Source organism: Pelobates fuscus, chromosome 4 (assembly GCF_036172605.1).
Source record: "Pelobates fuscus isolate aPelFus1 chromosome 4, aPelFus1.pri, whole genome shotgun sequence".
Taxonomy (NCBI): Eukaryota; Metazoa; Chordata; class Amphibia; order Anura; family Pelobatidae; genus Pelobates; species Pelobates fuscus.
In genome coordinates, this window is record NC_086320.1 from 29,753,342 (window position 1) to 29,825,430 (window position 72,089).

Sequence of the window (72,089 nt, forward strand, 5' to 3'; positions counted from 1 at the left end):
TTATAAAGGGCACATTTCCCTTTTTTGTGGCTAAAATACTGGGTGTTGCAACTTTGGTCGACTAACAATTTAAAGAGACTCATTTGTGTATATTATGTGGTTGGCTGCCGGGCCGGATTAATATAGGGGCTGATGGAGCTGCAGCTCCAGACCCATGCCCATGGATAGGCCCATTAAGTAAAAAAAGAGTCTTTATGACTCTTCACATGCTCTTGCTTAAGTATGGAAACTTAAGAGGGATGTAGAGGAACAAAACTTGTGTGGACTGGCTGGCAATGAAATTAATTAAGGTAAAGCTAACTTTGCGCACTATGCTAATAATCTTGCTGCTTCATTCTCTCTAACACTGTGGCATGTTCTCTTTCTTCTCCACTCACTTCATACACCTTTTCTCTGTCCCAGACTATATACCAGGAGCTTCTGCTTGCTAGTAAGAAGGTAAGTAGAGGAGAGGACCAGCGAGTGCTAGAGGACAGTCCTTAGAAAAAGTAGAGCGAGCGCATCATTAGACTCATTTATGTCAAACTCAGGGTGCTGTCTGCAAAGTATATCCTTACTTGGCCAGCCTGCATGATTGACAGGCATTCATGCCATGCTGGTCTTAGAATTCTTGAGGCATACACGCCCCGGCATATTCGCCCCTTTGCGCGGTTCTGGTTACATGATTCGCGTCAGTGGCCCACCCTTTTCCCCCTGAAATCCTGCTATACCAGACACTGCTGTTAGGAGGTGTGGATTTACATGAAAGATAAAAGCGAGAGATTAGCATACGGTATGTGTTTTCTTAAAGCTATATCCTGTGAGTTTCCCTCCAGCACCACCTCCACCAGATACAGGACGCTTGGGAGGTATGACTGTTTTAGTTTTTTCTGTCGATGAGATTCTGTAATTAGGCTCATCATAATTGTCAGAACCAGGCTCAATGGGCTCTTAATCTAGCCCTGGTTGGTTGTCCAATCTTTTTTTTGAATCATCTTAATGTCATCTGTGCTTAATGTCAGCCTACCTATTTCTCAATTTTAGTGGACCTGTAGATTGTGCTATCGAATAAATCATTGAAAATGACCTAAATAATTTATTGACCTTTTTTTCATCCGAGGCTTAATTTTCTTTATTAATCATATAAAAAAAAAAAAAGTAGTTCCCATTGTAATCCAGTTCAGTCTTAGCAGAGCTGTTTTACGATGGCTCGCACTTAGACCAGTTCTCTACCGTAGGGATTCTAGGTGATTCCCCAAGTTAGAGAACTGGTTTATGTTCGGGAAATTTTCCCCAAACATAGACTTCTGAGATTCCCTGCACTAGTGAGCTAATCTATGTTCGGGGAAGTTTCCCCGAACATAGATTAGCGGGATTCCCTGCGCTGGTGAACTGGTCTATGTTTGGGGGAATTCCCCCAAACGTAGAGCTGTTCTCTTGCACATACTCGCTAGCGCATCCTCACTTACTGACACAGTTTATAGCTTAAAGCGGCACTGTCATGACGAATCCCGTTTTTTTTTTTTAACCCCCCTCCCGCCTCCACTGCATTCAATCGACCCCCTAGTCACCCCCAAATGCCCCTAAGCCCCCCACATTACCTATTTTTTATTCTTTATCTTCTGCTCTGATCTATATTCAGGGCGCCGCCATCTTTGTGTGGGTAGGTGAAGTCCCTGTGGGACACGTCATCTACCCACACTACACAGACTGTGAGATTCCCGCACATGCCCAGTGAAACACCTGGACATGCGAACGGGAATTTCACCTATTCATTCATTCATCAGACGAATGAATTAATAGAAAAAATCAGACGAACAAACTAACACTGAGTATCAGTGTTAGTTTGTTTGTTCAGTTTATTACAAGGAGGGAGCTACCGGCACGCAGCTCCCTCCTTGTAATATGTAACTATAGAAGCGGCAGGGAGCTGTGCTCCCCACCACTTCATAAGCCCCCCAGGTCCCCCCCTCACTCTATGGGGGTCAATATGACCCCCATAATAGCACAAGGGAATAGCCTGTGGCTGCTCACTGTAAAAAAAAAAATGGTAATAAGGGGGGGGGGGGGAACCTACTGTCCTCCCCCCTGGCCCCCACCCCTGCGCGGTGGGTGGGGGCCCTAATAAAACAATAAGGGGGGGGAACCTACTGTCCTCCCCCCCCGGCCCCCACCCCTGAGCGGTGGGTGCCCTGATAAAACAATAAGGGGGACCTCCTGTCCTCCCCCCCGGCCCCCACCCCTGCCCGGTGGGTGGGGGCCCTAATAAAACAATAAGGGGGGGACCTATTGTCCTCCTCCCCCACCCCTGCGCAGTGGGTGGGGGCCCTAATAAAACAATAAGGGGGGGTGACCTACTGGCCCCCACCCCTGCGCGGTTGGAGGGGGCCCTAATACAACAATAAGGGGGGGGGGACCTATTGTCCTCCCCCCCTGACCCCACCCCTGCGCGGTGGGTGGGGGCCCTAATAAAACAATAGGGGGGCAGCCACAGCCACAGGCTGCTCACTGCTTACTAGACATGCCCCTACTCGCGGTATAGCAAGTAGGGGCATATTATTTACTAATACTAAGTAATCTTTACTTAGTATTAGTAAAGTTGGCTGAAAGACCAATTTAGGTCTTTCAGCCTTTTAGTAGATAGCTCCCTGATACCGTGGGAATTAGGGAGTTATCTACTAAGCGGCTGCAAGATGCAGCCGCGGCAATGAATAGGATCGGAGTTTCATTCATTTGAATGAAATTCCGATACGATCAAAGTACCGAATTGCATCCTAACACCAATGGAGAAACTCTTCTCATTCTGTTAGGATGCAATTCGGCAGTTTTGCCGGCGTTCTGTCTAAGTGACAGGACGTTCGGCAATACTGACAGGAAGCATTGTGGGAACAGGGAGGAACGCTAGGGATCATGGGAAAATTGCTCTGACCAGCGGAAATGAAGCATACTTTGCTCCTCCGCTGGTCTGAGCTGGTCAAGCGGAGGAATCCTCCATAAGGCAAAGAGTCCCTACTTTGTCTTATGATTTTAAAGAAAACTAAAGAAGACAGGAAGAAAAGAATAACAGATCCTGAGAGAGGGGGAAGAGATTGGGGAAAGGTAAGTTCGGCATGACAGTGCCGCTTTAAAGCTACACTGCAAGCGCCAAAACAACTTCTTAGCCAATCAGCGATTATCCATTCAATAAACTGGCTTGCAAAAGTTATGATTCCGTGCAAGCCAGTTTAGTGAATGTGGAGTCACTGATTGATTCAAGAACGGTTTAACCCCTTGAGATGAGAGTGGCTCCAGGGGCAGCCTGGCACGAAAACAATTTCATTTAAATTGTTTTGGTGCTTGGAGTGTTGCATTAAGTTTGAATACTTACTTGAAGTGAGCCCTGTCGTGTAGTGAAGTGAACACTGTCATGTATGATCTATGGATGATAACATCCCTTATAGTTAATAATTATTCACAAGTAAAACCAGTGGGACTTTGCTTAAACGTGTGGGATAGTCAATATGCCATATGGCAAGTCTCAATGCTACTAATACTGTATCAGTTGCAATCATTGTTAAAGTCAAACGAAATGTTGACGGACCTCGTATATTTTCATTGTTGAAATGAATGATATTCCTTTATTGCATTGATTATTTTAAAGGAAATGCATGTTCATCATGATAGAAGAGAGGGGATTGTTTATATAGCTGGTTAGCCTTTTTCGTTACAGGGATTTTTGTATTTTCTTGTGAACTTGCTTAAATAGCTTAAGAGTTTTGAAGGTTATTAGTGAAGTTTTACTAAGCTTTTAAATAATTCATCTGATAAATGATCAGTACCCAAACATAATTGATCTGTTAATTTAAATGAATGATGGATTTGATATTCATGACAATGCTTTGAAATTAAGCACCACTGCACCAGGAACAAAATGTCTCCTTATTATAACTAGTTTTCTGCTTTGCGGGATATTATCGGATTTCTGCCGTGTCACAAAGAACAAAGTAGTTCTTTCCTACAATAAACAACTTCCATAGAAGATCACGAATACCCTAATGGTTTACACAGGGCAAGTTACATATTTTAAATGTCCAAGTATCCGAGTAACACTATTTGTTCTAGAGAGCAGAGATTTTTGGACACAGTTATACGTTTTTTTATTTTATTTATTTTTTCTCACTCTAAGACTTATCTTTGTCTAATCAATGGGGATTCTTTCGTTCTTTGCACTTCAGTTTTTTTTTTTTTCAATAGATACTGTCTTGACAAATCTACTAATCCGCAGATAATAAATCCCAGGTTGTTGTTACATTGTTTTTTTTCATCATTTGTAACGAGTTTCTCTTCCTCGTTCACTTTTGCAATTAAAGGGGTTTTATAACTATATTTTTTGTTAAATAGATTTTCTTTTTGTCAGTTCTTTATACAATTTGTGTAAATGCAAAAGCAATGTATCGGTGTGTTTATTGTTGTTCTCCATTGACCATCAAACATAGCCTATGTCTTGAAAAGCAGATCATTGTATATTCATGCAACGTTGGCCGATGGACCAACACAAACCTGCCCAAGCATCTCTGCATTGTTTTTCTTCCTATATGCTAGAATAAGGCCAATGTGTAGAAGGGATTACTTCTTCCCTTTGTGATCTAAGGATTTCTTCTTTGTAAAGCCTTTGGCTTTAGCAAATTGATGCATTGGTTTGTTAGTTATATGAAGCATTGAAGGTGGTCTGTTATATACAATATGTGTTATACTTATGCTGGGATTTAAGCTATTTCCTATCATGGCATGACACATGCAGAACACATGCTTGATGATGGCGGAGTCAGTTGGAAGATCAATATTTTACTCTGGGAAAGGTTCTCCTGTACCATCTATACGACAGCTCGATAAGGAGTTGAAAAAGATACCCCTGAAAATATCACATTACAGCACTGAGGCTAAGAGAAGGATGGAGTGCTAGATGTTTGGTTCTCCTACCTGCATTCTGTGGCATCCAAGCCTTCTCAGTGGTACATACATGGACTATAGGTACTATAGTGATTATAAATCCCGTTTCAGCATTTTGCAGTCGAAGAATCCAGGCAGTCCGTCAACCCCAGTTTTATTCCAGTTTGTATCCATTCTTTAGCTCTTTTTCTGATACCATAGATACAAATATTGAAATCTTGTGCGTGTATAAGCATAAATTCACATGGACCCAGAATATTTGGAGAAACGTTTATATATACAAGTCAATAAAACGTTCCTGCTACTGCGACGTAATAACGCTTGTATGTGATGATGGTTTCTAATGGTATATATACTTTTTGACACACTTTTGAGTCTTAATCTGATTGGTGACAATGGGTAATATAAACTCAAACACTTGTTAATCACAATCCTTCAAAAAGGAGTTATCAATATTTTTTTTTTTTTTTTTTTTAATTTGTATTTTATTGAGTGTTTTGCAACATAGAATACAACTTATACAGGGTATGTCTTGGAGGCATGTATTAGTCCTTTGCCTCTTCTATAAGTCAGAGTTCTGTTGCTCATTCAAACATGTCACACAGGTTGTCTTCAGTTGGGTTTTGTCATTGTCTGGTGTGTGTTCTCGTCTACTGTGAGTTGTTGTGTTTCGGCTGTGTTGTGTAGTCTTGTGTGGCTATGTGTATTTATGGTGTCGGGCTTCAAGGCTATGTGGTTTTGCGTCTCTTAGGTGTTTTGTGAAGTGTCTGAGGGGCAGAGTGTCATGGGTTACCTTCTAGTCCGTCCTTATGTGGGGCTGTCGCTCTCTCTCTATGTGAGTCTCGTGTGGTCTATGAGTCATGTAGCCTAGTATGGGGTTAGGCATGTGGCAGGACAGTCCTTGTTTTAGGGCCGCTCTGCCCTTAGGCTCTCCGGCGTCTTTGCTGGAACCTGGATCCCTCCGGGTCAGGCCGCAGTATTTCTTGGTTCTTTACCCGGTAGGTTCATAGACTTCCAAAACGCCGTGGGATCTTCCCCAGCTGATAGGGTAAGTGTTTCGTGTGCCTTTTGGATGTTCAGCGTTCCATCGTCTCCCCAGCGGTACCGGACCTCTGCCTCTCTCAATTTCTTGGCTACTGGTGCCAATTGTTTTCTCGCTACCAGCGCTGCAAAGGGAAGGTCTCCATAAACCGTCACACTGCAGCCCTCGAGCCGGAACACCTTGATCTCTCTGGATTTGTTGAGGATAGCGGTTCTCACCCCTATGTCTCTGGTGATGACTATGATGTCTCTTGGTGCCTCCTGTGGTGCTGCTGCCGCCTTCCGGACTCTGAACGCTGAGACCACCATCCCTTTGGTGTCTTTGCTCTTTAGGCCCATCGAGTCCACCAATCTCTGGACGAAGGGCAGCAGGACTTCGTCACCCACTGTTTCTGGGATTCCCCGCATGCGGACATTTTTGCGTCTGTGGCGGGATTCCAGTGCGGTCACCGACCGGGTAAGTTTCTGCACCTTCGTGGCCAGATCCTCGATTTGGTCGTGGGCGTCCTGCATCTGGTGTTCCCTAGTCTGCTCTTTATCTTCTATGTCAGAGACCCTCTTGCGGAGGTCTCCTATGTCTGCTTGTGCTTCCTTTAAATCTGCTTTCCAGACTTGCCTTATGTTTTGTAGGAGGCTTTTAATGTCTCCTTTAGTCACTGGGGAGGAGTCCTCGTCGGAATCCGTTTCTGGGTATTCTTCTCCCGGTTCAGGCGAGGTAGATAGGTCTCCCTCCTCCTGGGACGCTTCTGAGGCCTCCTCTTCAACCTGAGCCGCGGGCGCCATTTTGGCTGGAGCCGCGGGCGCCATTTTGGCGGGAGCCGCGGTCGCGGCTGCAGGTCTCTCAAAGGAGAGCCTTATGTCCGGCATTCTCGGGGTCGCTGGCGGCTGGTTTCTTCTGTTTTTGCGCCCCATAGTAGTCTCTGTCGGAGGGTGAGTAGGGATGTCGCCAGTGGTGCTCGAGTTATCAATATTTTAACAGAGCCATTGGACACTTATTGAATTCAACACATAAAAAGATTGACAAGACACTATAAACACTTGTGTATCAATTAGCAAGAATCCCAGCACATAAGCAGAACGAATGACAACCACCATCCCCGACTTAATGACGTGTGCAAACAAAGTTCATTAACGAGTTATTGTTAATCAATTAGACAAATTAAAGGCAAATAAGCACTCTAATTAACATAAACTAGGAAAATCAATCACAACAACTACGCATTAAATCAGTGCATCTCTATGAGGAAAGTTCAGTAACTGCATGCAGAGGGTGGAGATAGCACTGTATCTTTAATGAGGTGGCACTTTCAGGGGATGGCAAAAATCGCCCCCCCCCCCCCCCCCCAAGCGACCTGGCATGTGCCCTGTTAGCCTCTCTTGAGGGGGACCCAAGAGCTGTCCGGCTGGCCACTCTAGGGTACCCCCAGAGGTGTTTAAGCCTCTCACAATGCGGGCGGCGAGGGAGCACTGTCACCTGAGCTCTTCCTGCTCAGCTCCCTTGCGCGCCTCGCATTGATGATGGGAGCCGGAATATGACATCATATACCGGCTCCCGGCAGCATTGCGAGGCGCGTAAGGGAGCTGAGCAGGAAGAGCTCAGGTGACAATGCTCCCTCGCCTCCCGCATTGGCTGACTGTCCACCGGCCCATTTACCTGTGCCTGCCTGCAGCCTGTGCCTTCATGCCTACCCGCCCAGCAGCAGGAGCCAACCCCACTGGACCCCAGTAAAGAATCCACTCCAGCTCTGTGTTAGACAATGTTTGTAAGTATCAGGGTGTCTTTCAGTGTGCCTGACAGTGAATGTGTGTGTACCTGCCAGTGAATGTGTGTGTGTGTGTGTGTCTGTCAGTGAATGTGTGTGTCTGTCAGTGAATGTGTATCTGTTAGTGAGTGTATGTATCTGGCAGTGTATATCTGTGAGAGTGCGTCTGTTAGTAAATGAGTGTGTGTTTGTCAGTGAATATGTGTATCTGTTAGTGTATGTCAGTGTATGACTGTTTGTGTGTGTCTGTTAGTGAATGTGTGTGTGTGAATGTCTGTTTATGTCTCTGAGTGAATGTATATTTGTTAGTGCATGTGTCTGTCAGTGTGCGTCTGTTAGTGAGTGAATGTGTGTGTCTGTCAGTAAATTGTGTCACTGAGTGTATGTCCGTGTGTGTCTGTCAGTCAAACTGTGTGTTGGCTCTAAACAGTAAAATATGCAAATTTAGATTAAGTGGGGGGGGGTAGGGGGGAGTCTGTCATGCCTAGGGCAGCACAAATGTAAAATACAGCACTGAGTGCAGACACTGAATGGCAGTGCTGCACACCAGGCAGGACTACCCCAGGAAGCAGCTCTAGCAGCCATCTCAGGAGTGGCCAGTGGAGGTATCCCTAGGCTGTAATGTAAACACTTCATTTTCTCGGATAAGACCATGTTTACAGCAAAAAGCCTGAAAGGAATGATTATACTCACCGGAACAAATACAATAAGCTGTAGTTGTTCTGGTGACCATAGTGTCCCTTTAAGCAGGCTAAATATCACTGGAAATGTGGATCGTGAACATGTGTAGTACTGAAATTATCCATAAAAGGCTTGAAAGGTTACTCCAGGCACCATGAGCATTTGTTATTTGAAATGGTCATGGTGCCAGGAGTTTGTATGCGCAGCGTTTCTCTTTGAAAAGCTGCACATACCGAGTTTAACCCTTTAAGGACACATGACGTGTGGCATGTCATGATTCCCTTTTATTCCAGGAGTTTGTTCCTTAGGGGGTTAACCGGGTTGCTTCCTCCATCCCTGGCAGCATCACTGGGGTGTCCTCAGCAATCCCAGAACATTTTGTTGCACAACCTCTAATTCATTGTCCGAGAGCGGATCGGTTGACAATCTCAGCCAATGAATGAGTGGCAGGATTGTTTGTTTTTTGACAATCAAAGAGTTTTATTGGGTTTTCGAAAGAATGTAAAACAAAAAAAAATCAAAGTACCTAGAATTAGAGAGCTTAACATTGACTTCTGAGCGGACACATGTGGCTCTTTTGTAAGTACATTTAAGCAAAGTAGGGACTGCTCATTAGCAATGTCAAGATGGAAAACCTGTGCTAAGCATCGAAACGACTGATGTATTTCCCTTCTAAAAAGGGAGGAGAGGTGAGACCTCATATATCTGGGTACTCTTTGCAGATCCGGGATTACCAGAGATCATTGCCTGCCAACGTGAGCCAAAATAACCAATGGATAGTGAGTTCCAAGAGTCCATCGAGTGGGCTGTAGTTGTTATGGTGGTTGGATTCAACCTTTAAAGGACCACTCTAGGCACCCAGACCACTTCAGCTTAATGAGGTGGTCTGGGTGCCAGGTCCTTCTAGGGTTAACCCATTTTTTCATAAACATAGCAGTTTCAGAGAAACTGCTATGTTTATGAATGGGTTAAGCCTTCCCCCTATGTCCTCTAGTGGCTGTCTCATTGACAGCCGCTAGAGGCGCTTGCGTGCTTCTCACTGTGATTTTCACAGTGAGAGCACGCCAGCGTCCATAGGAAAGCATTATGAATGCTTTCCTATGTGACCGGCTGAATGCGCGCGCAGCTCTTGCCGCGCGTGCGCATTCAGCCGACGGGGAGGAGAAGAGGAGGATCGGAGGAGGAGAGCAGGAGGAGATCTCTCCGCCCAGCGCTGGAAAAAGGTAAGATTTAACCCCTTTCCCCTTTCCAGAGCCAGGCGGGAGGGGGTCCCTGAGGGTGGGGGCACCCTCAGGGCACTCTAGTGCCAGGAAAACGAGTATGCTTTCCTGGCACTAGAGTGGTCCTTTAAACATTGAGCCTGTAGTGAAATCATGACAGATCTGGGATCTGGGAGAGAGGGATATGTATATTGGAGACACAGATATTAAACTACCCTGTGCATCATGAATTTTGGAGAAAATTACACCCACATAGCTCTGACAGATGGTCCTTTGTTTCACTAACCACAACACGTTTTAATTCTAGTTTTCCTTAAATAGAGTAAAATTCAAATGTGTCTGTCACAAAATTTACTTTCTAATATATATGAAAACATTTTACATTATTAAAACTCTTATTCTTTTCATTGTTTCAAATAGGACTTGGCCATTACTGGACTCACCACAGAAGTTAAGAATATTGAAGAATAACTATAAGCCTGCTAAAGAAACTGAAAAGGTATATTAAATGTATGTGTCAGAATATTTTCCTATTATAAGGATATTTTTTCTAGTTGTTATAAAATTATAAAGGGCACATTTCCCTTTTTTGTGGCTAAAATACTGGGTGTTGCAACTTTGGTCGACTAACAATTTAAAGAGACTCATTTGTGTATATTATGTGGTTGGCTGCCGGGCCGGATTAATATAGGGGCTGATGGAGCTGCAGCTCCAGACCCATGCCCATGGATAGGCCCATTAAGTAAAAAAAGAGTCTTTATGACTCTTCACATGCTCTTGCTTAAGTATGGAAACTTAAGAGGGATGTAGAGGAACAAAACTTGTGTGGACTGGCTGGCAATGAAATTAATTAAGGTAAAGCTAACTTTGCGCACTATGCTAATAATCTTGCTGCTTCATTCTCTCTAACACTGTGGCATGTTCTCTTTCTTCTCCACTCACTTCATACACCTTTTCTCTGTCCCAGACTATATACCAGGAGCTTCTGCTTGCTAGTAAGAAGGTAAGTAGAGGAGAGGACCAGCGAGTGCTAGAGGACAGTCCTTAGAAAAAGTAGAGCGAGCGCATCATTAGACTCATTTATGTCAAACTCAGGGTGCTGTCTGCAAAGTATATCCTTACTTGGCCAGCCTGCATGATTGACAGGCATTCATGCCATGCTGGTCTTAGAATTCTTGAGGCATACACGCCCCGGCATATTCGCCCCTTTGCGCGGTTCTGGTTACATGATTCGCGTCAGTGGCCCACCCTTTTCCCCCCTGAAATCCTGCTATACCAGACACTGCTGTTAGGAGGTGTGGATTTACATGAAAGATAAAAGCGAGAGATTAGCATACGGTATGTGTTTTCTTAAAGCTATATCCTGTGAGTTTCCCTCCAGCACCACCTCCACCAGATACAGGACGCTTGGGAGGTATGACTGTTTTAGTTTTTTCTGTCGATGAGATTCTGTAATTAGGCTCATCATAATTGTCAGAACCAGGCTCAATGGGCTCTTAATCTAGCCCTGGTTGGTTGTCCAATCTTTTTTTTGAATCATCTTAATGTCATCTGTGCTTAATGTCAGCCTACCTATTTCTCAATTTTAGTGGACCTGTAGATTGTGCTATCGAATAAATCATTGAAAATGACCTAAATAATTTATTGACCTTTTTTTCATCCGAGGCTTAATTTTCTTTATTAAACATATAAAAAAAAAAAAAGTAGTTCCCATTGTAATCCAGTTCAGTCTTAGCAGAGCTGTTTTACGATGGCTCGCACTTAGACCAGTTCTCTACCGTAGGGATTCTAGGTGATTCCCCAAGTTAGAGAACTGGTTTATGTTCGGGAAATTTTCCCCAAACATAGACTTCTGAGATTCCCTGCACTAGTGAGCTAATCTATGTTCGGGGAAGTTTCCCCGAACATAGATTAGCGGGATTCCCTGCGCTGGTGAACTGGTCTATGTTTGGGGGAATTCCCCCAAACGTAGAGCTGTTCTCTTGCACATACTCGCTAGCGCATCCTCACTTACTGACACAGTTTATAGCTTAAAGCGGCACTGTCATGACGAATCCCGTTTTTTTTTTTAACCCCCCTCCCGCCTCCACTGCATTCAATCGACCCCCTAGTCACCCCCAAATGCCCCTAAGCCCCCCACATTACCTATTTTTTATTCTTTATCTTCTGCTCTGATCTATATTCAGGGCGCCGCCATCTTTGTGTGGGTAGGTGAAGTCCCTGTGGGACACGTCATCTACCCACACTACACAGACTGTGAGATTCCCGCACATGCCCAGTGAAACACCTGGACATGCGAACGGGAATTTCACCTATTCATTCATTCATCAGACGAATGAATTAATAGAAAAAATCAGACGAACAAACTAACACTGAGTATCAGTGTTAGTTTGTTTGTTCAGTTTATTACAAGGAGGGAGCTACCGGCACGCAGCTCCCTCCTTGTAATATGTAACTATAGAAGCGGCAGGGAGCTGTGCTCCCCACCACTTCATAAGCCCCCCAGGTCCCCCCCTCACTCTATGGGGGTCAATATGACCCCCATAATAGCACAAGGGAATAGCCTGTGGCTGCTCACTGTAAAAAAAAAAATGGTAATAAGGGGGGGGGGGGGGAACCTACTGTCCTCCCCCCTGGCCCCCACCCCTGCGCGGTGGGTGGGGGCCCTAATAAAACAATAAGGGGGGGGAACCTACTGTCCTCCCCCCCCGGCCCCCACCCCTGAGCGGTGGGTGCCCTGATAAAACAATAAGGGGGACCTCCTGTCCTCCCCCCCGGCCCCCACCCCTGCCCGGTGGGTGGGGGCCCTAATAAAACAATAAGGGGGGGACCTATTGTCCTCCTCCCCCACCCCTGCGCAGTGGGTGGGGGCCCTAATAAAACAATAAGGGGGGGTGACCTACTGGCCCCCACCCCTGCGCGGTTGGAGGGGGCCCTAATACAACAATAAGGGGGGGGGACCTATTGTCCTCCCCCCCTGGCCCCCACCCCTGCGCGGTGGGTGGGGGCCCTAATAAAACAATAGGGGGGCAGCCACAGCCACAGGCTGCTCACTGCTTACTAGACATGCCCCTACTCGCGGTATAGCAAGTAGGGGCATATTATTTACTAATACTAAGTAATCTTTACTTAGTATTAGTAAAGTTGGCTGAAATACCAATTTAGGTCTTTCAGCCTTTTAGTAGATAGCTCCCTGATACCGTGGGAATTAGGGAGTTATCTACTAAGCGGCTGCAAGATGCAGCCGCGGCAATGAATAGGATCGGAGTTTCATTCATTTGAATGAAATTCCGATACGATCAAAGTACCGAATTGCATCCTAACACCAATGGAGAAACTCTTCTCATTCTGTTAGGATGCAATTCGGCAGTTTTGCCGGCGTTCTGTCTAAGTGACAGGACGTTCGGCAATACTGACAGGAAGCATTGTGGGAACAGGGAGGAACGCTAGGGATCATGGGAAAATTGCTCTGACCAGCGGAAATGAAGCATACTTTGCTCCTCCGCTGGTCTGAGCTGGTCAAGCGGAGGAATCCTCCATAAGGCAAAGAGTCCCTACTTTGTCTTATGATTTTAAAGAAAACTAAAGAAGACAGGAAGAAAAGAATAACAGATCCTGAGAGAGGGGGAAGAGATTGGGGAAAGGTAAGTTCGGCATGACAGTGCCGCTTTAAAGCTACACTGCAAGCGCCAAAACAACTTCTTAGCCAATCAGCGATTATCCATTCAATAAACTGGCTTGCAAAAGTTATGATTCCGTGCAAGCCAGTTTAGTGAATGTGGAGTCACTGATTGATTCAAGAACGGTTTAACCCCTTGAGATGAGAGTGGCTCCAGGGGCAGCCTGGCACGAAAACAATTTCATTTAAATTGTTTTGGTGCTTGGAGTGTTGCATTAAGTTTGAATACTTACTTGAAGTGAGCCCTGTCATGTAGTGAAGTGAACACTGTCATGTATGATCTATGGATGATAACATCCCTTATAGTTAATAATTATTCACAAGTAAAACCAGTGGGACTTTGCTTAAACGTGTGGGATAGTCAATATGCCATATGGCAAGTCTCAATGCTACTAATACTGTATCAGTTGCAATCATTGTTAAAGTCAAACGAAATGTTGACGGACCTCGTATATTTTCATTGTTGAAATGAATGATATTCCTTTATTGCATTGATTATTTTAAAGGAAATGCATGTTCATCATGATAGAAGAGAGGGGATTGTTTATATAGCTGGTTAGCCTTTTTCGTTACAGGGATTTTTGTATTTTCTTGTGAACTTGCTTAAATAGCTTAAGAGTTTTGAAGGTTATTAGTGAAGTTTTACTAAGCTTTTAAATAATTCATCTGATAAATGATCAGTACCCAAACATAATTGATCTGTTAATTTAAATGAATGATGGATTTGATATTCATGACAATGCTTTGAAATTAAGCACCACTGCACCAGGAACAAAATGTCTCCTTATTATAACTAGTTTTCTGCTTTGCGGGATATTATCGGATTTCTGCCGTGTCACAAAGAACAAAGTAGTTCTTTCCTACAATAAACAACTTCCATAGAAGATCACGAATACCCTAATGGTTTACACAGGGCAAGTTACATATTTTAAATGTCCAAGTATCCGAGTAACACTATTTGTTCTAGAGAGCAGAGATTTTTGGACACAGTTATACGTTTTTTTATTTTATTTATTTTTTCTCACTCTAAGACTTATCTTTGTCTAATCAATGGGGATTCTTTCGTTCTTTGCACTTCAGTTTTTTTTTTTTTCAATAGATACTGTCTTGACAAATCTACTAATCCGCAGATAATAAATCCCAGGTTGTTGTTACATTGTTTTTTTTCATCATTTGTAACGAGTTTCTCTTCCTCGTTCACTTTTGCAATTAAAGGGGTTTTATAACTATATTTTTTGTTAAATAGATTTTCTTTTTGTCAGTTCTTTATACAATTTGTGTAAATGCAAAAGCAATGTATCGGTGTGTTTATTGTTGTTCTCCATTGACCATCAAACATAGCCTATGTCTTGAAAAGCAGATCATTGTATATTCATGCAACGTTGGCCGATGGACCAACACAAACCTGCCCAAGCATCTCTGCATTGTTTTTCTTCCTATATGCTAGAATAAGGCCAATGTGTAGAAGGGATTACTTCTTCCCTTTGTGATCTAAGGATTTCTTCTTTGTAAAGCCTTTGGCTTTAGCAAATTGATGCATTGGTTTGTTAGTTATATGAAGCATTGAAGGTGGTCTGTTATATACAATATGTGTTATACTTATGCTGGGATTTAAGCTATTTCCTATCATGGCATGACACATGCAGAACACATGCTTGATGATGGCGGAGTCAGTTGGAAGATCAATATTTTACTCTGGGAAAGGTTCTCCTGTACCATCTATACGACAGCTCGATAAGGAGTTGAAAAAGATACCCCTGAAAATATCACATTACAGCACTGAGGCTAAGAGAAGGATGGAGTGCTAGATGTTTGGTTCTCCTACCTGCATTCTGTGGCATCCAAGCCTTCTCAGTGGTACATACATGGACTATAGGTACTATAGTGATTATAAATCCCGTTTCAGCATTTTGCAGTCGAAGAATCCAGGCAGTCCGTCAACCCCAGTTTTATTCCAGTTTGTATCCATACTTTAGCTCTTTTTCTGATACCATAGATACAAATATTGAAATCTTGTGCGTGTATAAGCATAAATTCACATGGACCCAGAATATTTGGAGAAACGTTTATATATACAAGTCAATAAAACGTTCCTGCTACTGCGACGTAATAACGCTTGTATGTGATGATGGTTTCTAATGGTATATATACTTTTTGACACACTTTTGAGTCTTAATCTGATTGGTGACAATGGGTAATATAAACTCAAACACTTGTTAATCACAATCCTTCAAAAAGGAGTTATCAATATTTTAACAGAGCCATTGGACACTTATTGAATTCAACACATAAAAAGATTGACAAGACACTATAAACACTTGTGTATCAATTAGCAAGAATCCCAGCACATAAGCAGAACGAATGACAACCACCATCCCCGACTTAATGACGTGTGCAAACAAAGTTCATTAACGAGTTATTGTTAATCAATTAGACAAATTAAAGGCAAATAAGCACTCTAATTAACATAAACTAGGAAAATCAATCACAACAACTACGCATGTCAATTTATAGGTACCTTAAAGAAACACACTCTACTGACACTATAATATCCATATAGAAACTAATTTAAAGGGACACTGTAACTCAATATGACTATTCACCTCAATGAATTGGTTATAGTGCCTGGAGTCCCTATTTTTAGGCATTTTAATATTATATATGGGTCCTTGGTTGCTTGTCCCTTAGTGGCTAAGGCAGAGATTACATAGTTCCTTCTTGCCATACCAATTTGTACCAGCAATGGGCAGTGTGATAGGCTACAAGCGGTCAGCTGACACTCTAAGACAATCACCAGAGCCGTTGTTGCTCAAACGAATGCTTTCTAATTAGTCCAAGAAGCACAGAGGGAATGGCCTGCTGGTTATTCTCATTTATCATTAAAAACCGTTTAATGCTGAATGGAAAGACAGTACCAGGGGACTCTAGACACTATAACCACTTCAATGAGTTGAAGCAGTTACAGTGTCCCTTTAATGACACACCTGTCGTCTATTAGAATTATTAATGCATTTGACTCTCCGTAACCCTGTGATGTAGTTGAAATACTTTTTTTATAATATTTTTTTTTAATATATTTGTTTGCCTTGCACCTTGGCATATTAGACTATCAGGCTCCAAATTGCAATATTAAAAAGTAAATCACGAGTTAAGCCGGTTGCTCCTCAGTTACGTTGAGCCGCATTACTGGCAGTTAAATGGTCCTGGATGATTGGATTGCAATGTCTTTGATTAATGCTTTCGGCTGGAATTCAGGAAACTTTTTCTGATCAGTTACTGATGCAGGATCATAATGTACCCCTGCATGTCCAGTTGACTATTTTATCTGTACTGTGTTAAATTGAACATCGGTTTATTGCAAGTTAGCTCATATTGTGCTTAGAAGTTTAACTAAATATTCTCTTTATATCTTTGTAAAAAATAAATATAAGTGTAAATCTCCTTGATGAAGTGGTGTTGAGACACCTCTCCTAAATGAGGTCATGGTTTCCAAGAGCTGTAATTCCCATTCTTTATAGACGACTGTGTTGGTAACATTTACAAAATATACAGCAAATTAAGTCTATATGCTTCTCGAATAGAATTATATTGGTTTAACCCTTTCGATTAGGCTAATGAAACTGACGTCACACCGATTACTTCTGATATCTGGTGATCTGATACTAAAAGTGTATTGGGCATTACTAACCGGTCCTACCTACCCTCTTAAAACCTGGGGGAAAAAAGGTTTGAAACTTACTGACGTCATCCCTACACATTGGGAAGCCGATCGAGGGTTGTGGAGAGAGGGGATTTCTAACATTAAAAAAAATAGCTATTTATTTAATGAAGGGAGGTGGGTGGTACCACACAGAGGGAAGGAAAGAGGGGAGAGCAAGCTTCCTCTTACAGGGATAAGATTGTTTCATTCGATCGTTCCCCACCGCTTCCTATAGCCTCCCAGGCCCACTTACCCTTGGGTGAGGGCGGTCAATATGTGCTATATGATATATATAGAGTATGCTACCAGGTGTAAAGGACAAAGCTTATAACGGTAACCGACAGGAAGCTGTCAGTGGAGGCAAATAATTTGCACGAAAAGTGCAGTGAATTTCTATTTTTAATTTTATTTTCCCTCATCTCACAAATACACATCAATTAAATATAGTAAAAGGTAAACCTAATATTAAGAAATGTTAAAAGGATGGAGTTTGCTGCTTACTCTTTGCTCTGTCATTCACGTAATGGAGATCGGCGGAAACAAAATAAAACGTGAAATCCAAACACTTATACATATTGCATAACGCATTAATACAAACCATAAACACTACACATTGTAGTCTGACATACTCATACACACCGCATAATGGGGCAATTCATTGTTGCGGAGAACTCTGATACAGTTAAACACTTTTCTTGTGATTTTGATATTTATTGCAGTGGAGCTCTGTATTTTATACCTTATGAACACAACTTAAATCTTTATTGTTCTATTAATCGGTGATTCACTCATATACTTCTCTTATCACTGTGAGTTTTGTTGCTGCGGAGCTCCGTAATGCACATTCTAATCCTATTGACCTACCAGAAAAGAGAAACATTATACCTGGAACAAATAGATGGATTTGGACAAGCACAGTACTTCAAGAAAAGATGAGAAAGGACTGTGTAACTTGAGAACTGGTTCCCAGTAAGGACATGATTTAGGGTGAATCATTGCGTTTATTATATACAGATTAAAGGACCACTATAGTGCCAGGAAAACAGACTTGTTTTCCTTGCACTATAGTATTAATAGGTCCCCCCCACCCTCATGGCCCCCCTCCCGCTGGGCTGAAGTGGGAGGAAGGGGTTAAAATCTTACCTTTCTCCAGCGTCAGGCTCCCTCTGCGCTGGGGACTCTCCTCCTCCTTCCGACGTCACCGGCTGAATGCGCATGCGCGCGCTTTCAATCAGTCCATAGGAAAGCATTTCTCAATCACATGAAAATCACAGTGAGAAGCGCGGAAGCGCCTCTAGCGGCTGCCAGTGAGACAGCCACTAGAGGCTCGATTAACCGTCAGTGTAAACATAGCAGTTTCTATGAAACTGCTATGTTTACAGCAGACAGGGTTAACCCTAGATGGACCTGGCACCCAGACCACTTCATTGAGCTGAAGTGGTCTGGGTGCCTATAGTGGTCCTTTAAGTCTTTGTTTGTAAAACCGCCTTCAAATTGAGTAAGAACTTCAAAAAATTCTGATGCAATTAAAAAAAATAGTTTCATATATTCCTTTGGGGCAAGGTAAAATTATGCAAAACCTTGTTTTAATCCATCAGCCTTCACACATGATCCAAAAAGCCTTGCCCTGTGCGATGGATGTTTGGGAGATCTTTCTTCACGTGTTCCGGAAGATCTGTCGAAAATGTTCAAGGTCTTGCTGGATTCTTCATAGATTCTCATTATTAAGGCAGAAAGAAAATGGTGGCATATACAGGCAAAGATACTTGACCCACTTCTTTTCCGTATAGAAGACCAGGCATCTGGTCCCCTAGATGTTGGTGAACTACAAGTCCCATGATTCTTTGGCTGGCCATCTTTATCATGCAAATAACTCTGGGAATTAAACACCATCAAGTTTTGCATCTGTGTTCTATAGAGAAGCCATATTCCTCATATAAGATTTTGCTTAGTGACTGTTCTGCAGAATGTGTGTGACTGTTTTCATCCCTAATAAATCATATAATTCGCATGACTGCTGACCCAACCAGTCCCCGACCAAAAACCCGTTGCCCCCCAATAATACAGGTGACACCTCATTCTTGTGGATAAGGGCAACGGCCACAGCTTTATTTAATATAACAATTTTAACTTAGTCCAACTCTGCCAGCTGTTGGGTGTTTTCCAACAGGCAGTTCTCCCAAATTCTGTACCATGAGCCTCGACAGCCGGCTCCTCGCCATCAGCTCCGTGCAGGCTGTCGTCTCCCCAAAGTTCCTTTTTTTTCTTCTGCGCTGTCCAGGGAAACCCGCCACCGCGATGCCCACCTCGCGCACCACGCTGTGCGGGCATCGCACCCCCTTGCCGACAGCGCCGCCTCAATTACACTTTGTAGTCCCATATTGAAAATATCTAACCCAATGGGGGACAAATGAACACCATCCCGTCTCATCACATCATCATTAACCCCTTCCAACTCGAAGTGCCTATCAACTATACCCCCCAGTTGGCGCACAAACCGGGACATGGTCATATTAACCTTACGCCTATAGCGCTCTAACGCCTTACCATGACCCCCGGTCCGCCAGACCGGGCGCGGAACGATCTCGGACCAGACGAGGGTCAGGTCCCGGAACAACGCAAAGCAGCGGGCCACGTCATGCCGCATCGCACGAACCAGGCCCACCGACTGTCGCCGTCCGACAACGTTCCCGCCCGCGTGAACCACCAAGGTCACTGGCCCTGACACGCAGCGCCGGAGCTGCACCAGCTCGGCGTATAACCCGTCCCATGACAATCCCCGAATACCCCTCCAACGTACCCTTGCTACCTCGTACGATAAACCGAGGTTACGGCCATAGGGTCTAGTCTCAGCACGACTAGCAGCCCAATAAACAAAGGAATGTCCCACGATCCAGACAAATCGAGGAGAAGGACCTACAACGAAAATAACATACAACCATAACTGCTGCGCCGCCAACTTACCCTCTTCGCAGAGTAACTCCAAGAAGGCCAGAGTCGCCCCCAACCTACCTTCGTCCGAAGACGCCTCTCTGTCCTTGCAGACACACTTCCATTTCCGCCATACTGCAGAATATGACCTCCACGTTGACTCCGATAGCGACTCCCTCACCATTGGCTCAAATGGTGGAAACCAGGTCCCATATGCCCACGGGGCACGAGGTTCCAGTCCGTGCTGCCTCTGGAGCCGCCACTCGAAACCTGTCCCACTGAAACCGAGAGAGAGAGTCGGCTATAATGTTCTGCTCCCCAGGCACATGGCGCGCAACCAACCACAAATTATGTGCTAAGTGTCAGGGCTCCGCGGGCCCCTCCACCCTTAAGTGTCAGTGAGCGTCGTCCTCTCTTCTTGACATGCCGCTCGCGCCATCCTCCCAGCGTCAGCATGTATAACGCTGCACGCTAGGAGCCGACACAAATATCTGAACGCCGGGGTCACTCACGTGACCCAGTGTTAAAGCTGCAGCACAATAATCACAGTGGGAGGTATAGATATCCCCCACGTGTGATTGTTAATTCTGATTGGAAGTTATCCAATCAGAATTAAGCACAGGATTTAAATACTTACCTTTCCTGTCTCTCAGTGCCCTGTTGTGGTCTTTGATACCTGTATTGCTTTTTGCTTGTGTGTCTCTCTGGTTACCGTATTTGGCTTGTTATTCCGATTCTCCTGCTTTCTCCATTCCTTTGACCTCGGCTTGTTTCACGTTCTCCTGTTTTCTGGCTCCCTTTACTTGGCTTGTCTCCTGACTATTCTTAGTGTGCTTAACCCGGCCATTCTAAGGACCGGTACTGCACCCTTTACTATCTGTGACCTGTTAGCGTGTTAGGTTCCCGAATCGTGACACTAAGCTAAGCAGTAACAGGCGCCGGAGGAGACGAAGACGTAGATCGGTTGATCACATGGACCACACTCATGTTGTCCGTGTGCACCACCACCTTCCGATTCGAAGTGCCTAACCACTATACCCCCCAGTTGGCGCACAAACTGGGACATGGTCATATTAACCTTACGCCTATAGCGCTCTAACGCCTTACCATGAGACCCGGTCCACGAGACCGGGCGCGGAACGATCTCGGACCAGACGAGGGTCAGGTCCCGGAACAACGCAAAGCAGCGGGCCACGTCATGCCGCATCGCACGAACCAGGTCCACCGACCGCCGCCGTCCGACAACGTTCCCGCCCGCGTGAACCACCAAGGTCACTGGCCCTGACACGCAGCGTCGTAGCTGCACCAGCTCGGCGTATAACCCGTCCCATGACAATCCCCGAATATCCCTCCAATGTAACTGCCGGAGCTGTACTTTATTGGCCCCTTTCACCGAATCCACCAGCCGTAACAGGTGAGTTAATTTCTCGTCCGGCAAACGGAAAACCATGTGTCCACCTCAATACCCAAGTAGGACAAGACTCCCACTGGGCCTACCGTCTTCTCTACCGCTATTGGCACACCCTCCGACGTCTCGAAAGGAATCTAAGAGCACTACGCAGTCATCCGACTCCCGTGGGCCCACAAACAGAAAATCGTCTAAGTAATGCGTTATCGACTCTATCCCTGCAACCCGAGCGACCACCCATTACAAAAAAGACGCAAACATTTCGAAATAAGAACAAGAGATAGCGCAGCCCATTGGCAACACATATCAAAGAAAAAGGAACCTTGGAACCGACAACCCAACAGGTGAAAACAGTCTGGGTGGACCGGGAGCAGTCGAAAAAGCAGACTCGATGTCCGACTTAGCCAACAGAGCTCCCTTCCCCGCCTCCCGGACCAACTCTAACGCCCGATCAAAAGAGGCGTAGCGAACGCGTGACTCTTCCTTGTCAATGTTATCATTCACCGACCCGCCCGATGGGTAGGACAGGTTGTGAATGAGACAAAAGGATCCCGGCTCCTTCTTAGGAACAAACCCCAGCGGGGATACCCGCAAATTGGGAAATGGAGGCGTGTCAAACGGACCGGCCATCCTGCCCAAACAAACTTCCTTCCTCAACTTATCCTCTAGTATAGCCTCTTTTCCCACAACCGAACGCAGGTTGTCCGACCAGCAAAGGGGAATCCGAATAAACAAACGGAATCCAAAACCCTGTCGAAAACCCCTCCAGCAGAACCCCTGCATCTTTACGCTTGGGATACCGGTCGAGCCAAGGGCGCATCCTTAGCACGCTCACCGGCGTCCTCAGCTCTAGGGAGATCCTCCTTATTGGATCTCCCGCTGTGCTTTCCCTTCTTGAAGCATCGCAGCGTAGGCTGGGCCCCTCCACAATGAGAGCACTCGTGCCTGAATCGGCATGATCCAAACCACTTGCAGTGACTCTCATTGTAGAGCCAGCAGACTCCCCTGCGCTGCCCGGCTGGCGCACTGGACGGCGTGCCGGATGCTCCCAGAAAGGGGGTCGGACGACTGGGGGTCATCAACAAGAGCCATAGGCTCCCGTCCTGGACCCCAAAGTCCATACCTGAACACACCGCCATCTTCTGACGAAATTGTTGGTCATAACGGAACCAACATTGTCCCCCATAAACCTTGTATGCCCCCCATATAAGGTCTAAATACCCAAATAACGCAGGTGCCTTCTCAGGAAAGGCCCGCGTAAGCACACTTGCAAATATGGAGAACCCTTGCAGCCAGTTCCCAAACGTACGCGGCAGCTGCTTACCTCTGTCGCCGTCCGCCGAGTCCCCCCGCCGTAGTCTATCCACTGACTCCCGGTCCGGGGGAACCAGGGACGGTAAATCCACGTATTCACCCTTGATAATTTTTTCCTTAACATCCAGCGCCACGTGCATTCCTAGTGGGGACAGCTCACAACATGGCAAGCACCCCTGCGCCCTACCTGACCGTGCATTCAACTGACCCCTATCCTGGTCATGGGCCTGTGCAGGGAGAGTACCTGGAACTGGGGACACCAAGGGCCCCCCCCCCGGGAGCCTATCTAACACAGCCCTCAGTAACCCCAGGACTTCCTGACCCATTAACCCACTACCTACACTATCCCCAGCTAGCGCATTCCAAGCGCTGGCGCAACACTTACCGCTGGCCGGCTGAGGATGCTGGGCATCACCTTCCTCCGAACAGGAACTGGACCCAGATGACAGGGGTGATCCACGGCCAGCCTCCTGGCCCGACCGCAATCTGCTGTCCAGGATACTGGAGCTTGCAATCCTGTGGACTCTCCTCCTTCCGGGTGCCCTCCTGGGCACTGTTCGCGTGGTTCCCGGCTCACTTCCTGCCGGAACCACGCTGGAACGCAAGGCCTGTGATGGCCGCGCTCTCCTGCGCGGTGCCGTCACGTACGCGCCTTGCGTGTTGACGTTGCTCCCAGCCGTGCCCACGTCATGCACCGAGCGTGCTGACGCGACTTCCGTGCGGGCCAGAAGAGAAGAGCGCGGGAAGCGCGATCTTCCCGCCCTTTCTGCTCCCTGGATTCCGCCGCCATCTTGGGCCTGGACACCGCCGCCATCCTCCGAACGGATCCTCCTCCTCCTGGGTACCGCACTCCGCTCCGGTTGCGCGTCCGAGCCGCCACTTCTCCCCCTCCTCTGGCACCGAACCGGACTTGGAGAAAGACGCGACGGAGGCCTTGATCTCCTGGCCCTCCGTCCGTCTTGGGCAGCAGGCTGCTCGGACGTCTCAGCATGGGTGACACCGCGGACTCCCGATATCAGCTCACCCAGGGCTCCCTGTCCGTGCACCTCAAGGTACACTTGCAGGAGCCTCTGCAACTCCGCTCCAGAGACCGCCATAACTAGCAAAAATTTGTCAGAAACAGGTATGGTGACCAGCAGGAGTCAGCAGGAAACAGGGAAGGGATAAAGAAAGTGAAAAATACTGATTGTGATGTTTGTCTTACAGGGACAAAAAACAGTCAGGAGCCCTCACTTATCCTGCTTACTGGTAAGTCCCCTCCCTCTCCCTTTCCCCAACTTTAGACACAAAGTATCCATCTTAACCCAGCCCCCAATCTTGGGCAGCAGTCATGCTCCCCCTTCCTTATTGTTCCAGGGGGAAACTGTCTGGTTCTTTTAGTTAAAGGGTGACTGCTTTTCTGAATGGCAGCGGCGGGCATTAAATTTGCCAATGGACACATTGTGCTTCTCCCTTGTTGGAAGGGAAGTTTTTTTTCTTTTTTTTACCTCCCTGTCTCCCAATAAACTCAGTAATGCTTGTTGTCTTTTGAGATCTTCTAATTTCCGTACCTACTCCATTTCCCCCTCCCACTTAACCTTAGGGCTGGATTGTAGGTAAGTAAATCTTTATTGCAAGCTGTAGGGGGTAAAGGGCTTATTAATAGTAGAAAAAGTTGCCCCTCCCCTCAAAAAAGGGTTAGAGTAACCCTTTAAATTAAGCTGTGGTTCTGTTTTTTTTTTACTGATGGTTTTCTGGCCTTAGGTAAGGTGTAGTTGTAAAACACACTTTAATAATGAAGCTGTTAACATGACAGAAAAAAAGGTCTAGATTTCTTTTCCTTTCTGCTTTTGTTACATTTTCAGTATATTCTTCCAAGATTGATGTGGGCTTTATTAAAAATAATGCGTGTTCCGTCTCTCAGCTATAACTACATATTGAGGTTAATGCGAAACCTGGATCCTGTGCTCCCATCATCTGTTCCTCAGAAAACGTTTTCATTCCACTGGTTTAGTGACCATCTGGAAATGGTATAATCTTTTATCGAACATAAAGCAGAATACAGGAAAGCAAAAGGGAGACTTAAAGGGACACTATAGTTACCAGAACAACTACAGCTTATTGTATTTGTTTTGGTAAGTAGAATCATTCCATTACAGCCTAGTGATAACTCCACTGGCCACTCCTCAGATGGCTACTAGAGGTGCTTCCTTGGGCAGTGCTGCACAGTGAGCAGCACTGCAATTCAGTGTCTCCACCCTCTGCATGGAGACACTGAACTTTCCTCATAGAGATGCAATGATTCACGTCATCTCTATGAGGAGATGCTGATTGGCCAAGGATGTGTTTGGCTTGTGCTGGCTCTGCCACCTTGACAGTCTCTGCCAACCCAATGCTTTCCTATGTGAAAGCATTATGATTTGCTCAGAACACCACTTCTGATTATGTCAGCCAAGCAGGCCGATCAAGGGCAGAGCCAACAGCATACTGGAATAAGGTAAGGTAAGATTTTACTATATTTGGGGGGGGGGGGGGTTGTGTCATGGGGCCAGGGGGGCTAGATGGTGTATTTGATGCTATAGGGTCAGGAATACATGTTTGTGTTCATGACCCTATAGTGTTCCTTTATAGATGGAGAGTCCATGCATCCCAACAGTTCCACTTTCTGACAGACAGTCCCAATTTTTGGAGGTATGCGAATCATTATATGATTTAGTAAGTCAGAGCTTAGACAAGTAAGTTGCTCTTTATAGCTTATTTACAAGGAATTATATTGTGTTCTGATTTTTTTTTTTTTTTTTTTTTTTTAAATTCTTTATTTTTGAAGTGCATGTAGATAAAGCAGTTACAAATGCGTTCGTCATGCCCCAAGAGCATAGATTCACGCTTTAACAATGAACAACAAAGTAACAGGACATGGCGTGGCAGTATAATGCACATTTTTTTTTTTTGATTGCTATATAAACCAATTTTGGATACATGTCGTTGTAGATAATGTAATAAACATGCAAAAAACTTCGTGGTATGTCGGTTGGTTAAGTAACGTTAATGAGAATGTGGTAGTACTGCTCAAGTTTGAACGATAATCAGACAATAAGGTTTCATATACAGTGTGTATGCAGTTATGCACTCTATTAAAAGTAGAGACAAGTGTGAAACAAGTTAAACAATATTAACGTCGCTAGATGGGCAATATTAAAAAAAAAAAACAATATTAACGTCGCTTGGTAGTGCTGTAAATCAAAGTAAACATGCAAGAGAGTAAATCGGTGAAAATTCAGCGCTAAACCACGTTAGGCAATGATTAACTAAGGTAGCATAACCTAGTAGTGCATTAGTAAGCATACGTGGGTCACATATGCAGAAATGAAAGACAATTTATAAAAGAAAAGGACATAAAACTCAAAATACGGTGCATGGCGTTTAAGGCAAGAGCAGCTGCTCAGACCGTTAGGTGGGGAAGTCCAGCCCGGTGCCAATCCCTTCAAGGTAGCTTAACCGATTCCGTCAGGAGGCAAGGTAGTTGTGTCGCTGGGATTGGTAGCACATAGTGTGGTTAGAGAGAAAACAAACTCATGTTAACAGATCAATCTTTCAGCGAGTCATAGGGTACAACGACAGTTCTCAGGCTAGACTGCTGTGTCAGGAGGACTGACTACTAACAAGATGAGGCATGTTAGGAGGGGAAAGTTCATCTTACAGTCTGGTGTCATCTGATGCCGGCGCTTAAGTGCCCGTGGAGACTGTTGGGGAGCAGTGGAGATCCGCCTGGGTAACGTCAGCCGGTATTTACAGTTCGTCTATAAACGTTGGATCCTGGGGTAGAGTCTCTTTCCGGTTGTCGGTGTGTTCAGGTGGTATTAATCTATGTCCAGGAACTATTACTAACTTGGTGTGGGTATTCTTCTTTCATTCCGGTATGGTTGCCGGTTCGCCTGGGTGCTCAGGTGTCGTTTGTTGTGTTGGAGGCCAATTGTTGTCCCCTGGGTGCAAACATTTGCGCTGTAGCAGGATTCCATTGATGGGATGCCTGTGCTGCCCCGTTCTGTCCGTTTGTGGTCAGGGAGTCCGGCGGGAGACCCAGTGTCTCTAGCAACCCTGCGGCTTCCTTGAGGTCTTTGACTTCTAGTGTGGCATTATCCTTTAGTACCTGTAGTCTGTGCGCCGTTTGCCAGCGGTATGTTATCTTTTGTTGTCGAAGTAGGGTAGTAAATGGTGCCAAGGTTCTTCTCCACGCCAGGGTGTAGCCTGTTAGGTCTGCAAAGAAGGTGAGAGGCATACTTTCAAAGACATAGGGCGTGTGGTTTCTGACAGCTGTCATTATCGCAAGTCTGTCTCTTCCGGACATGAAACGGACCACAAGGTCCCTGGGGGCCCCTTTTGGTGCTTTGGGCGATTTAGGAGTTCGGAAGAAGTCTTCCAGGCCTACCGCTCTCCCTTGTCTCAGGGGCAGTAGCTCTGTAAATAGTCGCCGCAGGAGGTGAGGCAACTCATCGGCCGGTACGTCTTCTTTGATGCCCCTTATTTTCAGGTTATTTTTGCGCCTTGTGTCTTCCATCGTGGCCAGGCGCTGGTCAAATGATTTGTGCTGCTGCTGTAGTTTGTCTATCTCCTGTTGTAGTGAGGAGATTTGTTTAGAGTGTTCCCCGGTGGTTCCTTCCAGGGTGCCCAACCTGCCCGACAGGCCTCTTATGTCTTCGCGGATCTTAGCTGTGTCCGCTAGTATGGTATTCTGGAGGGTCGTTAGCAGTGTTGTGAGGACTTCGGTGGTGACCGGAGGGGAGTCGGGTACCTTGGGAACCGTTTTAGTGTGCTGTGCTGCTGCCATTTCTTCTTCCTCCCCTTCCAGGTAGAAGTCGTCTGATGTATCTGAGAAGTTCTCGTGGTAGGCGGCCATCTTGGGCCTAACCGCGCTGTTAGCTCGGCGCAGGAGGTCGCCAATATTCTGATTCAAACTCGGTTTGTCAGGCTTTAGTTTTTTTGCCTTTCGTCCCATTCTTGTTCTTGGTCAGGGGGCACCTCTGGGGTAGATGTTGGGGGTTTTTGTTACCCAAATGTGGTATAATTTCCTTTTGATGGCCGGGAGCTCTCATGAAGTGCGTCTGCACGGCTCTGTTGCTTGGCTCCGCCCCCCCTTTTTTTTTTTTTTTTAAATGTATGTATTTACTGAGGTTTTCCCCATTAGTTATTTTAGAAAGTTCAAATTAGGATATACTGGTGGGAGAGTTGCATTTTTTTTATTACCAAAATCGCTGAATCGAAACAACTTTTCAGTTTCGTTATTTTGTCATAGAATGTTTTATTCTTCTATCAGTCTCCCACCATTTTACTTTTCACAAAGTTTAGTAAATAATGCCACATGTGCTTATTGCATTAAATAGACTATTATTTATGTGGGTGGGGGGAGGGGGGGGAACCAATGGGTGAAGAGATTGTTGACAGACTGAAATGTTTGAAGATTCATAATACTCCTAAAAGATACCACATGTTATATGAAGAGGAAAAATGTATTTGAAGAAACATAAAAGTTCTGTTCTAAATTAGTTCTACTGTAATGACGCGTTCCTTTCAGATTGCCATAATTAAAATACGCACTTATGAGTGCATCCATATGACATTGCCGTACCAATGGCACTTAATCTTTTACGTTTGCTAAAAGTAAGATTTGGACTGTGAGTAGTATAAGTATGTGGCCTCTGGTGTTGCCATTTAAATCCTCTCCCGGCTACAAAGTTTTAACTTCCTCTCCAGCTTACGTAGGTACAGAACTCCTTGAATATAACAGGGTTGTCACTCGTATTCCCTCTGCAGTGACTATCCAGGACTGGAACTAACTAAGACATAGATTTTATATTTGTTGGATAAATTATCCAAAGGTCTTAATATTATGAAAAATGTTTCAATTTGCAATATTTTGATATTCTTTTAGAAAGTGAGTCCAGCAATATAAAATTTTGATTAAACTAATCAGCGAGCTGTGAAATTGATAATTCAGTTTTTTCTTTGGGGGGGAGGGGGGGAGTTATATATTTTTTTTAATGGGGGAAGGGGGACGGGGACTGTCCTGCTATGGGACCCCAGTAATCGCACCCTCTGGATGCATACTTATCGTGTGTTTTTATGTATGAGGGGCAGATATAAGCATAATTGTCCGGCTAGATATGGAATTGTTTGAAGTGCCATAGAAGTTGCAGTCACATGCATTCATGTTGGACACTTTAGGCTTGTTTGAATACTATATGTAGCTTAGTTTTTAGGATCTGATATTTTTATACTTCTAGAAAAAGAAAATGTGTTTCTTTTGTATTTGATTTTTTTTTGCTCAGGTCTACACAGTTTTCTCTGATTGTGGTTCTCTGTACAGAGATTTCAAAATCTTCTTTACTCCCTCTACATTTGAACTGACAGATTGACATCCTGGAGGGGATAGCTAATGTCTGTATTTTCGAAAACCAGGTGTGAGCTGCTTTGCTCCTTACGGCTGGTTAAAAAAAAAACTCACGTATGTATGGGGGGAAACTTTCCCTAAGAGTCCGTGTAAAGGTCTCATTAACATTTTGATCGTTTGATGTTGCATCAAGTTTGGCATATGAATGATTTCAGTTTGCAGATCAATGCATAACATTAACAAACTTAATTGTAGGATGATTTTTACCGGGAGTGTTTTTCCATCATTATAGGTATTTATGATGCCTAAATGACAAACACACTTTACTGAGCAAGATGTACATATCTAGGGGAAATGGTGGCATATAAAACACATCACACCATGTTCCTTTAGAATAATGGGGGCATATTTTATTTACATACATATTGCTATAAACATCAGTTATGTACTAATTTGGAGACTACCTTCAAGGGTAAAGCATAATTTGGGTCACATCGTGCGCTAACTGATTTTTTTACTCCTAGGAGTAAAGAGATACCTGATGCTCTGGGCAACTGCTCAGCATTCCATATCGGAAAACCAGCCATGCTTGGAAATAAAAGGTTAAGGAGTTACAAATCAGCCCAAAGAATGTCTGTTAGACCCAGGAAACACAATGAGGCTGAGGACATGGTATAAGACATGCTGTTCCCTATGTATTAGGTGCTTACACAATATTAGTTTATATTGAGGGCTGGGAACAGCAGCATATCTAAACCTATCACAAAATTGACACAGTACGTCACAGCTGTATCATTTAGTAGCATAGGAGTAGTGACTGAGTACCTGGATAATATACACAATCCATGGATAGTTAAAAAGCTATATCTAAAACGGTGCTCAATTTGCTTAAGGGGGCCTGCGAGTTGAAGGATAAAATATAACGCCAGTCTGTGTTCATTTACATGCTAAGCAGGGAATTCGAGGAGAATTATTGAAACCTGATTTCTTGGAAATGCTGTGTCCTATGATCAACAACGCAGATCCAGACAGATGGAGGCCGCTGGCCAGAACTTTTTAAAATAAACTTTGCGATACTACGTCCCTTGTCAAATTAATTTGCTAATGCTTGAATTAAATTATTTTTGGTTACATTGATTGATATGCAACATTATATTGAGTTACAAAATGCCCCAAGGGCTTCCATTGTAGTAACAAAATTCTCTTTAAATGTGCTGTAAAATATTTGTTACATGTATTGTATGTGATGGAGCCCATATGCTTACAATCCTGTGTTCATGCAAATTGAGTCTGACACAGATTGCAGTTTTGTTAAATCGTGTCCTGCGCCCCTGGAGGGGGTAGCTAACCTCATGGCATTATGATCTGTCTGTTGTCACCGGTAATTGTGAAAACCGATTGCCAAGTGAAGTCTAGAGCTTGGTCCAAACTAAGGGGTTTGTCCTGCAGGTAGTTTGTTAGTGATGTTTTGCATTTTGGATGATGAAGGAAGCTAGTGAGTATCTGGAGGCTGATAGACTATTGGTAGACTACCATCACCCTCTAGGGCTGGCTCTAAAAGCTAGAGTTTTACTCCCACACTTCAAAAGTAGGGAGTCCCTTTCATGTCTCCATTCTGTTGACATCAAATAGTGTATGCAGGGAAAGGGAGGCAAGGATTTCAAATGGCCTGTGGGGATATTTATGGGATAATAATAGTAAACAGTTGAGAATTGCCCACTATTTCAATTCTCAGATCCCAAAGATCGTTATCGTGTAAGTGAAATGTATTCCATATAAATAAAATCACAATTTGTTATAAAAATAGATACAATTTATTGTGACATTTTAAATAATAATAATAAGTAACATGCGTGACAATAATCAATGAATATTCAGTATAACATAGTATGCAATACAATATGGTAATGTAAAAACATCTTCCAATGGCTAACACAGTCTTAATTGTCAAGACAAGATTTATGACAGTAGTTCACAGAAAGAAAGTGAAAGTTTCACACAGAGAAAGCTTCCAGTGAATAGCCATAACAACTTTAGCTGACAGTTAGAATAACCCTTTCAATGCTGGTTAGACCTCCTAGGTAATTAAGACCTATTCTCATGTCATTTTAAATAAAATAACATTTATACCAGCTCATTAGTCATTTCCTGGAACCATCCAATAAGAGTAATCTACCATGTTCTATAAGCAGAATTTTAACTTGCCTAAACGGATATTTTATCTTATTTTAGAGCAAATCAATACACCTGGATAAATATCACGATATGCTAACATGTGATATGTCACATTAAATACATAATTAATCTTTTCTATCTGCAGAATAGAATGTTTAATCATATACTTCTTAGTTAACTAAGATTTCTAAATATCGAAATCTGATCGTGATTTATCCAGTCATATATCATGCTATTAGAAAATTTTAATTAATTTAGATTAATTAAATGAAACCAGTATATTTACCAGTTAAAGAGATGTTCTCAGCAGATGTTCTCAGGTAGCTAAGTGTCAAGGAATGTTTAGTCTTGCTTTGCATCCTTCTGCCTCCTTTTGCTTTCTCTGCATACCCCTGCATACCTCTCTCTTCCCTTTGTCTTAATTTTTAAAGGGAAAATTCTCTGTTCGTCACTAGGTGATAGACCAATAGAAAACTGGGGGTGTGGTTACCTTCCAGATAGAAATTTAAGTATTTGGTCTATAGAGGGCAGTCTCGTCCCACTAAACATATCCAGAAAAGAGTTAACTTTTCCTGGTGGCTATTTTGACGTCATTTACCTTATCTTTATAGTTGTCTATAACTCAAGTTTTCTGTCAGTTCAAGAGTTTCTTCGAATTTTCTTCAGACTATGTGTCTGGCAAATTCGGCTATAATTTCTAATATGACAGTTATAATACTAAATATGACCCCTAAACTTACAATGGGACGTTATACAATATCGAAAGTAAAATTAAATTATTTAATCTTCTCTGTCACAAATGTTTGGGTTTAGAATTGATTACTCCATTAGCATTTTGACAGTCTGTCCATCCCCCGTTCTCATTTCTTATCAAAAGGTTTGTATATACTAAGCATTCCTTAGCTTCTGGCAAAATGGTTAGTTTTACAGAAAGGATAGAAATCTTGTGTCTTTTGTTAACTTGAAAATAACAAAATGGAGTCTGCTCTGTTTCAGAGTGACTCTGACAATATACATTTTAATTTCTATCATAGCACAAAATGTCTGCCGATATAAATACCCTGACAGGCCACAGGAGATCTTTAGTCAGTAGCATTGGTAATGGGCTCTGGGTTGACAAGTGTATTAGAATATATGGAACCTTAAATGTCTACTTAATTCACCCCAGTCACTTCATCTCAAAGTAAAACATTGCAAGGTTAAATCCACCTCTTGTGGATGTCATACTGACAACCATTAGAGGCGCTTCTGCGGCAATGACCAAGTAAAAACTCATTCACACAAAACGGAAGCCTCCTATCAGAAAATATAGATTCATTGCTTCCCTATGGGTAAGCTTGGATGCATGGTGCCTTCGTGAAGGAGACCATATCTCCTCAGTGACGTTGAGAAAGGCGGAAAGGTAAACAGTGCCACCATGTTGGAAAAAGGTAAGACAAATCTTTATTTTGTCTTTTCTGTTACACACGGCGGGTAGCCTATCTAACCAGGGGCACTAAAGCATTAAGAATACCGGCTTGTATTCCAACACTTAGTGTTCTTGTAATAATAAAAACATATATAGATACAAGTAGCTTTTAACCCAGGCTATCGTACCTGCTTATATGGTTCTCATGAATTTTTAAAATAAAGCAAAAACAAAGCATTCCGACCTCATTATCTGACTTTTGGATGGGATGTGCATTCAATACTGAGTTATGTTACTCTTTTGTTAGTCATATTAGAGGCCATACATTAGACCAATATTTTGTGTATGGTGTTTATTTTTTCATGTAGGCCATAGTTCCATTTCAGCTATTGCTTGTCATCATTTATGAGAAGGTTGGTTATGATGGCTCCTCTGGGGCAGTGTCTTATCCTCCAAACAGGAGGTGTTAGGCGTTAGCTCTGCCCACTCTTTAGCTGTTCTCCCTTGCACGCTTTTTTTTTTACCACATCTACCATACATATTAAATACTCTTCACAAACTCTTCCCCTCCCTGTCTTAGACCTTGTACCTACTGATGTTCGGGGAGGACCCACAAGTTTCCTGAAATTCTACATAATTCTAAAAAAAAAAAAAAGTAATTTCAATGTGAAGCGCTGAGGTCAGAACAGCTATTCGTGAGTTAAAATGCTTCTTTGACAAAACAATAAAATGGAAATCTAAAAGCCTGTTGACCTTCACTCCTATTAGATTTCACCATCTGTTTGCCATCTGTGCAAAGCCTCTGAGTTACCCCTGTCTATGTGTGTTCTATTCGGTGTTCCCCTGTGTCCTTGAGTAATGGGCTTGTTCTTTGTGAAACTAAAGTCCACCTGACAGAGGGATTGTAACCTGTAAAAGGCACCAGCCAGTGAGCAAACTTGTTTTCTCAACGGATTTTAATTCTCTAAAACAAAATGCAGAAAACCTTTTTATTACTTCTCTCCGTTATGCATGTTGCAATTTACACTGGAGATTAATGTCCATTCAGAAGGACCACCGGTAAGTCAATTTGTTATACATTAGTTTGTTTTATTTTTTGGGGGGTTTGTGTTTGTTTTTTTCCTTGTATGGAAATTACTGGCTGCTTATAGATCAATGGAAACTATTTAAGACTATTAAATATTAACTATTTATTGCAGGAACATTACCAAACATAGGACTCCCTGTAGAGCTATTTATTTACTTTACGGGATTGAAATCATTATCTGTAAATCTAAAGGACAACTGCACAACTGTACCTAAAACATGCTATGTGTGTTATAAAGCTTTCTGAATGTTAATTCCCTGTGTATTTGATATTCTAATTAAGCGATCTGACATTGTGGTATTTTTGTTTTAATAGAATCCCATGATTTGCCACTTTACAGAGGGCTATTTAATAAACCGTGAGTTGAAAGACTACAAGACCAGCTTAATAGTCTGGAAAAATCAGAAACTGACTGAATTGAACATTTATTTTTCCAACTTCTTTGTTTTGCCTAGATATTTAACATCGGTTGCATACTCGCTGCAATGTGAGATTTGAATGGCATGAACTAAATGTTTTCATGGGAATTATTAAAGTAACATGTATTTCTAACACGATAGTGCTGTACTACCTATTTAGGCGTCCGCCCCCTCAGTAAGGAGATAAATGGCGTTTTACTTACTTTTTGTCCATCGATGTGGCAGGCCCCGCCTCCTTGGCGAAGATCATCAGTTTTGATGATCTCAGCCAATCCAATACTTTCACATAGGAAACCATTGGGAGGCTATTGCGCATGCGCAACAAAATGCCTTGCTGCACCAATCAACATCTTCTCGTACAGACGCATTGAATCAATGCATCTCTAAGGGGAATGCAGCGCCTCTATGCAGAGTGTAGAGACACTGAACTAGTAAGCATTGTCTCTGAAAGTGCAGCATTTACATGCTATAGACACCAGAACCACTTCATTAAGCTGTAGTGGCTTAATGAACTGTAGTTCATTACAGGTGACTGTAGTGTCCCTTTTAAGTAAAAGAGGGCAGAAAGTACCATCAATCCCTTAAGTGGAGCGCTAAATAAATGGACTCACCCTTGGTATAAGGATATAAGCAATCCCTGCCTGTGACCTATATAATATACAGCTGTACTCTGATATCCTTGCTGCTGTAAATGCTTCTATAAAACGTAAAAATGGAAGAAAAAAAAAACTTGTTTTGACGAGAAAGTTAAAAACATCCCCCCAGGGTTGCTACCAAACTAGAAACCATGACTCACAAATATTCAAACATCCTCCATCAGCCACTGCTGTTGTTGTCTGATAAGAGACAGATATCTGTAATGAGCTAGACACAGAGGCCACCCCTCCCATCGGCTGGGCAATGGTGCGGCTGGGATGAGTCAGCTCACCTGGTACAGCAATATGAGCTACACTAAGGAGATCAGTTCAGACACATTGACAAACTGTGCACTTAAATCTGTCTGCAAGAATATTTGTTACACAAGTGCAAGTCGTAAATATTGCTAAATAATCTGATAAAATCTTCACGAGTGGTCATATAAGACCGTGCGAAGGTCTGAATGTATTTACTCTGATCAGCTAGACAGGGATTTGAGGTCATTCGAGAAATGATTTAGAGAAATCAAGCCTAGTCACTGAAGTTGGTAAAAAGAATTTGCTAGATAGGTAGAAGCGCCTCCTCCCCCCCTGAATTTTAGGCTGGCCAATGCTTTGTCAGATCACAGTTTTGCAAGTACATTTGTGGTGTTTTTTTCCTCCTCGCTGTGAAAGTTTTTCTAACTTCAGCATTTTCTGTATAAAGTAAGCCAAAAGTAAACGTTCATCAGCTAATAAGAACAATACTTAAAGGGTTACTGATTTGAAGTGGTTGTGGTGCCTGGAGTCTGTAGTGTTTTGCTATAAACCTCTGCACATACATAGTTAAACTCCACTGTAGCTCCCTTTCCAGCAGCGTCATTGAGGCGTCTTGTTTGGGCTGGCTAATGTCAGTTCTGTGCATATTGTATATCTGTCATCACGCACAGCATGCCGGCGACAGGCATCTAATTGTATTTTGGGATGTGGGGTGGTGTATGTTGCAATATAATATCCCGTTTAAAAAATAAAATAAGGAAAACACATGTTCCAGTACTCCTTGTTTAAAGCATACCCACTGGATTCTGGAACCCCTGCACTGAGCCATCTCAGCCAGTCATGGTACTCTCGTTCTATTGTATGGGAGCCTTCTGCATATCCCAGAATAATCCGGGCAGCAGGAGGTATGTAGTTCAGTTGCCAGTGTTTTGTCGAATGCTCTACAGCTGGTAAATTATGAGTGTTCATTCACACAAACAAAGTTCCAGAAATTACCTTGTTGAGTGGTTCCATTTATGTATTTTTAAGAATGAAAGTACTTACGACCACCCTTTCTTATGACTTCTGTTCACGCTTCAGTGGCATTAAGTTACCTTTATAGAGGTTTTAATGTATGTAGCACATGTATTACATCGGATACCAATGACAGAAATGGATTAAATATGATTATTATTTATTATCATTATTATTATTAACATTTTATGTAGAGTAGAAATTTTCAAGCAGCATGTTACAGTTATATAATGTGGATATTTCACACAATTAGACTTATGTCCCCCTACCCCGTTAGCCATCCTATAAAAGTTTAAAACTCACTTTATTTCCAGCGTCGCACGGGTCCGCTGGCGCTGGCTCTGCCCCCTTTGTGACATCATCAAATATCATTGGGGGCACGGGGCGAGGACAAATGCCGTTTTGGCCAATCAGGACCTCTCCATAGAGATGCATTGAATTAATGCATCTCTATGAGGAAAATTCAGCGTCCCCATGCAGAGTGTGGAGACGCTGAACGGCAGGGCTGCTTACTGTGCAGCCCTGAGCCAGGAAGCCCCTCCAGTGGCCATTTAAGGGGTGGCCACTTGGCGGTATCCCAAGGGGCATTTTCTCTGAAAAGGCTGTGTTTGCATGAAAATGCCTGAAGGGAGCTATTATACTCACCAGAACAACTACATTAAGCTGCAGTTGTTCTGGTGACTATAGTGTCCCTTTAATATTGATTTGATTATACTGCCATTAACACCATCACTTTGCACTGCTTTAGAAACAAGTGTTCTAGTGTAACATGTATACATCTTACAATGATACATACTTTGACAAAACTAATAATATTCTGTATTTTTTTCTGTATGCAGGTAATATCAAAACAAAGAAACCGTAAGTCAATATGAAAGTCCTGGTACGTCAAATAATCTAGAAATCAAGTACATCTGTCTGTCTCAATGAGTATGCAGAGACACAGAAGTCAATTTATCTGTCAATCCGTCTGAATATAAAGTTAAATCACTCGTATCGGTTGGAATCTACGGCTCACTGACCCGGGAAGGTCACGTTTCAATTCGTAGATAAGAAAAATGTCTTACTAAGAAACAAACCATTGTCCTGTGCCCCAAGATTCTACTCTCATTGGCCTTCAAGGTGAAGTTTCTCTCAATTGGCTGACTTTCCTTCTCGGGACTTTTGAAGGCTTGAAACTAGAAAAAGAGACATGTTTTTCAGACAGAGGAATCTAAAACTGTTCTCCCTTCTCTTGATATTATTAGCCATTACCTCTTTTCTTGTAAATTACAACCAAAATGCTGGGTCATATACGTGGAGTCCTGACAAGTACTTTACAAGATTTTCAGATCGATTTCGTAGATTCATGACATTTTCTCGAAGGATTTGCAACTGTGATACATGTGTAGCTGAATCAGAAATCTCACCCTGGTTTGACGAGAGATTTAATCAGTCCATTCCTGCTCTGTTGACTAAGCAAAATAATGTGATCCCAGAAAGTGTGTATCGATGGTGGCTGGTAAGTTCTAAGTATACATTGTGGTTTCACAAGTAAATGTGCTGGGTTGATGGTTAAAATGTTACTTGAGATGTTCCATTCAGAAATGACTTTAAAACAATATGACCAAAAGATTCTTATTCTGTATCATACAATGCTATGAAAATATTAGCCATAATGATCACAATATCTGATATTATTCTTCATAAGGACGTAGATGTCTACAAACTGCATAACAATTTTTCAAAACCTCTAAAGTAAATATAAAAAAAGAAATATGTAGCTGCGGAGATCTTCTAATTGTCCGCAGTCAGTTAGAACTTGAGATTCCAACATGTGAATTGCTAAACTACCAGCATTCCGCTGTGAAGGGAGACTTGTGCCTAATGTTGCACAATGCCAGTTTTGTAAAAACATTCGGGGTAGCTATAAATACTTTTTAATTTTTCTATTGAAAAAAAACATGACATTGTAAAAAAAAAAAAAAGCAAGAAATGTGATGGCCTTGACACTTTAAAATAAATATAATTTTGAATTGTAAAAATATAAAAAGAATAAAGAAAAAGAATGGAGCACTAAAAAAAAAAAGTGTCTGTTTAACCTTCTTGGTAAAATAATAGCTGGGGGGCGACATAAAAAAGAAAAAAAAAAACAATTGGATATAAGGCAGATGGTATAAAATATGATGGAACGTAGCAGCAAAGGTAGCTACCGTAGATACACTCACGTGTATTGGAGACTGGGATTATTAACTAATTGAGCCTTTGAAGGAAGCATCACACCTTTCTTCCCACAGCTTGTCACTCAAAGAGAGAACAGGAATGGACCTGTAATCCTACACCCATCTCTTTTGACTTGTATTTTAATAGTTGTTTTCTATCCAATTTCTTTATATCCTTTATGTTAACTTCTAGATCTTGTTTGTATCCCTTTTCTATAAAGTTCTTCTTAATTCTGTCTGTACAGTTTCTCCTCATTCTTAGGAACTGGGACTTGGGTACATTTATCAGCCACGGGTCGTGGTGACAACTATTGAGTTGTATAAAGTTATTAACATCCACTGTCTTAAAGTGAGGTGTTTTTTTTTCTGTGAGCATTAATTTCTCTAATTTTCAGTGTGTTTACCAATGGTTTATAACAATATTGCACTATCACGCATTGTAACGGACCGTTTCACACACAAGAGGATAAAACCCAGTTTAGGCGATAATCCCCTTTCCAGATGCACAGGCAGCTACTGCAAACACCATTCTCCCGACTGGAACCACACGAACACTGGAACAGCTGAACAAGAAAAGCAGACCTCGGCTTACACTCTTGGCAGTCAGCATACAATCCCATTCCCCCAAAGACCGAGACGACACATCGCTTTGAGGGTTAAACAAGAACTCTAGACTGGGACACCCAGTCTGGCTTTTATTTCCAACTCACACATACAGGCCACACCCAGGGGGAGGCATAAAAGAACCAATGACATAGATGTTACCTCCCACACATCCCCTCCCCTTAGTGTGACACATAATCCCATTATGCATACAGAGTAAAATATACTTTTACACAACTTTCATAACTCTAAAACCATACATCACATTCACATAAAAATACATATCCACAATCAATCCATTCAGGGGAACAACATATTAAAAAATGGCATGAATCCGACCAGGGGTTTAAAAGTTACTAAAAGTATATTTTGGGCCTGGGCTTGCAGCATGGCACAATCTGGCTCAAACAGAAGTAAAACATCCCCCACAATGCATCCCGGCTTCCTCCCTTCTGCCCTGGAGATAATTGGAGAAGTAATTCAATTATCTAGGACTAGAGTCAGACTCCATTAACCACATGGTTGCAAAAAGACAGTAAAAGACATAAAATTACATACTGATACATTTAACACATAAAACACACATTTCTACATATCCCCAGTTTAACTGAACACATAAATACCTACATAATATTTAAGACAGTATTACTGTGATATGTTACAAAGTCTTAAAGGGACATTAGTCCCAAAAGTCCCAATATGTCCATCGCTGATTTTAAAGGGCCAGTAGCAGCAATATAAATTATTACATGCCCAAATATAGTGTTTATAGAGCAATATGTCCATGGGCCGTAGTCGCAGGGCAGGAGGCTAGCAGCCAGGCCTCTCCAGTTCACAGTGGCGAAGCTGGTTTCGCCACACGCATTTCTCTACTTTTTGTAATTCCGGTTACATATGAGAAACGCTCTATATTGTATGGGTAAGCCTTTTGCCTAGCGCGTCACTATTCCACTGTGTGCACATCAAGGTGATTATTTTCTAAACTTAGTTTTCACACAAAGTGGTGTTGATGTATATATCTGTTTTTCTGGGTTAATAGGAGGACCCTAAGAGTGCTACAGCTGCTTTAAGTTAACTTGATACTATATTAAAATTACTAAGCGCCTTAGTTCACACGTATAAGAAAAACATTGTTTTTTCTTTCTCTGTAATACTTTATTGATACTTGCAAAAATAAAATAAAAGTGCAGTAAAAACAATTTCTAGAAACGTTAAAAAAGCCAAAACTCATTTCGTCAGATATGCTATTTTCAGACTGAAAAAGCTAGTACATCTGGCGAAATGCATTTTGGCACTTTTTTAAAAGTTATTTTACTGCACCTCCCCTGACTTCCTACCTATTATTTTACCAAAAAGGGTAATGCCACCCATTTTTTTTTTAGCATTCAACCACTCTATAAGTGTTTCATTTACTGTTTGCACTTATCACTTTGTATATAATTATGAAATTAATTATACATTTTATCTCTCCACTAAATTCTTCCCTCTTTATCTGCGTTGTAATTCAGTATCTCCCTTCTCCCACGCATTTTGTGTCTTTCTATCTTCTCTTTGTTAAAAATTATTTACTCTACCCTAAAATATATTTCCCATATTTCAGGGACATTTGTAATTACACTACTGACTATTCTTTCTTGATCTGATGTAAATAAAAAATTAATGGCATCATCATTATTTTTCCTTCCTCTGTGATGAAAGTTGATAAGATGTGAGCTTCAGAGATGGAAAGAAAAGGTATGGACAGGGGGTTGGGCAAGTTTCGTTATGCTCTACTTGCAATAAAAAGTTCCTGCAGATGCATAACAGACAAAAACATATACCTGATCTCCACAAATGTTGCAATTTGATAATACTAAGTCATTGTACACACAGTGTCTGTAAATTTTCTTTAAGGGACACTATAGGCACCAGGGCCGGATTAACATTGGGGATGATGGAGCTGCAGCTTCAGGCCCATGCACATGGAACCTCCGAGGCCTATTGTTAAAAAAATAAAAATTAAAAATGTTCTTATGGCTGCAGCCTTTGTAAGTCCTCCCCTTTTTTCCCAGAAGAGACTTTCAGTCTCTTCACAGGGAAATAACTCTGATTTGGTCTCCACGCGCACAAGCTTAGGAACTTGTCTGAGGTCTGTGAGGGAGGGGGTGGCAGGCACGCTAAAGTAGAGCGTGCCTGTTACTTCCATTAGCTCAGGAGAGATAACGGAAGTTGGAAAGAATCCTTCCTGGCTGTTTGACATCTAGGGGGAGTTCCCTTGGTAATTTATGAAAGTGCTGATTTCTCATAGAAATCTAAACTTTCATAAACTGGGGTTAAACTAGAGTACTCCTCACCAGGCTTGAAGTGCTTTTGGGGTATGAAGTGGTCCTTTAAGTATGGAAACTTTAGAGGGATGTAGGGGAACAAAACTTGTGTGGACTGTCTGACAATGAAATTAGTTAATGTAAAGCTGACTTTGCGCACTATGCGAAACACTGTGGCATGTTCCCTCTCTTCTACACTCACTATATACACACTTCCTCTGTCCCAGACTGTATACCAGGAGCTTATGCCTGCTAGTAATATGGTAACGAGAGGAGTGGACCAGCAAGTGCTAGGGGACTGTCCTTAGAATGCATGGAGCGAGCGCATCATTAAACACATTTATGCCAAGCTCAGGATGCTGTCTGCATATTATGCCCTTGGTTGGTCATCCTGCGTGATTAGCAGGTGGCATGACGTTAGGCTGACCATCTAATTCTTCGGGCAGACACGCCCCCTTTTTGGGCATGTTTCTCCCTTTGGGCGGTTCTGGTTACGTGATTCGCGTCAGTGGCCCATCCTTTTACCCCATCCACTGATAGCCTTCTTCACCGGACACTGCTGTCAGGGGGTATGAATTTACTTAAACGATGAAAGCGAGAGATTGGCATAAGGTATGTGTATTCTGATAACTATATCTTGTGAGTTTCCCTCCAGCACCACCTCCACCAGATACATGACACTTGGGAGGTATAACGGTTTTATAGTTTTCTGTCGATAAGATTCAGTAATTAGGCCCATCATAATTGTCAGCACCAGGCCCAATGGGCTCTTACTCCCGCCCTGCAGACCACTTCATCTGATTGAAGTGGTCAAGGTGCAGTGTCCCTGCCCCTGCTCCTTTAACATGAGGATGTGAAACATTGTAGTTTTATAATGCAGGGTTAACACAGCCACTAGAGGCGCTTTCTGTTGAGTCACGACTCTGTGAATTCATGCTGGCTTGCCCTAACAGAAATGCATTGATTTAATGCTTTCATTCGGGGAAGGCTTTATGTGCTCACGGCACTTGCTGCTCATGCGCATTAGTCTCCCCCTCGATGCTGACATCAGAGGAGATGGAGAAAGAGCCAGCCAATGGAATAAGGTGAGTGTAGACAGGGGTTTTAACTATTTAGCACGAGAAGGGGGCAGAGGAACACCTGAGTGCTCGGAATACAAAGCTGTTGTATAATAACAGAAGTGTTCCTTTTAATGATATGAAATTGTAAGTGGTGTTGGACCTTCTTTTATGCCATTCTGTTTATCTATTCTTACATTTTGTTTCTCTGTGTTTGTATCCATCATTGACCTTCTAAGTACCATAAACACAAATCTGGGAATCTGAAATGTCCAATTAGTCTTGCAGTTGACCTTTTCAAACCCAACACTGCACACAGAGCACCAATGTCCCATTGATTTTTCTGTTGAAATGTGTTCCAAGAATCCGTATTGACATATATCCCCGTATCATGTATGCGTATGGTTAAGGAATGTTTAGATATGAATTAGAGCTGTACAGCATGACCTTGCTGTTATATTTTAATTCCATCCATTACATAAAAACACAATACTCTTTCACAAGAAGGCTAAGTGTAGCTGTAGAAAAATATAGGGTTTTTTTGTACTGTAATATGAAGTATTTTAATATATTATAAATACAGGATGAAGATGACAGTTGTAATAATATTATGATAATCTAGTTTAGGGATAGACTCTAATATACAGCTATCATATTCCGCAGCGCTTTACAGTTATACTGCTGGGGGAGCATGGGGGATAATTATTATTATTATTATGATATTTATAGAGCTCCGTCAAATTCCGCAGCGCTTTACAGTGGGTGGACGAACAAACATGTAGTTGTAACCAGACAAGTTGGACACACAGGAACAGAGGGGTTGAGGGCCCTGCTCAATGAGCTTACATGCTAGAGGGAGTGGGGTATAGTGACACAAAAGGTAAGGATAGTATTAGACTAGTGACAGTTGCAGAAGAGGAATCAGTATGGAGCTATTAACAGTTTAATTGATACGCTTTTATGAAGAAGTGGGTTTTAAACAATTTTTTTGAAGGAGTGGAGACTGGGTGAGCATCTAACGGAGGAGGGACAAAGAAAGGGGGAGGGACAAGCACGAACAGGTGTCTATCTCCGAAAAAAAATAATAATCACATGTACATTATAATAATTACTATTAGCATTTCTATAGCACCAACAAATTCCACAAAGCTTTACAATTAAAGAAAAGGGGGTGTTTTTTTACTTGAACCGGCTTAGATTCACAGCTTTTTCTAGCTGGTCATGAGATGTTGAGGGGTTCCTGCATTTTTTTTGTTTTTTTTTTTATTCATGAATTAATGAGAGATACCTGTTTGCGAACCAGGTTTATGAAATCTGCATGTTTAATTTATTCTCTGCTATTTTCCTTGTAATCGACAGCGTCTTCAAAGTGAAAGAAATCCCAAGAATATCAACAAGACCATTCAAGAATTATTTGAAATTATTCCAAGTGATTTTGACTTGATGGACCATAGTCCGTATCGCTGCCGGAGCTGTGCCGTGGTGGGGAATTCTGGTAACCTTAAGAACTCTGAGTATGGAGCAGAAATTGATGACCACGACTTTATATTGAGGTGGGTAAAGATGCATGAACATTTCTAGAATGTTTAACCCCCTTATCAAACCCAGGATTCATAATAATGTAATAATAATATATAATACATATACAGTAGATTATAATCACTCTAAAAAAGCAACATCAGCCATAATAAAAAACTAGTGTATTGAGCGGACTCCCAACAGTTGATGGAATTGCATACAAAAGGGAGTGGCAGTCATTAAAAACGATGTAATGTGCTGATGCTATACAATTCAAAGTCATGAAAATCATTTGATAAAAAATACCAAGAACCAGTCAAAATATTAAAGGAAAGGGATTAGCACAGACTGTAACATAAGCTAAAGCCAGGGCCAGACTTAATATAGTTTGCACATTCCAACAGTAGGTGGCGCTGCAGAAAATATACATTGTTATTGAATGAACAGTTTATTCACATTCTCTCTGTGACCGCAAAAAAAAAAAAGGTTTTACGCTATTTGTGTAAATAACTGAAGAATGTATAGTTATTAAAAACCCTTGTCGTCAAAGTATGGAAAGCAAGTAATGTTTTACTGCGTTTTAAAATGTTTATTTTGTAATATGGTGCTCGTCACAGAACAGTCCTCCCATATCCTCAAAACATTTACCATCAGTTCATCCCATTTTGTATTTTTCATTTTCATCACTCACTTTTTGCTGTATTCTCCTTTTCACTTCCCCATGAGCCATTTCCCAACTTGTTTCTGTAATGTATATATATACACACAGACAAGGCCACAAAATATATACAATAAATCAAAATTAGCACTAATCGTGCAGGCAACAAATACTGTAACAGTCCTTGGGTATAAGGGTAGGATTGTGCAGCTACCACGAGTATCAGGTAGGGCACAGGTCCAGAGTCACCAGGCAAATATAGTGACATCAAGATCCAAAGAAAAATCAATGAACAAGTCTGCAGGGACAGGATCACTGGTAGTAAAGCCGGGACCACGGAACCAGAACACAGGATCGGAGGACACAATAACGAAGGACCAGGAGGACTCAATAACGCAGGATCAGGAGGACACAGGATGAAGACCAGGAGACACAGGACCAAGTCACAGTATGAAGGAGCAAGGAGCAAGGAGCCAAGAACACAGGAAACCAGGGAAACAGGAAACAAAAGGCAATGATCTGGCAAGGAGTGAGGGGAGAACAAAAACGAAATAGGTGCTAAACAAGGACCAGGTGAAGTGCTTAATGAAAAGAAATCAGGAACAGTGCCAAACAGAAACAGTGGTGAGTATGAGTACTGCACGAGGGCAAATCAACTAAGGAGTGTCGTGACAGTTTCTTGCTGTCCTCTCCTCCGCTATCACCTCACTTCATTTGCATTAGACTTCCCCTGAACCTATTTATTTCTCTCTTTTTAGTCTAATTTCTTTCCCCGGCCTTCATTCTCCCTTAACCCCTTAAGGACACATGACATGTGTGACATGTCATGATTCCCTTTTATTCCAGAAGTTTGGTCCTTAAGGGGTTAAAGGGTTACTGTAACCCTTTTTCAAAAATCTCTTCTTAAAGTGAAAATGTCCTGTTAGGAAATATTTTCTCCCCACTCCCCCTAAATTTAGCACTGAAACCTGCAACAAAAAGTTGTTACTTGCCTTGGAATCCAGCACCGGATGAAGCTTCTATTCCACGCCCCTTCCGACACCACCAAAGTCCAGAGGCTTCTCATAAAGAAGATTTTGAACTGTTTTGCTGGCTTAGAGTGTATGCGCAGTCAGAGAGGGGAGGGAGTTGGGAGGGGATTTAAAGGGAGAAGTTGTACATCTGTCGCAAGCTTACTGTGCACTGACTACGACATTTTTGCAAATAATTGATATTAGGCAGCAAGGAACAGAGTCACATGTTCCGAGGGCGTAACTATCCCCATGCACAAAAGTGATTTTACATCTGAAAGTGCAGTCTTTTGAGCTGAAACACTGCACATCCAGACTCTTATCACCAGGAGCACTTCAAATCACTAAAGTGGTCATAGTGGTTGGAGTGACCCTTTAAACCCACACACTAATGCTATTCTCCCAGTTATGATACATAACATTTTTACATCTCCCTGCTACAGTGTCTCCCTCCTACCACTCTTTCCCCATGAACGCTTAACTCTTGTAATTGTCTTGTTTTTCTGTCCGGACATTTCCTTGCGTCTGCCAGACAGAGGACAGACGTTTGTGTCCAGCCAAACCCGGACCTACGGTTTCCTTAGCATTACCAGAACAACTTCATAAGCACAAAGTCCTTACAGGTACTCCGTTATAAATGACAGATTATACAAAATCTAGCCAACTCGCAACTTGGTTAAAGGTTAGATTGCCCCCTACATAATAAACACACGATCCAAGTCAAACAGGAAAATATATGCCTTAGAATGCAAGCTCGTTTGAGCGAGGCTCTCGGCACCTTTTGCTCCTGTACTTCCATCATGTCCTCTGAAAACCACTTGTTTGTTAGTCCAATTATTGAATAGAGCTACAGAGTTTGTTGGCACTATATAAATCATAATAATATGCAGCAGGTAACCTCAAATTAAGCAAGGCGTATTGAAATATCTAGGTTATTTCCAATAAAATGAATAAACTGCTAAAACTATTTTTATGCATGACTTCACAAAGAGTAGTGGGATTAAATTATATAGTAATGAAAAGCAGCTCCTGTTTGTCTTCTATACAAACAAACCCCTCTCTTACATAACACATAAAACATAACACAGGGTAATGCCCTAAAATATCACCGGTTTATTGAATAGACTGTTTATTGTTTACATTATAGATTAATAGTTTTCATTCTCAACATCTTTCTTCACCCGTCTCACCGGTGGTGTTAGGACTTCTCAAACTATAGCTTCAGTTCCTCTGGCAACAAGTCTGTCCTATGTAAAAAAAAAAATAATGTACACACATTTAATTCTAGTATAAAACCCAACAGAGTAAATGATTTGCTAAATGTATAAATACAGATTGTTTAGAATAATATGATTTTTTTTTAAATAAAAAAGGGTATTCTTAAATATATCTCCCAGAAAATTATGTAATTTCATTTCAACATTAAAGGGAACGGTCGTTTTAATTTTCTAGGATTTTTTCTTATTAAAAGTATCTACCTGCTATATGTCACATATACCTGTGAGATGTGAAAAATTAAATTAAATGTAGAAACCCACACCACTTTATTCTGCAACTGGATGCCTCCATCTTAACTCCCTGTCAGTCATTGTTATACAATGTGTTCTTTGCCCCTGGTATAGAAAACATACAGGCTGTACTTAGACTGAACTGAATTATTAGTGGCATTTGCTAAACCTTTGATAGAAATTAATTAAAAGGTTACTACAACCACCATGACCAATTCTGCTTTTAGAAGTGGTTATGGTCGCAGGAGTCTGTATGTGCAGAGTTTTTGCCTGAAAAGCTTAAATCCTGAGATATTTGCACCTCTGGCCCACATGACTTTGGAAGCGTGGAACTGCCAAATGTCGATTATATACAAAAAATAAAGCATTATTTTAGAGTTTGAGGGGCTAAAGAATAATGCTCGATATGGCATTATATTTGTTGTTTTTAAAAAGCCAGCAAATAAGGGTTGTAGTACCCCATTAAAGGAATATAGATTGTAAGATTATTCATGCAGGGTCTTCAAAAACGTCTTGTTTCCAGTTAATATTTGTGATAGTTTGTATCTTATTTGCTAGACTTGTGCAAATATTTGTATTGTATAGTTTGTCTGTCTGAATCAAATGCCTTTTAATCCAATCCCGGACGAATCGATCATGATTGAATAAGTCTTTACAGGTAAATCACAAACAATCGAATTGTTCAAACATTATATTCATGGGGCAACCCTAATGGTACAATATCTTACAGAGCTACAGAGTTTGTACTTCCTGCCCCATTTATTAAGAAATTGGCAGTCCCACCAAATGTAATGTGGATTCCCCTGAGTTTGTGAAGCAGATCAAAATACAGAAAGCACGTGCCAACTCTCAAAGATCTCTCCTTTTATTTACACCTCTGCAGACTAATATAAACGTGTTCATTAGGAGAACCACTGAGACTAAACTGACAATTTTTTTTTTTTTTTTTATGTATTTTTAAACGCCAACACATTCTGCAGCACTGTAGACAATAGGTGGACGAACAGAAACGAATTTGTAACAAGACAAGTGTAATGAACAGAGGCTGGTGAGGGCCCTGCTCAAACCAGCTTACATTCTGTACACACACACTGCTCTGAATAAGGTGTGCACTGCCACTTAGTGTGTAGAATTTACATGAAGCTGACACATTGACGATGACAAGTTCACGTTAAAGACCCAGTGTCAGTGTTGTGTCCTGAATGTTAAGAACAGAAGCACTAAAGTGACGAAATCCATGATGGAAGATATTACTTAGAGACTGTGTGCTTAATCCTTTGAGTATCAAACACTATACTTTGCAAATCCGGGAGATGGACAACCCTCTGGCACCTAAATGGTTAATATGTCTTTTCTTTAGCTTGGAGTTTGCCAAGCTCAGGAGATCCGGTGACACTCGGCAGAGCTGTGCATTTTGTCTGTTGTTTGGTGGACATTGCACTGCTCTATGTGGTTTTGTTGTTGTTGCTTAGAACGTTGATTCTATCAGCATTTCTTTGTTCAGACTATAATTTAAGACATTGAAAACAAAATTTAGGAAAGAGTGCTGTGTGCAATTACAGGCTGGATTTAGCTGTCTCCCATTGGCAGCTTTTTGTGTCTTGATTAGTGTATAAAGGAAGCAGAAACTTCATTTTGAGCAGCAAATACCAATATTTAGAAATATTTGGAGCATGTCCTTGTGTGTTCCTGTTTAAAGTGTTTATAGTGGGCAATCAGTAGTACTGAGTACCCTCAAAGCCCACATCTTTAGGGTATTTGTCTGAAAGAGGGGTCGGGTCTACCCCAATACATGTTGGGTACCTTCATAGCTTGCTGGTACCCATTTATTGAAAATGTAATTAGAGTTAGTCTTCATCAGGGCCAAAAGGTAGGATAGAAAAGATAGACAGAGATGGATTTGGGGCACAAAACAAGGACTGTCCCTCCTAAATAGGGACACTTGGGAGTTATGGTATAATAGTGATTGAAACAACGTACATATCTAACCATGCATTTTATGCTTTTTAGGATGAATCATGCCCCTACAACCAAGTATGAAGCAGATGTTGGGAGAAAAACCACGCACCATTTTGTTTACCCTGAGAGTGTGCGAGACCTACAGGAGAATGTCACGATGGTCCTTATACCTTTCAAGACCCTCGACCTCCAGTGGATTGTCAGCGCCCTCACTAACGGAACCATCAATTTGTAAGTGAGACCAGGCTCCTTAATGAGTGCAGAAATACTTTGTGAACATATTGTCACCAGCCATTCATCGTATCTGCATTCACATCACCTGATTCCCCTACAGAAAACCATTCATCTTGTTGGCACGTGAAATAAGCAATCCAGCATCTGTTATGTTTTCATTAGAATGCACTCATTTACTGATCCTGGTTAATGAAGATGGGATGTTTATTAAATACTTCATATCTTTACATTGAAGCAGGAATAATTAGTATCACTGTAGTACGGGTAGTGGGATCGAGGGAGATAATTATGTGGGTTTAGAAAGCTATTAAGGGAATATTTTATGCATGTTTTATTTATTCTAACAAAACAATTTGAAAAAATCTAAATATTAAATATGTAGCTGTAAGGAAACACACCTAGAGGAATATACTAGAGGTGTGTTTAAACCTGCAATCAAACATTTCTGTTTCGAAAAAATTGCTGTGTTTTACATTGCAGGGTTTAACTACAGGGTCATTGCAAGGCCACTGCACCTAGACCACTTCATCGAGAGGGTGTTTAGTGGTCCTTTAATGTACAATACGTGGGACAAATTAGAAAGCAGTTAAAACAGCAATTTGTGTGATGCAAATGCAAGTCTTCTGAGACGTGCTGGAGAAATTAGTTTCTTATTTAGGTGAGGACCAGCACGGGAGCAGAGGGAATGTCGAGTGCTGCTTTATAGGTTTTTATTTTTTGTTTGCTGCAATCGATACTTTGGTGATAGTAACAGGCTTGAATAAGCGGGGAGTTAGTTAAGATATATATATATGCTTTTTTAGAAGAAGCCGTAACTGATGTTGTCATTGAGATGCAGCTTGCGTGCTTGGTAATAGATAACTAGGCAGCAGAGAGGCTATAGGATGAGATGCTCCTGGATCCCAGAATATTGCCCAGCTTAAAGAGCTGGTAGAAATACTTATTTTGATCAAAGAGCTTGTTAGTGCTTTTTGGTAGAAGTCCCATTTGGTACAATATGTGTTAAGCTGTATGCAGAACGCGTGGCCCATGTCTATACCATGATACCGTACAATGAAGGTCCCTCAATGCTATTTTCTCATATTTTACTGTTCAGTACTGTAAATGTTAAATTCTATGCAAATGATCTCAGTCCAATCAGGGCATGACTTTAATTGCAGTAGGGATCCCTGGAGGTGATATTCTACCAAACATTTGAGTCCCAGAGTGCGATCCCTACTCACCTATAACTCTTTTGCGGCAGTCTGGGGGAGCATTCACGCACAAGAGCCAGATGGAGTCCGTAACCTCTGTAACCGTTAAGGGTAGGACGCTCTAGCCATATATAATGTTCCTGATATGGTTATTCATTGTCAGAATTCTGAATTTGCAAGTCTTATGCCTAAGGCAGTAAACCCCAGAGGACTCTGTATCTACAGCTAGGTTAACACGTTGACAGCAAATTGTCACAATTATTTTCAGCTTTTTACCACTGCAGGATAAATGTAAAAAAATAATACCTTGTTTGCAAATATGTTAAACACTGCATTTCGAACTTTCACTTTATAATCTAGTTTGATATACTCCCTAACATTTATAAAAGCATCTATATTATCTATCTATCTAGCTATCTATCTATCTATCTTATATATCTATCTATCTATATTATATATCTATCTATATTATATATATCTATCTATATTATCTATATTATCTATCTATCTATATGAACAACCTATCTATATTATCTATCTATCTATCTATCTATCTATCTATCTATCTATATTATCTATCTACCTATATTATCTATCTACCTATATTATCTATCTACCTATCTATCTATATATGTTATCTAGCTATCTATCTATCTATATTATCTAGCTATATGTTAAACACTGCATTTCGAACTTTCACTTTATAATCTAGTTTGATATCCTCCCCAACATTTATAAAAGCATCTATATTATCTATCTATCTAGCTATCTATCTATCTATCTATCTATCTATCTATCTATATTATCTATCTATCTAGCCATCTATCCATCTATATTATCTATCTATCTATATATCTATATATATATATATATATATATCTATATATATATATATATATCTATACCGTATCTATCTATCTATCTAGCTATCTATCTATATATCTAGCTATCTATCTATATTATCTATCTATCCATCTATATTATCTATCTATATATCTCTCTCTATATATATATATATCTATATATCTATACCGTATCTATCTATCTATCTAGCTATCTATCTATATTATCTATCTATAAGCAGAGCAGGCTTTTCGTCTATATACCATGTGTGTGCAGCACAGTTATCTGAAAGTGCAGGTTGTTAATGTCTTATTTTGTTCCCATTTACCTTGCATCGTAGCATATACGAGACAATACCTATGGATATTTGTTTCATTGTAGCATGAATCTGACAAGAAGTACAAAAATAGACAGCTGTAGAATCGAAACTGTTTTTTCAGTAAAGGTTTCAGAGTTCAATTAGTTTATATCTACATTTAATATAAGCATAATGTATTATGGAGATCAAATTATAACCATATGATTCCGCTTATTTACCGCAAATCTGCAGCCACTACGGAGACCAGGAAGTAACTGTGGGGTTTATTCACTAATCTGCAAAATGTGGAATAAATCCAAGGGAAGTGCAGATTTAAAGTGTAACTCCAAGACCACTGTAGTGGTTATGCCGAGCGTTTTCTGCACCGTTCCCTGGTAACATCGCAAACATTTTGCTAAAATTTTCCCTCCTGTCCTGGCAGGTGTTGGGCATTCGAATTCTGCCGCGCTGCCAAAGGCAGACGCCGATCCTGCCAATCATTCATTGCCAGCTAAGAGAGTGTCAGCTAAGCATTCTCACCCAATAAATGAAACTTTGTGTATAGAAATGTGCACAAAATTGACATTAGTTATATCTATCATATACAGACTCCAAGCACCATGGCCATTTAAATTCACTAAAGTGGTGATGGTGCGTACAGTAACCCTTTAATTTTGTGCATATTGCTATACACAAAGTTTCATTTATTGGATGAGAATGCTTAGCTCTGTTATCTTGCATGGACAGCTACCTCTAGGGAGATTATCCACAGAACGAAATCGTCTTACTGTATAGAGAACTTGCCCAATAATGTACAGATTAACTTCTAAGCTCTTTGATAACTTTGTAACACTTTCCAACCTTGTGCAATGCAACAGTTCTTGATCGCCGGTCTACTGAGAGCTGTTTTTTGCGAGGCATCGTATCAATAGGTGCATTTTGTGAATAACAAAATCAAAATATTTGAGTGCTTTTTACAAATCGAAGTAGCTCTAATCCACACCTTCAATTTCGTTTCATTAAGTGTGCACCAGGTTTGTCAATTTCCAACTCTTGCTTTTGGTAAAGTCATTAGCCTAGAGTTGCACATACCTTGTCCCTCTGAATATTTGATTGCTATACTCCATATATACAAGAACAATACAATGATCTGTGTGCTATGAGTTCAAATAGATTGTGTTAGTTGATTACTGTAACGTAGACGAACATGAAACCAGATTTTCAAACAGTTATTACTAAAGATTTTGCATACTTTTTCTTGGTGCTGTATAAGTCTTTGTTTTCTCCCTATCATTTTTGTCAAAAACCAATATTAAATATTAAAATTACGTAATATTTTATGACACCCTTCATAGACCCAAGTGCCATAGGTTAAGAACATCTAATAAAAATAAAAGTTTGGCAATGAAATTTGGCATCTGCTACATTTTATGCATTTTGGTAATGCCAACCTAAAGTTTGCAAGTCTCTTCTCAACTGGCCACAAGTCACAGGGGTCTAGTAAATAGCCCCCCCGTGTCTAAGTACCATTTAAAAGTCCATGTTTTCTGGGAGTTACAGCCAAGTTTCACAATAATAAAACTCTTCCTAATGTGTTCTTAAATTAGAATTGTCATAAATGAGATTTATGGTAACTTTATTGGTAACTAAAATTTGACTGTTTATTTTTTTACATTTTCACTTTTTTTTTTAATATGATTTATTTTAAAATCTTAAGGTTTCTAATCGCTGCAGAGAAAAATAAATCATTTTTATGCAGCACCTGCACCATGCCTAAATGCTGACTGAGCATTATGGGAAATATAGTTCACAGTAATCTGTACTGTCAACGTTGGCCACTGCTGTTCTGTGATAAACAAAAATGTAAAATATGTTTTTGTTTTTGTTTGGAAATTATTATATAATTATATTTAGTTTATTTTGATTATTATACAATTCAATGTTTAGCTAAAATATCTCTATCCTTTGGCTCTGAACAGCTGAAAGGAATATTGTAATATGTCAATATTCAGATATTTTCACAAAGCAATTTCAATAATCCCATTTTTTTTCCCCTGTACAGCACATATACTTCAGTACCACGAAGAATCAAAGTTAAAAAGGAAAAGGTAAATTGCTTCAATTCTACTGTTATATGAACAGCTTTTGTTACACAACAGTCTTTTTTTAAAATAAACCATGAGGTGACGTTGACTTGTGTTGGCATCACAATCTGTCTGGAGAGCCAGGTAAAACTCCTATTAGTGTTCCGGAGAAGTTTGGGTAGAATGACTTATACCTGATCTGTAGCTCACTGTCCTTGTAGAATGCGAAATATAAATATCAAACTAAATTTAAACAAAGTACTCATGGCGACTTGTAATATTCTGATCACATGTACCTTGAGTGAACTCTGTCTTAGCCATTCCTGATCTGTTGCTTCTGTCTCGGCAAACAAATGAACCTCACAGTGAGGGATTCCAGAACTGTCTCTGCATATCCATGATTTCATGTGGATTATTTTATATGTAGCTGTGATAGTAAGTGTTTTTTATTCAAGCAGGAAAGTAAAACTTAGAGTGCAAACATCGAATCTAGATAAAAACAAACAAAAAAACGTTGGTTTACTTGTCACACAACCTTTTCAACATGTTAAATGTGTAGTCAACATGCCACACGTGTACTTATCTGCATGCCACGCGTGTACTTATCAACATGCCACGCGTGTACTTATCAACATGCCACACGTGTGCTTATCAACATGCCACACGTGTACTTATCAGCATGCCACACGTGTGCTTATCAACATGCCACATGTGTACTTATCAGCATGCCACACGTGTACTTATCAACATGCCACACGTGTGCTTATCAACATGCCACACGTGTACTTATCAGCATGCCACACGTGTGCTTATCAACATGCCACACGTGTGCTTATCAACATGCCACATGTGTACTTATCAACATGCCACACATGTGCTTATCAGCATGCCACACGTGTGCTTATCAACATGCCACATGTGTACTTATCAACATGCCACACTTGTACTTATCAACATGCCACACGTGTACTTATCAACATGCCACAACGCGAGTTGTGCAGGAAATTCAAAGTGAATTTTAAGTGATTTTCACATTGAAGGTCAAAATGATTTCAGTTGAGCTACCGGTACTTTGCACATCAATTTAAAATTAAATTTCATTCCTGGCAATTCTTACTTTAGTAAATCTATGTTGTTGTTTGTTTTCATCTAGTTTAGATGTTTTACGTAGTGTTTTGAATTCTGCATGCTATCTCAGTGACTGCTTACAATACATAAAGAACATATATACATATGTCATTGACAATAAGTCTAAGCACCGATTCTGGTGAGTAAATGACTTGTCTGTGTAATACATGTACAGGAGAGTTGTTGTTAAATAGAACCTTAAAAGGACTGTAGCAATGATGGCAGTATTTTGTGTATATTGTGTCTGTAGACGGATAGATATCTGTATATATTTCTAACATGGTTCTGTAACCATTACCAAACACCAAGCAATCATTTCTGGAGGATGCTTTTCAGATTGGCACAGGAAAACATTTGAGTTTTGTATTCACTTGAGACCTACTGCCCTTTGCAAACTCTGCATTGCAAGTTGAACTTTAAGATGCAGGACCGACTGCTGTTCTATTAATAATGCATTGCTTAATTAGAGAAGGGGCCCTGCATAATTATGTTAAGGTACTTCAATTGGAAATGAATCCGTTGGAATTCATAAGTAACTCTTAGAAATGGCTGTATATTTGTGCTTAATGTCTAGGCTCAGAATAAAATGTCACATTTTAGCTATATAATGTGTCTTTGTTAGTCTGTGGTTTGTCTTGTATCTATGTTGGTTAGAGATGTCGCGAACACGAAATTCCGCAAATGTTCGCGAACCGCCATAGACTTCAATAGGCAGGCGATTTTAAAACCCACAGGGACTCTTTCTGGCCACAATAGTGATGGAAAAGTTGTTTCAAGGGGACTAACACCTGGACTGTGGCATGCCGGAGGGGGATCCATGGCAAAACTCCCATGGAAAATTACATAGTTGATGCAGAGTCTGGTTTTAATCCATAAAGGGCATAAATCACCTAACATTCCTAAATTGTTTGGAATAACGTGCTTTAAAACATCAGGTATGATGTTGTATCGATCAGGTAGTGTAAGGGTTACGCCCGCTTCACAGTGACAGACCAAACTCCCCGTTTAACGCACCGCAAACAACCGCAAACAGTCCAGGAGGCTACAGGACTCACCCACCGAATAGCATTGGCAACAATACCCGGCAATCTATGGCTCCTGAATAGCATTGGCAACAATACCCGGCAATCTATGGCTCCTGAATAGCATTGGCAACAATACCCGGCAATCTATGGCTCCTGAATAGCATTGGCAACAATACCCGGCAATCTATGGCTCCTGAATAGCATTGGCAACAATACCCGTCAATCTATGGCTCCTGAATAGCAGTCGCAGAGATACAGCACCCACGGACTGGTGATCCTTAAGGTGCAGCTAAAGCCACTTAGTCTATAGACAGTCATAACAGTTAACCTTTCCACATCATATACATGTCGCAATGCATAGTCTCTGAGAGCGGTTGATCACGATTCATACTAGGATGTCTTCCATGTTTTAGTGCAAACTAGTCTAACTACTAATATAGTTGAAACATGCTACTTTTATTCATGCCAGACAACCATGCAGGCCAGACTAACAAACATGCCAGGGCCAATCATAGTTAACCACCTCAGATAGTAACATGGCTCCCTCTGTATACAGAGTAAACATGGCTCCCTCTATATACAGAGTAACATGGCCCCCCTCTATATACCGTGCAAACATGGCTCCCTCTATATACAGAGTAACATGGCTCCCTCTATATACAGTGTAACATGGCTCCCCTCTATTTACAGAGTAACATGGCTCCCCTCTATATACAGTGTAAACATGGCTCCCTCTATATACAGAGTAACATGGCCCCCCTCTATATACAGAGTAACATGGCTCCCCTCTATATACAGTGTAAACATGGCTCCTCTCTATATACAGAGTAACATGGCTCCCTCTATATACAGAGTAACATGGCTCACTCTATATACAGTGTAACATGGCTCCCCTCTATATACAGTGTAAACATGGCTCCCCTCTATATACAGTGTAACATGGCTCCCCTCTATATACCGTGTAAACATGGCACCCTCTATATACAGAGTAACATGGCTCTTGAGCTGCAGGTGAGGGCCCTATAAAAGAATAATGGGGGGGGGACCAACTGTCCTCCCCTCCGCCCTTCACCCCTGCGCGGTGGGTGGGGGCCCTAAATGAAAATTCCCCCCCCCCTCCCCATCAAAGGTGACTAGGGGTCCCCAAGCCCCTAGTCACCCACCCAAATAAAAAAGCCCCTACCTACCCCCCTCACCCTAAAGAATAGTGAGGGGGGAATAAAATGACTACCCTGTAAAGTAAAATTCTACTTACTATTCAACGTCTTCTTTTTTCTAAAATCTTCATTTTTCAGCCCAAAAAAGGCCAAATAAAAAGCCATCATACCCGTCGAACTTAAAAATAAAATAAAAAACCCAAGCGCCAAAAATTAATCCATCTTCACCCATGGAGGGCTCCGCGCAGACTAGGGTATTAACATATACCCTATTGTTACAATTGTTACTTGAAAAGCATGAGGAATGCCGTTGGGGTACCACATGCTCATTTGTTATACCTCCATGCACTACAAAAAAAAAAGAAGAAAAAAAAAATACAAATAATACAAATAAAAAAAAAATGTATGCAGCTTCCAAATTAATCTAAAGTGGATGCTGTCCAGGAGGTGGGAGGGTCTGGGAGGGAGGGTCTGCTGCTGATTGGCTGAAATGTGTCTGCTGACTGTGAGGTACAGGGTCAAAGTTTACTCAATGATGAAGAATAGGGGGCGGACCGAACATCGCATATGTTCGCCGTCCGCGGCGGACGCGAACATGCGATGTTCGCTGTGAACTATTTGCCGGCGAACCGTTCGGGACATCTCTAATGTTGGTTCTAAGACAGGAAATTTGAAGAACCTTTTGGTTATGTAGAGTTTTCCAATTATTGCCAAATTTAATACTGTTTACCGTAATTAATTATTCAGTCTTTTTTTGGAGTTAATTAACATGCACAAAGTGCTCCTCTGTGCAGTGTGGGACAATGAGCAGGAATTCATAATGCTAGAAAATGTAAAGGTTGCATGAGACTGCTTCCCCACATGGCAGAAGGCTTATTCACTAAACAGCGCACTGTAACTAGCTGAGCTGGAAAAATGCACTAACTCTAGTTGGTCGTAAGCGAATACACTATTCACAGACTTGGAACGTGGAACTCAGCCCTATCATTTGATCCAGAGTATGGTTTATATTTATCTCCTGCTGATGTCGATCAGTTAATTTATTTTATAATATCAGAATGATGAATTTTACCTTTTTGGAAGAAGTTCTACAATTTTTACTCATCTTGTTTATATTTAATTTTTAACATGACAGTTTATTTGTTTACTCACTAGAATTCACATTTCCGTTTAAAAAAAAAAAAAAAACACCTTAACATTTACCATTGTTATGTCCACCGTGAACATCACCTATCCGTGAAAACAGCTGAAAAACATAATTTAAAGAAACAAGGAAACGGCACAAGTTATGGGTGCACAAGTCTAGCCATAATTGCAATCGAAAAACTACCTTTTAGCCTCTTAGAAGTTAAACGTTGTTATGAGTTATTTATAAACAATATGCTGGTTATATAGTCGTATGCATGTGTGTGCATATATTTGAATAGTTTTGATATATATTTTTATTAATATTATATATATATATATTTTTTTTTTTCAGATTCTTATATACAGTCCGGAGTTTATGAAGTATATCTATGATAAGTGGCTTCTCAATCACGGTCGATATCCATCCACCGGCCTTTTCAGTGTGATTTTTGCACTTCATGTTTGTGATAAGGTACTAACCTGTTTTACAAAATGATCCTATCACAAGTAGTTAGCGACCAGTCCATCTACATAGAGCACAGAAACTATTCATAAAAGGTTTTCAGTTGCTCTCTTGTAGTACGCCTACCCTACGCATTTGTATGAAATAGTAAAATTATTTTTTTTTAAAAAAAATAACATTTCTATTGCTTGTTTTTTTTAGGTGGATATATATGGTTTTGGGGCAGACAGCAAGGGGAATTGGCACCATTATTGGGAGAACAATCCTTCTGCCGGAGCTTTTCGCAAAACGGGAGTCCACGATGGCGATTTTGAGGCAAACATTATAGGGAATCTCTCTGCAATTAACAAAGTAACAGTTTTCCACGGTAGATGACCCTACCGAGAAGATGGCATCTACTCTCCACAGTTCTCGTGCTTTATCTTTGATGCTAACAGCTGACTATAGTTGGAGCAGACATTTATTTAATTGTGACTGACTTTCTCAATTTAACGCTGCAAGACACCTTTTCTTACCCTTATTTTCTTAATATGTGGATACTGACTTTGGAACCTCTTATGGTAATTTTCATGAAGGTACATGTCCAATTGATGTACGAGAAAATTGGATATTCCAAGATATTTTTTGATAAAACTTTTGATAGGCCAACGACCGAACAAGAGAACTTTCTTTCTACTTGAGCAAATCCATAGTGATGTAAGAATAATCTAAATATATTTTCGTTTGAGCATCACTGAAGTCACCTTACACTTTGCAACATGTCAGTTCACCATTATGTGGAATGATGTCTTGTCCTCTTTCTCAGTAATGAAAAAAAAATTGGAATATGGTGGATATTGAAGTAAAATCCAGTAAATAAGTGTGTTTTTCCAAGCATTTTTGGTAAAGAAATAAAGCAAGAGATCTTCATTTGGGGTTTTTGGACCACTACAGATTTCAACTTCTTTGTCAGAAATTCAGTGATACCAACACAACTACAGATAATCACCTGGGGTCTGGGAACGTTTTTCTATGGCTTATGATAACAATTTTTCAAATTTGTGTTGGCTTGAACTTGTATGATTTTTTTTTAAAGGGAAACAAATCCCACAAAATATCAGCTTTCATGTATCATGGTTTGAAGACTGATGATTTGATTTTTGAGATATATATTTTTTCATACAAAAGAAACCACTTCAAGAATTCTGTTTCTTTGTTTCCTTGAACAGTTCAACTGCTTTCAGCTGATTTCTTTATTGATTCTACAAGAATTCCGTTACGATACAGGATTGCTATTTTCACATCATCGGGAGCAAATTAAGTAAAAAAAAATAAAATAAAACAACTCTAGGATACTATAATACAAATATGGTATTGTTGCTTTAAATAGAGTTTATCTTTTTTAAATTTTTCACAATGACTTGTTTATTTATAAAGCAGTTATTTACTTTTTTGCAAATACCACTGAAATAAATAGTGTACAAGCGGAAGCAGTTTAAATGTCTGCGGTGGGAAAAGTGTGGCTATTGATAATTTATTATAGGGCATGATGTTGTTGCCCAAATATGATGCCAATTGTTTATTCATTATGCAGTTTAACATTTAATTCTATTTTTCTATCAACAAAGCTTTAAATAAATGCATCTTTTTTTTTAGATACATTGATTTTACATGTTCAAAGAAAGGGCTTATCTGTGCATCCGTGCCTGTTTTATCAGATTGCATGCCCAGAAGGTAATTTTAATAAAACGTAACGATTCACCATAAGGTGGTTGTACCATTGAATGTCAGCAGAGTGCGCTGTTCCACTGATACACAAGCCATAGGAATTGGCATTCTGTTTATCTGGTGTCTGTAGGTGAACTTTGAAGAAGTGGTGGCTAATAAACACAGTATGGCATATTGTGTAACTAAACCCCATGTTTATCTGGGAAGACTGGTGTTATTAAGTAGCCTTGTAAGATATAACATTGCAGATTTGTGTGTGCGCTCTTCCCATAGTCTGCATTTTGCATACATTTTGACCTTTACAACATTACCACTAATAAGACATGCCATTTCTCTCTTTTCTTGGCATTGTATAAAGTCCCATGTTTACTTGAGTGGTCTTCACTATAATACTCTAGTTCCAAATAAAACATATGCAAGGTATGCGTTTTCAACATACCCTTAACGTCAAATTATTATTAATTCTTACAGAATGATTTATGTAGGATTGAAATAATGGTAAATTTTAATTCCCAAATGTTTGTGGACTATATTTCAAGTTACCCTCAGCCACTCTTAATGGTGATGAGTACTGTGGGAATGGTAGGTTAGGAACATCTGGTGTGCCATTGTTAGCCATTAAATCAAAGTATTTGAGTAAAAGGTTGTAAGATATCAGCCACAATAAAAATCTAAAAAAAAATATTTTATTAAATCTTGCCCTTAATTTCGCAATAGTCTTTTTATATCTTACGTCTTAGTAAGGAACCCAGTCTGACTTTCCAAGTAATAAGTTCAAGCAAAGTTAATTGCTGTATCAATTTTGAAACCTGAATTGACTTTCCAGGTCAAAGCGAATCGGTCATGACTTGCAGGGACTGATTCTCCTGCAAGATCTACACAGAAGAATTGACTGACAGTTGGGGAAGGGACCTATTTTAAACAGGTTTTTCTTTCTGTTTAGGAATTTGTTAAAAAATACCCTGGCACAATGTATAGATGGAATTTAACACAGATTTATCATAAAATAAGTTGTGTGTACCATGACAGGTACACATCAAATCTCCATTCATAGGAAATACTCACTTGTGTTTCAAAAACAATAAATAATGGAATCCTACATTTGGGTGTTTAGACCCCAGATGGTATATTTAAAGTGTAACACGTGATAATTTATTAATTTGCGAGGAGCTAGGACATCACAATGAATTTCACATTTTAGCCCGAAATATCAAAATTGAATTCATTCTCCAAGCTGGTTAGCTTTATTTTTATTTGTTTGTAATTCTTTATTTTTGACATGCAAGTAAGTACAACAGTTGCCTGTATTGCCACATTGCCACAGCAGCATCAACAGGCTCAATTTTCATGGTCATGACAAGACAGATTTATGGCTTTCTGGGTTGACATACAGTTACTATATAACCAGTTAACGGTTCAGGATCTAAGTGCCTGCTCGTCGAATATCTGGTGATGATGACTTGTTGGTTATTTGTGTCGTTTGTTTCATGATGCGTCTATATGGCGCATGTTTGACATTGCAGCTGTTGAAGAATCCTTCTAGGGTTCCATCCGTAGGGTTCCATGTCCCTGAATAATATATCACTGATGTGGGACAGCGGCCAATTGAAAAATGTTCCAGTCTAGTATGTATGTGGTATTCCTACGCTGCAAGAAAGAAATCCATTACTTACTGAAAGCACCCTGTTTAGGTTTCCTGTTCAAGAAATTAATTTAATTGGCGTTGTTTATTAATTCTACATATTGCTGGTCAGCACTACATTTAGCCTCTTGTGTTACTGTCAACAATTTAATGGTGATTCCATTTTTGTTGGGTTTTTTTTTTTTTGTTTTTTTTTTAAGTAGCGCAGAAATCTTCAATCTTCAAATTGTTAAAAATTTTGGGTGAAAAAAAAATGAACTATTTTTTTTATAAGAAGATATAAATAATTTAAGTGAGGATGAAGGGTTAAAATACAACATCAAATATATTATGGCCATAATAAAATCATTTCTAAAAAGCCCAGACAGTTGGTATTCTTGTGAATATCATAATCAGGGCAAACATGATTTACTTATATCTGCCTAATATCATTGTTTAATTACTTTATAAAGAAATAATGGTTTACATTTTTTTTTTTTTTTAAAGAAATTAAGATTTAAGGAAAGTGGTTTGTAGCTGGTTTTTTTTTTAATTCATTTAATGAAATTATGATTTAAGGAAAGGCGGTTTATAGTTGATTTATAATGTTTTAATTTTTTTGAAATGAATGGATTGAGAATTTATAAAGAGAGATATGTACTAAGGTGTGATGAGAGCTCACCATTAATCTTGGATAGTTCTATGCGCGGGGTTCACTAGTGGGATGGTTCTCTCACAGCGCTATGTAATTTCAGTACTTGTTAACTGCTAGAAATACACCACAACTTCACGCCTAGTCTACAAGTTAGACCTCGCGGGATCCCATATTACCACCTTCCGGTGTTGGGTGATTTGATCAAGCCTTGCAAGCACGTACACATAGGTTAAGTGTTTATTAGGATTAAAACAGAAATGAGAGGTCACCAACATTTTTGTTTTCCACCTTACATACGTCTTATCTTGAATGTTATCCGATTGCATTCATTTTCCAACAAAATGAGAATATAACAAAAATGTGGTTTCTGAGCATAAAACTAATATCGATTGATACATTAAAACTTATTATGTGATTATCTTAATCATAGCTTATTTTCAATGATTTATAGTGGCCTTCCGACCTGAATATCTCTCTTTAGAGCGATTTTGTGACTGTTACTTTCTGGATTAATTCATACCCCATAGAGATAAACGGTTTAAACCAAAATTTGTTAAATTAGCGTAACTTTTTATTTTTTATTTTTTTTATTTAACCCCTTAAGGACACATGACGTGTCTGACATGTCATGATTCCCTTTTATTCCAGAAGTTTGGTCCTTAAGGGGTTAAAGCAACTTGATAACCTAATTTTGGACGAACCGAAAATCTTAAAATACCAATCGAAATGAACATTCTTTCTGTGCAACGTCTGTAATTTCTATAATTTCTGTAACTTATCATTGCTTTGCTTTTTTTCTCTTTTTTGTTTGGGGCGCTAAACACATGCAGTGATTTTTGCTGCCCCAGAGATACCCAAGCCAAAATCGATATGAAAATACTTAGTTTCACCAGACCGAATGATCTGTGTCTTGTAACATCTTATTACATGGCACGCTGCAACTGCCCTTATTCATTCTGTTATCTGTTGTCAATATTGTCAGATAAACCAATCTATCTATGCACAATTTAGTTATACCACAACTGAATTATTTCTCTGGTTTATTTTAGTCGTGATTTTCATCTACCTCTTTATGTATCAAAATCTTTAGATGTTATTTCTTCCTAAACTACTTTAGTAAGAGAGCCAATACCTGTGCCAAATGTTTGTATGAGTACTGAGTAGATAGGGGGATTGCTGAAGTGACTTACATTGAAATGTGTGCCATGGGTCCAGAGTGAACTTCTTAAAGCATCTGTCAACTGAACATGACTTTGTATGAATTAAACCATTCTGTCACACACACTAATATTATCTTCCTTTATTATAATAAGCTACAGAAACATCCACAAAGTAGAATGCTGATTTCAACATTCTTGCCTTTTTGTATGCATTCTGTATCTGTAACTTGTATAATTCTTTGTATTGTAGTCATTTTTATTTTATTTTTTTTTGCGTTTTATTGAGATTTTATTACTACAGAAAATAAATGGCAAATGACAAATGACAAACATGCATGCAACACGCACAGTGGGGAGCAAAAAGCATAATGACCAATCATTGGATACATACTAAGTTTATTAGCCCCCCTCCACGTAGAGTAACTGCAACAGTCATGCTTTCCCCCCCCAAAAAAAACATACTCTGCATAAACTCTTATGAAAGAGGAAACAAACCCAAAGCAGCATGCCCGCCTCCCCCTGATATATGTGATTCTAAAAATGCTTAACCTGTTGCTGTTAAGGCTACACGGCCAATTTTGTAATCATGCGTGTATATCGAGGAGCTTGCTGGGTTTAAACAGACGCATTCAGATTTGATTTGTTGGCCCGTTAAGGAAAACCTCATCTCCAGCTAGAGGAAGGACTCTTGGCTAGGTCCACTCCTTGCCTGGTAATACAATCTTGTAGGGTGTCCTATAGACATTTAGGTTTGGACATCTTTAAAAATGTCCCTCTCTTCCACTTCCTTTGACATGTTACATTTTCTCAGTATACACAGTGATGTATCCTGGTTTTGTGCTGCCCTAGGTGATTTCATCGTAGCATGAAATTATGGTTTAAAAAACGGTTTGGGAGCAAAACCAGGCCTAGCGCAGTACCACATCTCCAGTAACTCTACAGTGAGAACTTATGAATTAATTGTCCATCACTTGATGGCAATGATTGGCTGAGAGCTGGGAGGGGGGGGGGAGTCTGAGTGGCCACTACAGAAAGCACATAACAGGAGTGTAGCCTTACAAATCCATTTTCACGTTGCCGTTTAAATTACTGTTAGCTCATAGGTGCCCCCTAGTGAATTTATAAAGTACTGCAGGTTTAAAAAAATGATGTCCTCATACCAGCCTGCTCTTTAACAAAAATGACAGAAATCTCTTCAGATCCTGCATTTCATAGAGACTATTTTTTTTTTAAGATTCAAGAGGTGATGCTAGAAGCCCACTTCACCTGAAATGTTGAGTTTATTATAAAATGTAAAGATTTTGCATTATCAATGTGTTTATGTTTGTTAACTCTGGACCCAGAGATTGATATAGAGCTATCTGTTAAGTTCTTTAAAACTCGTATTTGTTTACATCTGCCTTTGTATTTGTGAAACAAATATACATTTTGTACAAAAAATAATAATATGATTGCTGAAAATGGTTTGTTTGTATAGAAAACCAAAGTTTCTCTCCATGAGATATTGCTTTTTTTATTGTTTTATATTCAAACTTGTTATACCCACTTCTTTTACTTGAATGAACAATAAATTGACATTGTAATTTGTCTCGTTTTATTCTGGTTAATAACATTGTAATATATAGATACAAAAATGGAATCATACCAGTTTAATGACTATTTTAACATTGTGAACGACAATCACAGGGGAGGTAAGTAAAAGATGTAAAATATTTAAACTCAAGTTCTGCAGGTCTCAATATTGCAGTTGGCTAAGAAGGGATATTGTCCTTTCTGGGAAGATTATATCAAATGAAGTGCTACACAGAACACTTTCTGAATTTAAGAACTTTGTGGAAAAAATAGGAAGAGGAAATCGTTGGTATTCTTTTCAATGTCTTCCAGAGTAGTATACAATTCCACAACTGCACATACGTACGCCTAACACCAAGACCAGTTCAAATCGCTGAAGTGATCATCCGTGGTTGGAGAAACCCTTTAAATAAAAAAGGTGCAGTGTGTTAAAGTTGCAGTTAGCCCAGTTAATCATAATACTGTCAGATTATAAATCATTTGAATTTAATTTATTATTTATGTACTCAGCCCTTCATCCTTCCGAGGTCGATAAAATGAATACCATTAATTGGGTAATAATAACATCTATTACTATTTAGCTGCTGATTTTGTTAATTCCGAGAGCGTGCACTGGGAGAATGGCACTTTATAAATACTAGTTATTTTTATATTATTATTATTATTATTATTACACAGGCAATGGCATAACTCTCAGTTGCAGTAGTATTTTGTATTTATTTTTATGAGATTTGATTTATAGTCTGGTTTCTTTACAAATCCTCTTTGTTGTTTAATTAAATCCCCTAGCTATAGTGCGTTTAACTGTTTGCTGGGTTTAAGCATTTTCACTGTGCAATCAGACAAAAAATTCACATGGTCATACTAACAGCAGCACCTGATCTAAGAGCTAAGTGTTGTATAAATATTGTGATTCCAATAGCTGTTAAACCCCTTAAGCCGTCCTTAGGGACCCGGCTCTAAACGCCGGAGGGCGGCATAGAACGTCACCGGCGTCCTATGTACTAGGCCGGTCAGACTTACCTCTGAGCCCAGGGAGTACCCCTGCTTCCTTTTCGGCCCCTCTGGGCCATGTGATCGGACCTCGCGATCACATGGACGGCATAGCCATCCATAGCAATGCCAGCAGGGTAAGTGCCTGGAATGACAGGTACTCCCCCCGCTGCCTGAAATAAAAAATAAAATGGTTTAATACAGTGTAAAATTAAATAATAAATACTTAGATCATATATTTATTATATATATGATCTAAGTATATATACACACATATACATACACAGTCTAAGTGTATTTTAATATTTATATATATATATATATAATTATATATTTATATTCATATCAAAGTACACATACAATGATATTGATTAAATATATATATAATTATCATTTTATTTATATATAATATAAAATAAATGTGTAAATACGTCAAAAAAATACAATTAAAAAATATATAAAATATGTATGTGTAATTTCGTTCTAACTATTTTAAAATTAATATATATATTAATATCAAAATACATGTAGAACGAAATAATATATATATATATCTATATACATAAGTATATACGTATATATCACTATATATATATATATATATACCTATATATAACTAAAAATAATTTAAAAAAATTATACACATATATATAATAATTCCACGTATATATGTATGTAATAATTTTACATAATTAGGTTATTTCATTAATTACAATTAGCGGGACCTGCCTGACAACCCAGGCCAAAAGTTCAGGGAATTTAATTTGCTAGCACTATATTTAACCCTGTAATTTTCCAAGACACCATAAAACCTGTACATGGGGAGTACTGTTTTACTCGGTAGACTTCGCTGAACACAAATATTAGTGTTTCAAAACAGTTGAATCACTAATATTTTGTTCAACGAAGTCTCCTGAGTATAACCGTACCCCCCATGTACAGGTTTTATGGTGTTTTCAAAAGTTAATGAGTCAAATATAAGGCTTGCGTTTCAGTTTTTTCACATTTAAATTCGCCAGGTTGGTTATGTTGCCTTTGAGACCGTACAGTAGCCCAGGAATGAAAATTACCCCCATGATGGCATACCATTTGCAATAGTAAACAACCCAAGGTATTGCAAATGGGGTATGTTCAGTCTTTTTTAGTAGCCACTTAGTCACAAACACTGGCCAAAATTGGCGTTAAAATTAGTTTTTGCCTTTTCAAATATTAAAACTAACTTTGGCCAGTGTTTGTGACCAAGTGGCAACTAAAAAAGACTAGACCCAATACCTTGGGTTGTCTACTTTTGAAAATGGTATGCCATCATGGGTGTAATTCTTGGGCTACCATACTGTCTCAAAGGCAACGTAACCAATCTGTCGAATTTCAATGTGTGAAAAATGTAACACACTATATTTGACCCTGTAACTTCCCAAAACACCATAAAACCTGCACATAGGGGGTACTGTGACCTCTTGAATACAAATATGTGTATTTTATTGCAGTAAAAGCAAACAGTATTATGACATTCACAGTTAGAATTCTTATTTTTCCTCTTTTTTTTTTTATATTTTATTCATATTAAATTATGTGTCATGGCTAAATATTTGATGTTAAATGAAAGCCCTGTTTCTCCTGAATAAAATGATATATAATAAGGGGGGGGGGGGGGGTGCATTTAATATGAAAGAGGTGAATTACGCCTGAGCAGACATATAGCGCAAATTCTAGTTTTTGTTTACGTTTTGTTTTGATCACAACGTGTACATTTGGCTCAGTTTACAGTTTCTTTTCTTCAAACGATCACTGGATGCCAGTAGGGCTGGTTAAGGACCTAGTAGCTACTTTAAAACAAACTCTTTTGAATTTGGAGAGAAGGCTCTATTACTTATCTGATTAAGGTGACAAAAATACCCAGGACCTATTCAAAGCTAACTACTTCAAATTCGGGAAACCTTCGACCCAAGAGAGGAAAGTATGTTTCTTGGTTGGGATACATAGCCGTGATCAAAATGCTGCCATTGTCTAATCTGCAAAACTTTTTAGATCATTACCAATCCAACTACCAATCTCAAACCCACATAAACATATACCAAGTTAACCAAGGCCATAAAGCAAGAATACCCTTGGATATTCGTAGAAGAAGAGTGTTCGAGTGTGGATTAGGGATGCCTGTACTCTCTGCCTACAACCACACAGCTAACCTAAGTCAAGGGATCACTACAAAAAAAATAAGGACAACACACAATAGGTAGAGATGGAAATCTTTTGGACCGTGAGGGAAGGGGGTGCACACTCACTTCTGGCTCCAAAATTGTGACCAATCCAAAACACCAAATTTACTACCGACCACTGCCCTCGCACTAAAACCTTGGGACAAATATCAAACAGAATTTTGCACGAATTTACCCCTGTGATGGGCAACTTCTATCTCCTGGTTTTTTTTTTTTTATTCTTTATTTTTTCTGTGCAGAGCATAACAATACGCTTGTGAAAGCCACGACAGCTGTGACAAGCCAGACCGTAACAGTGTTAAACATCATTGTGGCATACAATTGACAGCACAATTTTATGGTAGAATAGTAATAACATGCTTCAACATTTTAGGAGGATAGGCTTGCTTATATTAAACATGGAAAACATCTCCCTGTAGCTCATTTCCAGCAGTGTAGCAGTCCATGCTTCAAAGGTCATGTGTAGACGAGGAGGCTAGGCTAGACATGCCTACAACAGTAGGAGTGGTGTTTAAGGTTGAGGTTATATGGCATTGCTTTTTCAAAAGATTAAACATTTATACAGCACTAAACAGATTAGCCTTGCATTGTGTGGGTGAACTATGTTTGCCTAACAATGTGGCTGCGCATTTTTATAGATTATTTTAAACAAGCTTATACGTGCGCTTCTATTTACTGCCCTCAGTAGTGAACGATTGGTTAGGGCTCATAGTGTAAGTTGCCGATTTGTTCGATCCTGCTTGTCAAAACTACTTAACTGTAGTTAGGGTACGAGTAGGCTCTTAAAGCATGTGCGTCAGTGATAGGTGCACCTTCATGGGCACTGCGAGAGCATCCCTATCTGTTTTTACTGACTCAATATGGTTGTTCTTTTAGTGTTTCTAACGTTGCTGCATGATATAGCACAGTTATACAAACATTCTAAGCTTCACTTTTAGGGACATTGTGCTTAAGTTCACATATTATAGGATGCAAGCTTTTCTGTACATCTGTGACATTAGTACATGTTGCAGTTCATGCTTAAGTTACACGCTAAACAGACTAACGTTTCTATTTTAAAAAAGCTTTTTCATGGGTTAATGCTTGCAGGATCATTTCCTAAAGTGGTACTGCTCGATTGTCTCGAGTCTGTTAGGGAGGGGGATGAACAGGGGATGAATATTTCCTACGCTTCATGGAGGGAGAGGGGGGACAGGTTGTCAATAGCTGGAGAACATAAGGCAAAACAAATATCAAACTTAATCATGTCCCTGGTCAATATGGCATTCATGGGGTCCGGCATATCGGGTACTTCTGGCGTGACTTGTGCAGCAGGAGGTAAGTCCGCGATCAGCCGACTCCCAACAACGGGAAGTGCAGAGACCCTGGAGGGTGAGTAGCAAACAGGCCGCTTCGTGCGGGTAATGCCCTTTCGTCGCTTCGTCTGCTGAGTCCCAGCGCCTTGCACTCTCCTCCGCATCGGCAGCGCTGTGCTTGGGCGTCCCGGCTGCTTTTTAGGGGGAGCGCTATAATTCTTTTCCATTGTAGAAGGCATCGGTCTGGGATGTGTGTGCCTTGCCTCCAATCGTTCCCAGAAACGCAGGCAGACGGCATCAAATTTAGCCTTGAAGGCCGTCGCCCATTCCTCAGTGGTTTGCTGCTTCAGGTTAGTAGCCCCGCCGTCGGCCATCTTGGCTGGGCCTCGTGGGCCAGTCTGTGTGGTGTGGCGCTGAGTTGCGACCCAGAGGTGGGTGCTCGCCATATGCTGGTGGACTGGGATGACCCCCACCGGTCCAGAGGGGGGGGGAACTGGGACCCTTCCACACCAAAGTCCTCGTCCGTGGCGGGGGGAGAGTGGCCGTCTCTTCCGCTCCCACCTGTCGGGATAGGCCTCCGACGCTTTGTCCGGCATATATTGCTTGTTTCACCACTTGATGGGTATCATTGCACTCCGCTTGATGTTCCCTGTCTATTGCTGGGTCTTTTGACCCGATTAGTCTCCGTTTTGGACGGGAAAGGTGGCTTTTTTTGCGGATTTGTGCCGGAGCTCTTGAGGTTGTCAACATCTCGGTTCTGCCCCCCCCCCATCTCCTGTTTTAATTACCTGATTCCTACTTTCTAAAGTAGACAATGGGGGACTTGTGCTGTGACTTCCTTTTCAAATATGGAAAGGAGGTAAAGTGATACCCTTAGATCAACTGGCAAAGCAATTCCACTTATTAAAGGAAATGTACTTTTCCTACCTACGATTGCAAACATACCTAACATCCCATCAACTCATAGTAAAAACAAACATAAACCTCTTACCCTACCTTATCAGGTATTGGTTTTATACTGCTCAATGTACGTTATTGATGGTTAGGACATCATACTGTTACGTGTTTGATTCCTACACCCAGGGCCATCTATAATATGAATAGGACCCTGGGCAAAGCATTTTCTTGGGCCCCCTGAAAATGCCTAGGGATACCTCCACTGGCCACTCCTCAGATGGCTGCTAGAGGTGCTTCCTGGGGCAGTGATGCACAGTGTGACTGACATTCGGTGTCTCCACCCTCTCTGCTTTGACTCAATTCATCTCTACGAGTAGATGCTGATTGGCAGTTTCTGCATTTGCCCGCCTCCTAGACGATCTCAGACAATCCAATGCTTTCCCTATGGGCTGAGAACATCAATTCTGATGATGAGAGCCAAAGAGGTGGATCGGGGTGGGGCCAGCACCTGCAGACCTAAGATGAGTTTTAACCCCCTTTTACAGGGGGGTGGGAGAGGGAGGGAGAAAGAAACCTAAATGGTGGTTTTAACACTATAGGGTCAGGAATACATGTTTGTGTTCCTGACCCTAAAGCGTTTCTTTAATAGTAAGTAAATCACACTATTAGATTATAATAAACCACTCCCCTTTAAACCATGTGTTTTTCTGTAGCCCAACTGATACATGATTATTTGTTGAATATAATATAGGTCAATTTGTTACTATATCCATGGGCAAAAGAAAGTACAACCTCTTTGAATTATATGGTTTTAAGCATATCAGGAAATAATGACAATCATCTGTTCTTTAGTTCCTAAGGCAAATATAACCTCAGATTAATAACACCACATGACACATTGTCATGTCGTGAGTTATTTAACAAAAAAAAGCCAAAGTGTTGTATGAAAAAAGTGAAGGCTAGCACTCCCCTTGACAAGGATGGAAGAGGTCCTAGTGTCCTTTACAACATATATACGGTTAAGGCACTGCCACCTACTACGTGGCATCTCTAACCATGGTTTTTTACCCATCCCTCAGACTCCATGCCTTACCTTATTTAAGAAATTACATTTTATAATGAAACATCTAATTTATTTAGCAAAGATCGCATTCCTGGCATTACACATAGATCGGGCATTGTGACTATCTTACAGAAAACTTTCCTTTTACCTGGGCAGGTATATCTGTCAAATACCTGGGAGTACTCCTCTACCTTCTACAGGTTCTCTCAACGGCAGTCCCTAAATCCTTTTATACGGAGACATGGAAACTATTCTCTTCATTCATTTGGGCCACCAAGCATCCTAGAATACCCTATAGCAGGGATAGGCAACCTTTGGCACTTCAGATGTTGTGAACTACACCCCACATAATGCTCTTACACCCATAATGCTGGTAAAGCATCATGGGAGGTGTAGTCCAAAACATCTGGAGTGCCAAATGTTGCCTATGCCTGCCCTATAGCATTGTGACCAAACCCAAACATGCAGGTGGACAAGGTCTTCTAAATCTGGAAACATATCACCAGGCAGTCCATATAACTAGAATCTACG

The 72,089-nt window shown here is 40.7% G+C and overlaps 1 protein-coding gene and 1 non-coding gene across 2 annotated transcripts; both read left to right on the top strand.

Annotated features, from left to right (window-relative positions):
• The first annotated feature begins 10,033 nt into the window (after positions 1-10,033).
• Positions 10,034-59,558, top strand: ST3GAL1 (ST3 beta-galactoside alpha-2,3-sialyltransferase 1). The gene is made up of 7 exons (XM_063450255.1): positions 10,034-10,112; positions 36,848-37,509; positions 43,533-43,726; positions 48,878-49,057; positions 53,457-53,502; positions 58,269-58,388; positions 58,581-59,558. The coding sequence occupies exons 2-7, from the start codon at positions 37,201-37,203 to the stop codon at positions 58,752-58,754; spliced, it is 1,023 nt and encodes a 340-aa protein (XP_063306325.1). The 5' UTR covers positions 10,034-10,112; positions 36,848-37,200; the 3' UTR covers positions 58,755-59,558.
• An 11,873-nt stretch (positions 59,559-71,431) lies between these two features.
• Positions 71,432-71,561, top strand: LOC134609532 (U6atac minor spliceosomal RNA). Its single transcript, XR_010090814.1, has one exon. It is a non-coding gene; the product is annotated as a U6atac minor spliceosomal RNA (small nuclear RNA).
• The last annotated feature ends 528 nt before the right edge of the window (positions 71,562-72,089 follow it).

What these genes read in the sequence shown, in the direction of transcription:
- ST3GAL1 (XM_063450255.1), top strand. Translation starts at nt 37,201, where the DNA reads ATGTTTTTCAGACAGAGGAATCTAAAACTGTTCTCCCTTCTCTTGATA. An exon ending in ACTAACGGAACCATCAATTT is followed by an intron (nt 49,058 to 53,456) that starts GTAAGTGAGACC and finishes TCCCCTGTACAG; the next exon opens with CACATATACTTCAGTACCAC. An exon ending in TCAAAGTTAAAAAGGAAAAG is followed by an intron (nt 53,503 to 58,268) that starts GTAAATTGCTTC and finishes TTTTTTTTTCAG; the next exon opens with ATTCTTATATACAGTCCGGA.